This window comes from Tachypleus tridentatus, unplaced genomic scaffold, assembly GCF_004210375.1.
Source record: "Tachypleus tridentatus isolate NWPU-2018 unplaced genomic scaffold, ASM421037v1 Hic_cluster_2, whole genome shotgun sequence".
NCBI classification, from domain to species: domain Eukaryota; kingdom Metazoa; phylum Arthropoda; class Merostomata; order Xiphosura; family Limulidae; genus Tachypleus; species Tachypleus tridentatus.
The window spans coordinates 39,292,497-39,357,801 of NW_027467782.1; the positions used below are offsets into that span (position 1 = coordinate 39,292,497).

General features: G+C 39.6%; 1 long non-coding RNA gene across 4 annotated transcripts; it reads left to right on the top strand.

The window, feature by feature from the left end:
* The first annotated feature begins 25,820 nt into the window (after positions 1 to 25,820).
* LOC143242625 (uncharacterized) lies at positions 25,821 to 60,066 on the top strand. Of its 4 annotated transcripts, none has more exons than XR_013023022.1 (4): positions 25,821 to 25,945; positions 47,061 to 47,196; positions 50,725 to 50,796; positions 57,357 to 60,066. It is a non-coding gene; the product is annotated as an uncharacterized LOC143242625 (long non-coding RNA). The 4 variants fall into 4 exon arrangements; XR_013023023.1 differs by lacking the exon at positions 25,821 to 25,945 and adding an exon at positions 26,406 to 26,565 and having other exon boundaries at positions 57,357 to 57,528; XR_013023020.1 differs by lacking the exon at positions 25,821 to 25,945 and adding an exon at positions 34,850 to 35,877 and having other exon boundaries at positions 57,357 to 57,527.
* Positions 60,067 to 65,305: the final 5,239 nt, after the last annotated feature.

The window sequence follows — 65,305 nt, forward strand, 5'->3', positions numbered from 1 at the left end:
CCTGAGCCTGGCCTGGCCTGGCCTGGCCTGGCCTGGCCTGGCCTGGCCTGGCCTGGCCTGAGCCTGGCCTGGCCTGGCCTGGCCTGGCCTGGCCTGGCCTGAGCCTGGCCTGGCCTGGCCTGGCCTGGCCTGGCCTGGCCTGGCCTGGCCTGGCCTGGCCTGGCCTGGCCTGAGCCTGGCCTGGCCTGGCCTGAGCCTGGCCCTGGCCTGGGCCTGGCCTGGCCTGGCCTGGCCTGAGCCTGGCCTGAGCCTGGCCTGGCCTGGCCTGGCCTGGCCTGGCCTGGCCTGGCCTGGCCTGGCCTGGCCTGGCCTGGCCTGGCCTGGCCTGGCCTGGCCTGGCCTGACCTGGCCTGGCCTGGCCCTGGCCTGGGCCCTGGCCTGGCCTGAGCCTGGCCTGAGCCTGGCCTGGCCTGGCCTGGCCTGGCCTGGCCTGGCCTGCCTGCCTGGCCTGGCCTGGCCTGGCCCTGGCCTGGCCTGGCCTGGCCTGGCCTGGCCTGGCCTGGCCTGGCCTGGCCTGGCCTGGCCTGGCCTGGCCTGGCCTGGCCTGGCCCTGGCCTGGCCTGGCCTGGCCTGGCCTGGCCTGAGCCTGGCCTGGCCTGGCCTGGCCTGGCCTGGCCTGGCCTGGCCTGGCCTGGCCTGGCCTGGCCTGGCCTGGCCTGGCCTGGCCTGGCCTGGCCTGGCCTGGCCTGGCCTGGCCTGGCCTGGCCTGGCCTGGCCTGGCCTGGCCTGGCCTGCCTGGCCTGGCCTGGCCTGGCCTGGCCTGGCCTGGCCTGGCCTGGCCTGGCCTGGCCTGGCCTGAGCCTGGCCTGCCTGGCCTGGCCTGGCCTGGCCTGGCCTGGCCTGGCCTGGCCTGGCCTGAGCCCCTGGCCTGAGCCCTGGCCTGGCCTGGCCTGGCCTGGCCTGAGCCTGGCCCCTGGCCTGGCCTGCCCCTGGCCTGGCCTGGCCTGGCCTGGCCTGGCCCCTGGCCTGGCCTGGCCTGGCCTGGCCTGGCCTGGCCTGGCCTGGCCTGGCCTGGCCTGGCCTGGCCTGACCTGGCCTGGCCTGGCCTGAGCCTGGCCTGGCCTGGCCTGGCCTGGCCTGGCCTGGCCTGGCCTGAGCCTGGCCTGGCCTGGCCTGGCCTGGCCTGGCCTGGCCTGGCCTGGCCTGGCCTGGCCTGGCCTGGGGCCTGAGCCTGGCCTGGCCTGCCTGAGCCTGGCCTGGCCTGGCCTGGCCTGGCCTGACCTGAGCCTGGCCTGGCCTGGCCTGGCCTGGCCTGAGCCTGGCCTGGCCTGGCCTGGCCTGGCCTGGCCTGGCCTGGCCTGGCCTGGCCTGGCCTGGCCTGGCCTGAGCCTGGCCTGGCCTGGCCTGGCCTGGCCTGGCCTGGCCTGGCCTGGCTGGCCTGGCCTGGGCCTGGCCTGGCCTGCCTGGCCTGGCCTGAGCCTGGCCTGGCCTGGCCTGGCCTGGCCTGGCCTGGCCTGAGCCTGGCCTGGCCTGACCCTGGCCTGGCCTGGCCTGAGCCTGGCCTGGCCTGGCCTGGCCTGGCCTGAGCCTGGCCTGGCCTGGCCTGGCCTGGCCTGGCCTGGCCTGGCCTGGCCTGGCCTGGGCCTGGCCTGGCCTGCCCTGGCCTGGCCTGGGCCTGGCCTGGCCTGGCCCTGGGCCTGGCCTGGCCCTGGCCTGGGCCTGGCCTGGCCTGGCCTGGCCTGGCCTGGCCCTGGCCTGGCCTGGCCTGGCCTGGCCTGGCCTGGCCTGGCCTGGCCTGGCCTGGCCTGGCCTGGCCTGGCCTGGCCTGGCCTGGCCTGAGCCTGGCCTGGCCTGGCCTGGCCTGGCCTGGCCTGGCCTGGCCTGGCCTGGCCTGGCCTGGCCTGGCCTGGCCTGGCCTGGCCTGCCTGGCCTGGCCTGGCCTGAGCCTGGCCTGGCCTGGCCTGGCCTGGCCTGGCCTGGCCTGGCCTGGCCTGGCCCTGGCCCTGGCCTGGCCTGGCCCTGGCCTGGCCTGGCCTGGCCTGGCCTGGCCTGGCCTGGCCTGGCCTGGCCTGGCCCTGGCCTGGCCCTGAGCCTGGCCTGGCCTGGCCTGGCCTGGCCTGGCCTGGCCTGGCCTGGCCTGGCCTGGCCTGGCCTGGCCTGCCTGGCCTGACCCTGGCCTGGCCTGGCCTGGCCTGGCCTGGCCTGGCCTGGCCTGGCCTGGAGCCTGGCCTGGCCTGGCCTGGCCTGGCCTGGCCTGGCCTGGCCTGGCCTGGCCTGGCCTGAGCCTGGCCTGGCCTGGCCTGGCCTGGCCTGGCCTGGCCTGGCCTGGCCTGGCCTGCCTGGCCTGGCCTGGCCTGGCCTGGCCTGGCCTGGCCTGGCCTGGCCTGGCCTGGCCTGGCCTGGCCTGGCCTGGCCTGGCCTGGCCTGGCCTGGCCTGGCCTGGCCTGGCCTGGCCTGAGCCTGGCCTGGCCTGGCCCTGGCCTGGCCTGCCTGGGCCTGGCCTGGCCCTGGCCTGGCCTGGCCTGGCCTGAGCCTGGCCTGGCCTGGCCTGGCCCCTGGCCTGGCCTGGCCTGGCCTGGCCTGGCCTGCCCTGGCCTGGCCTGGCCTGGCCTGGCCTGGCCTGGCCTGGCCTGGCCTGAGCCTGGCCTGGCCTGGCCTGGCCTGGCCTGGCCTGGCCTGGCCTGGCCTGGCCTGGCCTGGCCTGGCCTGGCCTGGCCTGGCCTGCCTGGCCTGGCCTGGCCTGGGCCTGAGCCTGGCCTGGGCCTGGCCTGGCCTGGCCCTGGCCTGGCCTGGCCTGGCCTGGCCTGGCCTGCCTGGCCTGCCTGGCCTGGCCCTGGCCTGGCCTGGCCTGGCCTGGCCCTGGCCTGGACCTGGCCTGGCCTGGCCTGGCCTGGCCTGGCCTGGCCTGCCTGGCCTGGCCTGAGCCTGGCCTGGCCCTGCCTGGCCTGGCCTGGCCTGGCCTGGCCTGCCTGGCCTGGCCTGGCCTGGCCTGGCCTGGCCTGGCCTGGCCTGGCCTGGCCTGCCTGGCCTGGCCCTGGCCTGGCCTGGCCTGGCCTGAGGCCTGGCCTGGCCTGGCCTGCCTGGCCTGGCCTGGCCTGGCCTGGGCCTGGCCTGGCCTGGCCTGGCCTGGCCTGGCCTGGCCTGGCCTGGCCTGGCCTGGCCTGGCCTGGCCTGGCCCTGACCTGGCCTGGAGCCTGGCCTGGCCTGGCCTGGCCCTGGCCTGGCCTGGCCTGGCCTGAGCCTGCCTGGCCTGCCTGGGCCTGCCTGGCCTGGCCCCCTGACCTGGCCTGGCCTGGCCTGAGCCCTGGCCTGGCCTGGCCTGGCCTGGCCTGGCCTGGCCTGGCCTGAGCCTGGCCTGGCCTGGCCTGGCCTGGCCTGGCCTGGCCTGGCCTGGCCTGGCCTGGCCCTGGCCTGAGCCTGGCCTGGCCTGCCTGGCCCTGGCCTGGCCTGGCCTGGCCTGGCCTGGCCTGGCCTGGCCTGGCCTGGCCCTGGCCTGCCTGGCCTGGCCTGCCTGGCCTGGCCTGAGCCTGGCCTGGCCTGGCCTGGCCTGGCCTGGCCTGGCCTGGCCTGGCCTGGCCTGGCCTGGCCTGGCCTGGCCTGGCCTGGCCTGGCCTGGCCTGGCCTGGCCTGGCCTGGCCTGGCCTGGCCTGGCCTGGCCTGAGCCTGGCCTGGCCTGGCCCTGGCCTGGCCTGGCCCTGGCCTGGCCTGGCCTGGCCTGGCCTGGCCTGGCCTGGCCTGGCCTGGCCTGGCCTGCCTGGCCTGGCCTGGCCTGGCCTGGCCTGGCCCTGGCCTGGCCTGAGCCTGGCCTGGCCTGGCCTGGCCTGAGCCCTGGCCTGGCCTGAGCCTGGCCTGGCCTGAGGCCTGGCCTGGCCCTGGCCTGGCCTGGCCTGGCCTGGCCTGGCCTGGCCTGGCCTGAGCCTGGCCTGGCCTGGCCTGGCCTGGCCTGGCCTGGCCTGGCCTGGCCTGGCCTGGCCTGGCCTGGCCTGGCCTGGCCTGGCCTGGCCTGGCCTGGCCTGGCCTGGCCTGGCCTGGCCCTGGCCTGGCCTGGCCTGGCCTGGCCTGGCCTGGCCTGAGCCTGGCCTGGCCTGGCCTGGCCTGGCCTGGCCTGGCCTGGCCTGGCCTGGCCTGGCCCTGGCCTGGCCTGGCCTGGCCTGGCCTGGCCTGGCCTGGCCTGGCCTGAGCCTGGCCTGGCCTGGCCTGGCCTGCCTGGCCTGGCCTGGCCTGGCCTGGCCTGGCCTGGCCTGGCCTGAGGCCTGGCCTGGCCTGGCCTGGCCTGGCCTGGCCTGGCCTGGCCTGGCCTGGCCTGGCCTGGCCTGAGCCTGGCCTGGCCTGGCCTGGCCTGCCTGGCCTGGCCTGGCCTGGCCTGGCCTGGCCTGGCCTGAGCCTGCCTGGCCTGGCCTGGCCTGGCCCTGGCCTGGCCTGGCCTGGCCTGAGCCCTGGCCTGACCTGGCCTGGCCTGGCCTGGCCTGGCCTGGCCTGGCCTGGCCTGGCCTGGCCTGGCCTGGCCTGAGCCTGGCCTGGCCTGGCCTGGCCTGGCCTGGCCCTGGCCTGGCCTGGCCTGGCCTGCCTGGCCTGGCCTGACCTGAGCCTGGCCTGGCCTGGCCTGGCCTGGCCTGGGCCTGGCCTGGGCCTGGCCTGGCCTGCCTGGCCTGGCCTGGCCTGGCCTGGCCTGGCCTGGAGCCTGGCCTGGCCTGGCCTGGCCCTGGCCTGGCCTGGCCTGGCCTGGGCCTGGCCTGGCCTGGCCTGGCCTGGCCTGGCCTGGCCTGGCCTGGCCTGGCCTGGCCTGGCCTGGCCTGGCCTGGCCTGGCCTGGCCTGGCCTGGCCTGGCCTGGCCCTGGCCTGGCCTGGCCTGGCCTGAGCCTGGCCTGGCCTGGCCTGGCCTGGCCTGGCCTGGCCTGGCCTGGCCTGGCCTGGCCTGGCCCTGGCCTGGCCTGGCCTGGGCCTGGCCTGGCCTGGCCTGGCCTGGCCTGGCCTGGCCTGGCCTGGCCTGGCCTGGCCTGAGCCTGGCCTGGCCTGGCCTGGCCTGGCCTGGCCTGGCCTGGCCTGGCCCTGGCCTGACCTGGCCTGGCCTGGCCTGGCCTGAGCCTGGCCTGGCCTGGCCTGCCTGGCCCTGGCCTGGCCTGGCCTGCCTGGCCCTGGCCTGGCCTGGCCTGGCCTGGCCTGGCCTGGCCTGGCCTGGCCTGGGCCTGCCTGGCCTGGCCCTGGCCTGGCCTGGCCTGCCTGGCCTGGCCTGGCCTGGCCTGGCCTGGCCTGGCCTGCCTGGCCCTGGCCTGGCCTGGCCTGGCCTGGCCTGGCCTGGCCTGGCCTGGCCTGGCCTGGCCTGGCCCTGCCTGGCCTGGCCTGGCCTGGCCTGGCCTGGCCTGGCCTGAGCCTGGCCTGGCCTGGCCTGGCCTGGCCTGCCTGGCCTGGCCTGGCCTGGCCTGGCCTGGCCTGAGCCTGCCTGGCCTGGCCTGGCCTGGCCTGGCCTGACCTGGCCTGGCCTGGCCTGGCCTGGCCTGGCCTGGCCTGGCCTGGCCTGGCCTGGCCTGCCCCCTGGCCTGGCCTGGCCTGGCCTGGCCTGGCCTGGCCTGGCCTGGCCTGGCCTGGCCTGGCCTGGCCTGGCCTGGCCTGGCCTGGCCTGGCCTGGCCTGGCCTGGCCTGGCCTGGCCTGGCCTGGCCTGCCTGGCCTGGGCCTGGCCTGGCCTGGCCTGCCTGGCCTGGCCTGGCCTGGCCTGGCCTGGCCTGCCCTGGCCTGGCCTGGCCTGGCCTGGCCTGGGGCCTGACCTGGCCTGGCCTGGCCTGGCCTGGCCTGGCCTGGCCTGGCCTGGCCTGGCCTGGCCTGGCCTGGCCTGGCCTGGGCCTGGCCTGGCCTGGCCTGGCCTGGCCTGGCCTGGCCTGGCCTGGCCTGGCCTGGCCCTGGCCTGGCCTGGCCTGGCCTGGCCTGGCCTGGCCTGGCCTGGCCTGGCCTGGCCTGAGCCTGGCCTGGCCTGGCCTGGCCCTGGCCTGGCCTGGCCTGGCCTGACCTGGCCTGGCCTGGCCTGGCCTGGCCTGGCCTGGCCTGGCCTGGCCTGGCCTGGCCTGGCCTGGCCTGGCCTGGCCTGGCCTGGCCCTGGCCTGGCCTGGCCTGGCCTGGCCTGAGCCTGGCCTGGCCTGGCCTGGCCTGGCCTGGCCTGGCCTGGCCTGGCCTGGCCTGGCCTGGCCCCCTGGCCTGGCCTGGCCTGGCCTGGCCTGGCCCCTGGCCTGGCCTGGCCTGGCCTGGCCTGGCCTGGCCTGGCCTGGCCTGGCCTGGCCTGGCCTGGCCTGGCCTGGCCCTGGCCTGGCCTGGCCTGGCCTGGCCTGAGCCTGGCCTGGCCCTGGCCTGAGCCTGGCCTGGCCTGGCCTGGCCTGGCCTGGCCTGGCCTGGCCTGGCCTGGCCTGGCCTGGCCTGGCCTGGCCTGGCCTGGCCTGAGCCTGGCCTGGCCTGAGCCCTGGCCTGGCCTGGCCCTGGCCTGGCCTGGCCTGGCCTGGCCTGGCCCTGAGCCTGAGCCTGGCCTGGCCTGGCCTGAGCCTGGCCTGGCCCTGGCCTGGGCCTGGCCTGGGCCTGGCCCTGGCCTGGCCTGGCCTGGCCTGGCCTGGCCTGGCCTGGCCTGGCCTGGCCTGGCCTGAGCCTGGCCTGGCCTGGCCTGGCCTGGCCTGGCCTGGCCTGGCCTGGCCTGGCCTGGCCTGGCCTGGCCTGGCCTGGCCTGGCCTGGCCTGGCCTGGCCTGGCCTGGCCTGGCCCTGGCCCTGGGAGGCCTGGCCTGCCTGGCCTGGCCTGAGCCTGGCCTGGCTGGCCTGGCCTGAGCCTGGCCTGGCCTGGCCTGGCCTGGCCTGGCCTGGCCTGGCCTGGCCTGGCCTGGCCTGGCCTGGCCTGGCCTGGCCTGGCCTGGGCCTGGCCTGGCCTGGCCTGGCCTGGCCTGGCCTGGCCTGGCCTGGCCTGCCTGGCCTGAGCCTGGCCTGGCCCCCTGGCCTGGCCTGGCCTGGCCTGGCCTGGCCTGGCCTGGCCTGAGCCTGGCCTGGCCTGGGCCTGGCCTGAGCCTGCCCTGGCCTGAGCCTGCCTGGCCTGGCCTGGCCTGGCCCTGGCCTGGCCCCTGGCCTGGCCTGGCCTGGCCTGGCCTGGCCTGAGGCCTGGCCTGGCCTGGCCTGGCCTGGCCTGGCCTGGCCTGGCCTGAGCCTGGCCTGGCCTGGCCTGGCCTGGCCTGCCTGGCCCTGGCCTGGCCTGAGCCTGGCCTGGCCTGGCCTGGCCTGGCCTGGCCTGGCCTGGCCTGGGCCTGGCCTGGCCTGGCCTGGCCTGGCCTGGGCCTGAGCCCTGGCCTGGCCTGGCCTGGCCTGGCCTGGCCTGGCCTGGCCTGGCCTGGCCTGGCCTGGCCTGGCCTGGCCTGGCCTGGCCTGGCCTGGCCTGGCCTGAGCCTGGCCTGGCCTGGCCTGACCTGGCCTGGCCTGGCCTGGCCTGGCCTGGCCTGGCCTGGCCTGGCCTGGCCCTGGCCTGGCCTGCCTGCCTGGCCTGGCCTGGCCTGGCCTGGCCTGGCCTGGCCTGGCCTGGCCTGGCCTGGCCTGACCTGGGCCTGGCCTGGCCTGGCCTGAGCCTGGCCTGGCCTGGGCCTGGCCTGGCCTGGCCTGGCCTGGCCTGGCCTGGCCTGGCCTGAGCCTGGCCTGGCCTGGCCTGGCCTGGCCTGGCCTGGCCTGGCCTGGCCTGGCCTGGCCTGGCCTGGCCTGGCCTGGGCCTGGCCTGGCCTGGCCTGGCCTGGCCTGGCCTGGCCTGGCCTGGCCTGGCCTGGCCTGGCCTGGCCTGGCCCTGGCCTGGCCTGGCCTGGGCCCTGAGCCTGGCCTGGCCTGGCCCTGGCCTGGCCTGGCCTGGCCTGGCCTGGCCTGGCCTGGCCTGGCCTGGCCTGGCCTGGCCTGGCCTGGGCCTGGCCTGGCCTGGCCTGGCCTGGCCTGGCCTGGCCTGGCCTGGCCTGCCTGGCCTGGCCTGGCCTGGCCTGGCCTGGCCTGGCCTGGGCCTGGCCTGGCCTGGCCTGGCCTGGCCTGGCCTGGCCTGGCCTGGCCTGGCCTGGCCTGAGCCCTGGCCTGGCCTGCCTGGCCCTGGCCTGCCCTGGCCTGGCCTGGCCTGGCCTGGCCTGGCCTGGCCTGGCCTGGCCTGGCCTGGCCTGGCCTGGCCTGGCCTGGCCTGGCCTGGCCTGGCCTGGCCTGGCCTGGCCTGGCCTGGCCTGGCCTGGCCTGGCCTGGCCTGGCCTGGCCTGGCCTGGCCTGGCCTGGCCTGCCTGGCCTGGCCTGGCCTGAGGCCTGGCCTGGCCTGGCCTGGCCTGGCCTGGCCTGGCCTGAGCCTGGCCTGGCCTGGCCTGGCCTGGCCTGGCCTGGCCTGGCCTGGCCTGGCCTGGCCTGGCCTGGCCTGGCCCTGGCCTGGCCTGGCCTGGCCTGCCTGGCCTGGCCTGGCCTGGCCTGGGCCTGGAGCCTGGCCTGGGCCTGGCCTGGCCTGGCCTGGCCTGGGCCTGGCCTGGCCTGGCCTGGCCTGGCCTGGCCTGCCTGGCCTGGGCCTGGCCTGGCCTGAGCCTGGCCTGGCCTGGCCTGGCCTGGCCTGGCCCTGGCCTGGCCTGGCCCTGGCCCTGAGCCTGGCCTGAGCCTGGCCTGGCCTGGCCAGCCCTGGCCTGGCCTGAGCCTGAGCCTGGCCTGAGCCTGGCCTGCCTGGCCTGGCCTGAGCCTAGGCCTGGCCTGGCCTGGCCTGGCCTGGCCTGGCCTGGCCTGGCCTGGCCTGAGCCTGGCCTGGCCTGAAAGCCTGGCCTGGCCCTGGCCTGGCCACTGGCCCTGGCCTGGCCTGGCCTGGCCTGGCCTAAGCCTGGCCAAGGCCCTAACCTACTGAAATATAAGCAAACCTGGCTGCAGTGGAATCTGAATCCACATAAAAAATTACCAGAATTGGAGACATAATAAAAATGTTTTTTATCTATTTAACGTAATCTAAAACTTATATTTTATTTACCTTTATAATAATAAATAATGCTCATGAAAAGCCAGAAATATAGTAATTAAACAGGTGTCTTTTATCAACTCTCAATTAAAACTAACTATTATTATTATGGTATTACTTTACGAAATGATGTTCGTTAATCAAAAATATAACAAAGAATACAAAATAACATGCTAAAAGCACACATTGCCCTAGAACTATACAAATTTTCAGGCTCTTACTATTTAATAAAACCCAATAAAAATTTAGCTAAATTTGCCAATGTGTTTCTTGTTGGAATAAAATTTGCACTGAAAGCAAAATAGACAAACTGCAAAACAGAAAACAATGTAACATAATATGCAGTGTGTTAGATTAAATATTTGGATTTCTATTGGTTATAAGTAATACAGTTTTAAATATCAACAAGAATAAATATTGGAAGTTTGTGAAAGAGAAAATGTAATGTGTGGGTGTGGCTAAAGGGACTTGATTTTCTAGTTTATCACTCTGTAATCAAATAAGATTGTAGGCTATAAAAATTATACTTTGTCTGAGCAATAACTATATTATAATGAGCAACTTATGTTAAATTTTGTACTTCTTGCAGATGTGGTAAATAAATAATAAAGGGAAATACTTAAAGGTAAAATATCACAATTTTGAAACAATGGAAAATTGAAGACATTTTTAAATGTTGTCTTATAAAACTAGCAAATTAAAACTATATAGTTTCCGAATTTGTATTACAAGCTAAGTTTTGTTACCAAGTTGATTTACCATGATAATAAAAGTAATCTAATTAAATTTTGAATATAACACAGTAAACTCTCATGACATGCCTCTGTCAATATAATTAATGTAAATATGAAAGAACAAAATCCCAAGCACTGACTCTCAGATACTCCACAAATAACAAGGGTACAGTTTAATTAAGGCACTCAAGTGATCAATGTTGCTCTGAAAGTTTATATAGTCTGAAACCAGGTACTATACCTGTAAACAATAAATATGTAAAAAGCCACTCATCACATATGTACTTAATTTATACACTGAATTTTCAGAAACAAAATGCTATTCATATACTGGTTGGCTTGCCAACCCTTTATCTTTATTGATAATTACTTTCATTTTCATTTCTTTTGCATATTATCTGATATTTCCAGCTGTTATTTCATTCAGTTGATCAAAAATAACAGTTCTTTTCCAATGAATGATACAACTGATATAATATGGATGTTCACATAATGTAGGAATTACCTTTTTATCCCAACATTTTAGTTATGTTTATTCATTCTAAATTTTAAGTTTCTTTCAGTTTGATCTATGTATACAACAAACTAAGCTAAAACTATGGCTTGTCAAAATTCCATCAGTTTTTATTTACTAGTATTCTACAGCTTTCCTCACTACCAAAGTTAGAATAAGTTGACTAAATTTCATTAAACAATGCTTATATGTCATCTTTTTTTTTAACTATATATGTTCAGACATTTTGTATTAGCCAAGAAAGATTACATACAGATATCTTCTTCCTAAAGCAAATAAAGGATCAGCATGATTGGTAGCAGGGATTCAAACCTGCAACCTGTATATTACAAATTGAGTTCCCATGCCTGAACCACTAGTTAACATGTTAATTCTACTATTATGCGCCAAATACACTGTTAGTTTATTGAAGTATGTAAAATTATCCAAGGGATTAGTAGGATAAAGGCTTGTAATATCTTTGCTATATTGTGAACACAAGAGGGCATAATGTTAGAAATTTAAAAGAAAAATGTCAAGATACCAGCAAAACTTGTTTTTATAATTGTGATTGGTTTATGAAGTGAGTTATTGTTATCACTAGTAGAGGGCAGCACTTTCTCTGATAAGGATATTTAACTACAGCCTTCTAGGAACAAATGGCACCTTGTTGTGCTTATTTTATGTTTTTAATAAACTATTTTGATAAATTACTTTTTTAGCCTATTTCATAGCTTTAAGCCACCCTAAATGTTACTTTAAACTATATAACTATTCAATGTATTATATTTATTTCTAAATTCCATCAGAGAAGCATTAAGTCATCTGCATCTATTCTTCACAAATGTTAAACTGAAGATAAAAAAGTGAAAAACAACATTCACTTATTAATAAGACAGGAATATGAAAATGTACTACAAATTAAAAGAAAGAAATATGGAAAGAAATCTCATTTCCTATTCAGCCTTATTCAAAACTTAGATAATTTAAAATGAAGCAAATTACATTCACATGCTTTGCTTAATTATTAATAAAGACATCTTAAACTTCCAAGACTCAATAAATAACTCAGAGTGTGGTATGTGACTAACATGGAAATTTTGGTCCATTTATATATATCACTATTCATTTTGGCTTTTGTTGGTTTTTACTTACCTTAATATGGTAATAAATAAATGCTGGTTAAATTAAACTGCTGAATGGTACCCAAAATTTTTCAACAAATTGAATGACAAGTTACTTGAAATTTAAACTTTTTTAAAGTTACATGAATCTAAGCAGATACTAAAACTATAGAAATTAACTTACATTCCACTTACAAGAGTGTCTAACATATGTTCAAAATCATGGAATCTTGTCAGATGGTTCAATTCACACAGATAGTGCCCAGCATGTTGAAGCTTGTTTATGTTTGTGCAGATGGTCATGGGACAACACCACTGATATAATACAACATTCTGCTTTACCACATGTAAGAAAGGAGTGTATAATCCAACTTGAACTTTTAGACAGGCTAGAATCATGACTTATCTGGGTGATTACCTAAAACACGGCATTAAAACATTTAAACGTGAGATACAGCTCAACACAAGTAGTTGATTATAAAAACTTATTCTACATTTTCAAAGATTTTGCATCTCAAAATTATATCCCAATAATACCTTCATTTACTCTGAATATGTATATGTAGATCAAAGTTATAAAATTCTAGGTTATGCTCTAATTAATATATATTAAATAGAAACTGTTATTTTTTCTATCTCATTTTCTTAAAAAATATAATACTTTTTAACTGAAATAAAAAATGAAAACACAAAACTACAACTACTTTTTTACCTTTAATTCACACATGAATTTTAATACTTACACAAAAAGACACAGCACAGAATGTGTTCACTAGCACATACTGTTACTCAGTTTTAAGTTTGGTGTTAAATCTTTCTTATGCAATACTTAAATAACAATTACATACAAACAGAGACTTTGAAGAAGTTTAGTTTTTATTTTGTTGTTGTTATTTAATATAACAACACTATAAACCTCACAACAACATAATTTGAAAAAAAACAGACAGCTGTCAGTTAGGTTTGCACTTAGCTGAGCCAATTTTCTATTACAGTGAGCTTTAGAAAGCTCTATACAAGTCATACTTAATCACCAAACTAATATCATATCTCTGTTACTGTACACAAATGTTGAAAATTTTGTTTACAAAGAAGTTTTGTAAACAAGTTTCGATACATGAATTCAAATGTTATGTTTAAGACTGTGTCTTGAAATGTCAACTCCATATACAGTGAAGCGCCATTAAGCCGCCGACCAGTAAACCGCGAAATCGCTTAAGCCGCTGTTGCAAGTCTTATCCCAAAATTTTTGATGTATTAAATCTACTACCTGGCTTTTTAAAGTTTCTCACACTCTCCTTGTCTTTATAACTTCAAGGGGATATTTAAAAAGGATTTGCTTTAATTTGGGAAATAAATAAAATATATTACAATAGAAATCGACCGTTAATTTACCTTATCTGTCAGCTTTATGGAGGTCGCCATTGTTTCCGAATCACACCTCTCCATACATTAAAGTAATCGGCGGTAAATCCGTGAAAAAAAGTAATCAATAATTAAAGTATTATTTTTAATTCGATAATCCAATATTTTTATGGAATTGTATAAATATTGGCCACAAATCCAATAGAAATCACTTCAGTTTCTGAATTAATAGTGACCATATCATATTGAAATGGCGGCCCGCATGCAACACGGGAAGACGAAATTTTACAGGGAAAAGCGAACCATCGCAACGCTTTGGTCGTTTGTATTAAAACGGCACTTGTCAATTGTATCTGAATAGTCTATATATTAATATTATAATAATCACGCAATGGCCCGGATGAGGCTCTTCGGCGGAGCTGTTAACGACTTCGGCTTTTCAGTCAGACAGGTTTAAGCCGCGGACCACTTAAGCCGCGGTTAAGCAGGTTGACCCCCAAATACTGCGGCTTAACGGCGCTCCACTGCATTTCATCAAATTTTCACACACTTTACTTGTAGGATAACATTATTTTTGAATATGGATGTATGTCCACTGCATACAAATAAGAAAATAAAAAGAAACAGGCAAAAAACAATTACATGTTGTTATAATAATGAGGTTAAAAAACAAGGTTTTTTAAGAGTGAATTTTCTGGATGCATATTCATTTCTAGTTTTGTTGTTGGAATTTAATCAAAAATCTTTTAGGACAAACACTTTTAAAATTCAATTTTCATCTGAATTTGTAGCATAAAAATCATTTTGGAAAAGCCAAGTTTAATTATATTATATGCGTTATTTTATGCTTAAGACATTTTTATTTTAAAGAAACAATACATGTGAATTAACTGCACCTCAACATTTGTTATTTCTATTTGAGTTTCAATTATGTCTGTTGTATAATTTTTAAAATTTTGTTCAGAAACTAAATGTTTTGTTGAGTTCTAAGTATTTATTTGTTTGTAATTAAGCACAGATATACACAATAGGCTATCTTTGCTTTACCCACCATGCGTATCAGAACACAGAACCAATTTTCTAGCATTAAAAGTCCACAGACTGTGCTGCTGGTAATGGTACAAGAATTCTAAGAAATCTGTTAACAAGTGCAAAAACATAGATAACTAATTCAAACTTTCCAAATAGGGGTGTTATAAAGTCATTCTGCTCTTAACAAGTGCATAAAAAGGAATAACTGCTTGAAAATGTGATAAGTATTCATAATACCAACACTGCTATAAGAATATTATTACAAGTTACACCTTTTACAGCAAGAAGGAATATTTTAAAAACAAGTATAATGTTTCTGTCACTCATGCAATCATTCTCAAGAACAAAAGTTTAATGATAGCAGCAAATGTTTTAATGTTCAGCAAATAGCAGACAGTATTTCCAATCAGGAGTGTCTACCTTAAATTAAAGGTCATATTTGAGGATTGTAAGAAGCCATGGTGGGATGGACTGACCAGTGGATACAGCAATGTTATCCAAGGATAAATATGAAAAATTATTTTGATTTTATAACAGTCTATAGCTGCCGTTCAATATACCTCATGCTCGATGACTTATGTGAGAAATAAAAGTCATCGACATAGAGCCCATTTGTAATAGTGAAAGGGAGTTGTTCAGTGATGGCATTAATTTTTATTCTGAAAAGTGTGAAACTCAGAGCACAGCCCTGACGAGCTCATTGTTGAACCCACACAAACTTGGAATCGCCTGTCCATTAAAAATTGTTTAATAAAAATGGAAAATGGCCACATAACCCTTATATATGGAGGTCTTGCAAAAGGCCATACTTCCATATTGTATCATAAGCCTTCTCAATGTCAAAGAATATTGGTACAAGATGTTGTCATTTGAGAAAGGCTTCTCGATTGACATTTCAAGTCGAATCAAGCAGAACACGGTGGAGTGCTGTCGCCGGAATCCACACTGGGTTGGTGAAAGGAGGTTGTTTGAATCGAGGAACCAAAAAAGACAAGCATTAACCATCCTCTCTAAGGTCTTACAGAGACGGCTCATCAAAGCAATTGGATGGTAGTTTGAAAGAATCGTGGGATCCTTCCAAAGCTTAGAGACAAGTAGGACAATAGCCTGGAACTAGGCATCAGGAAAAACATTTTCCTGCCAGATCCAGTTAAAAATAATCATAAGAACAGCAAGAGAACCAGTAGATAGATGGTGCAGCATGTCATAGTGTATATCATCAGGTCCAACCAATGTACTGTCAGACTAATGAAGGGCCAGTTTCAGTTCCACCAGTGTAAAGGGACGATTATAGTTATGGAGACAATCACCTTGAAAGGAAAGAGATAATTGCTCTGCCCAAGTCTTGATGGCCAAGAAGGTAGAGGAACAAGCAGAAGTGCTAGATACCCAGCAAAAGCTTTAACCTAGAGTATCAGTGATGCTCAGGGTATCAGTTACTTACTTCTTGGCCATCAGACGGCAAGATCGAGAGGGGGACAGAATTATATTGCCCACAGACTTTTCAAATGTTGTCCCACATGAGTTTGGAACAGGTGGAAGAAGATATGCCAGTTCTGAACTTATTTTAAGAATCCTTCTGGCTTTGACGTCTTACCCACTGAGCATGTGCATGAGCCCGCTGAAAAGCAATGCAGTTCTAGAGTGTGGGATATCTTCAGAAAGTATCCCAGGCCCATTTTTGAGCCTTCTGTTCCATGTGGCAGGCAGGTTCCACCATGGACAAGGATATAGTAGAAAATGTGTCGAGGTTTTAAGAATACATTGAGCAGCTGCTTGTATAATACAGTCAGTTACTGCTGCCACACAGTCATCTATTGACGGTTTACAGACAATGGCAGGATTAAGTTCTCCGAGAGCAGTGAAAGAGGGCCAGTTTACCGAATCCAGCTTCCACTGGGGCACGCTGGTCGTGTGGCTTCGACCACGGTCAGTATCTCTCAAGATTATTGGAAATTCATCACTGCCTTGTTGGTTATTGTTAACCCTCCATGAAAATTGGGAGAATAATGAAGGGGAGCAAATTGAAATTTCAATAGCAGTAAAGGACTGACTAGGTGCATGAAAATAAGTAGAATAACCAGTATTGAAAAGAGAAAGGTTGTGATCAGAGAGCTTACGCTCTACAGAGCGACCCCTCCTATCAATATCAGCACTTCCCCAGAGAGCAGCTGGTCAATGAGAGCATCAAGGTCCAATTGATCATAGGTTTCTCCAGACAACAGGTAGAGAGAACAAATAGTGATGGCACAACCCAAGGAAACATGGATCGCTACGGCCACCAAGGGTGTCTCGAGTGGCAAAGACAGGGTGGGCACATGCCAATCAACCAACAGTGCTATCCATGAACTTGTCACTAAATAAAGTTATGACCTTAGGTCAGTACACATGAATACGAGTTAGCAGATGTTATGCTTCTATTGAAGAACAAATAGCCTTTCAAACAGTTTCAAAACTTAATTTCCAAAACTGTATGAATCCAATGCATACCTGTTCTTCCTATGGTTTCATGGAGTGTGTACTGTTCTTCAGAAACTGCATAAGAGCTGGACTTGGATGGCATAAATGTTTCTTAAAAAATGAAAGTCTTCTTAATGTAAGAAAAACCACTTTCATACTGAAGTTTATTCTAAGGTTTGCTTTGACTTTTCTTGAGCAATAGTGAAACGAAAACATTAAACATTTTTAATGGTTAAAAAAAAGGCAAATGACAATCTCATTGTATGTGAAATAATTTTAAAATATTATAATAATTTAACATAATATCTTATAACACTTGGAATACACAAAAACTTTTCAAAGTCAGAATTCATTTCATCTTCATTTAGAAACTGTGAAAGCAAAAGAGCACATTTATATTAAATCAGAAATTTAGTCTAAACATATTACAAGCTCAATCTGTTTTATAAATAAAATACTATTAGCATGCCAGAAAAGTTCCTCAGAGCAGTAAATTTGCAAATTAATACAAAGTAATTCCTTTGATTCTCAACAGAAACAAGAACCATAACTTAAAGTTTCGAATTACAGGAATAGATCTACAGTTTAAATTTTACAAACAGCAAAATAATTTTTTTTGTTATTTCAGTGATACTGGGAAACAATAAAATGTGTGTTATACAGCATTACATTTTTTCTAATGATATATGCACACCCAGTACCAATGTGGAAATTACAAGGACATGCGGGGTCCCAACTGTTGCACCATAAGGAAATGTTTTGCAACACTGTTGGGTAAATCCTGTAGCACCAAACCGATTTAAATGTCAAGTCAGATTAATCCAATGATAGCATCCAAAGAGTTTTAAAAAAATCCCATTTGCTAGGTTATAGGAAGGTTGGATGAGAGAAAGCAAAATATTGTTATTAATGGACTTGCAAACAATCTGTACACTAGTTAAGGTCACTTCATTTTCTGTTACAATCCTGTTCTTATTGTGTAAGAAAGGATAGTATTTATTCAAAAGTATTCAAAGAGCTACTAGGATTACTTCATGAATGGAAGGATTGAATCATGGGGATGGGTTAATCATACAGTCTAAGTTCAGTTGAAGTGCACCTTATGAGTTATATTCAAAATTAAACTGAACTTTATTATCCATGCATGTTAATAAACTAGACATTAAAGCATATTTATAATTAAAAGTTTTATATTATCTGATGTTCATGATTTAATTTGTCAGGTATGCAGCTTTGTGCTCAGCAGAAAACAAAGTAACATTTTTATTACTTGGATAAATATAATTACCAAAAATAGAGAAAGTTGTTATCTCTATTTGCAATTATTTTATTATTATAGTGACAATTGACTTAGTCATAGTTTTGATTAGACTGCATAATCCTAGTCAATGTAGACACTGCCTGAAGGTTTGTGTGTGTTTCTTATAGCAAAGCCACAAAGGGCTATCTACTCAGATCACTGAGGGGAATCAAACCCCTGATTTTAGCGTTATAAATCCGGAGACATACCACTGTACTAGCGGGGGGGCTGCCTAAAGGTAACCGATTACATTTTGCAGTTCTGAACAGTTCTCTCAGTTGTTTAGCATGCAAGTAGCACTAAAATACATGCTACAATAGCGTGAAGAGAGAATCTTCAAGTCATTTCGACGTAAACCACAAATTATTTGTAGCCACTGGAAAAGGTTATATTTAATAAACAAACAATACTGTCATCATAAACTGAGACAAATACCCTAATAAGTTATGGACTTGAGCACCCACACCTCTCTCTCTCCTAATTTCTAATTCTATATCTATTCCTACTCTTTATTTCTTATGTGAGACTAGCAAATGGAGATTAAGACTGATATATGGTGTGTCCCCACTGCAATGTGGGTCCTATTTCTTCAGTCACATCCAAAACCTAGGGTACATATTATGATCCCACACTGGGATATTTTTAGTGCAATGTAAAATATTAATGAACAGTCACTTAAATGAACCATTAAATTCTGACTATTAGTGAGGATAAGGCTTTCTTGATGACAAGAAACCTACTTGAAACAAAAATGTATTTCAGAAGAGTTAGAATGGGTATTGACACTTTTAATGATAAGTGGAGAACAACATTGGAATGCCTTTAAAAACTGTATAAACCTCACAAACAATATTATAAGTTAGTAAGAAAATAAACACTTTATTAACATTGTAAAAAACTTCTAAGTATCAAACATTATTGTACTGTCAGTACAAATATTTAATACTAAATATTAAGCTATTTGTTAGACCTCAGGCATGAAGCAAAAACATCATAATTCATGGTTTAATTACAAGTACTAAACTTACAAAATTCAAATCATAAAACTATAGAAAAATGGCCCTGTAAATATTATAGGCAATATATGCTATTCATTTACTCAAATTTTTGTTAATATAGGATCACTACCACTGGGATTCTTAACCAACCTAATTCAAATTATCTTAAGTCCTAAATGTCAAGATTAGTGGCCTGGCTGAGGTTCGCGGGTTCAAATCTCCGTTGAACAAAACATGCTCGCCCTTTCAGCCGTGGAGGCGTTATAAGGTTACGATCAATCTCACTATTCGTTGGTAAAAAGATAAGCCCAAGAGTTGGCGGTCGGTGGTGATCACTAGTTGCCTTCCCTCTAGTCTTACACTGCTAAAGTAGGGGCGACGAGCGCATAGCACTCGAATAGCTTAGCGCGAAATTCAAAACAAACAAACTTTTAATTATTACTACATTTTTATCACATTGTTACAACTTCCCTTGCGCTTTATTACTAATGAGTTACAATATGTACATTTACAACTTAAAATTATAATTAAAGCTAAGCCTGGTTACAAGAGGCCTACATATACATAGCAAGCTGTTGTTTCACTTCAGTTTCCAGATAGCTAAATTTGGCTCGAAATGGAATAAGACATCCAATTTCATTCAATTTGAATCGGATTCTGAGTCATAATATATCTTTTCTTCAAAGTTTAAGTATCAAATATGTCCGCATAATGAAGATATTCTAGTAAGCGCAGATTAATAATCTATTATTGTGGTGATTTATAAAAACAATAATTAACAAGGATCAAATGATTAACACTAACTACAAATTTCAGTGACTACAATGAATGTCGTCGGTGTTTGGGTACATACCCTGGAGGGTCAGGTTCTCAATGACTTCTTCCTCCTCTCCGTACTTATATTCTTGGCTGATTGATATTTATGACTGTAAACTGAATTTTTATTTGGTCCTTTTCAGGACAATGTCCATGTATTTTGGCTCGTATACAGTTTTTATTCTATTAGCAGAATGTCAAGTTTGCTGGTGGCATTTTTTAAACACAAATAAAGAAACTATAAATATATTTTTTAAATTTTTATTTAAAGTTTATATTTTTATTATTATTTAAAGTTTTTATATTTTTTTATTTATTTTTATATTTGAAATATAAGTTAACTGGGAGAGATATTTAGGACTAGCTTCATCATGTATGAGGTACCTGTCTAGTTCGCATAGTAATTCGTTTTTCATCCAATTTTTATTAAAGTACATAACTGTAATATGTAGGAGTCTATCTGGTATGGTTGGTATGTTCGAGTATTTGTGAATGAATTGAGATGGTATTGTTCTTGGAATTCTGTATCCAGTTGTGAGGAGTGTGTTTTGGATTGTTTGTAGTTTAGTTTTGATTATTTTATTGCTTACAGTTATCCATGCTGGAGCTGCATTGTCTGTTTGTTTGTTTTTTGGAATTTAGCACAAAGCTACTCGAGGGCTATCTATGCTAGCCGTCCCTAATTTAGCAGTGTAAGACTAGAGGGAAGGCAGCTAGTCATCACCACCCACCGCCAACTCTTGGGGGGGCTACTCTTTTACCAACGAATAGTGGGATTGACCGTCACATTATACACCCCCACGGCTGGGAGGGCGAGCATGTTTAGCGCGACGCGGGCGCGAACCCGCGACCCTCGGATTACGAGTCGCACGCCTTACGCGCTTGGCCATAGTCTATTACAGGTCTAATATATGTTTTATAGATTTTTAGAATGTTATCTGTAGATGCTCCACTGTTTTTACCAGTTAGACTCCTAGCATAGTTAGTTCTTCGCCAGACTTTATTTTTAATTTCGCTCACATGATTGATCCAAGTTAGTCTTGAATCATAAGTCAGACCTAAAAATTTTGCCGATGGGGCAGTCTGGAGTAGAGTGCCATTCATATATAGTTCTGGCTGTTGTTTTTGTGTTTTGTGGATTTCGTAAAGACTACGAGTTGTGTTTTTGCTGTGTTTATTTTTATTTTATATTTTTGACAGTATTCACTTATTCTATTTAGTTGTGGTTGTATGTTCGTGGCTGCTATCGTGGGTGTTGCGGCACTTTTCCAGACTGCCACATCATCTGCGAACTGTGAAGAGAATATAGAGTATAGAATATAGGGCTAACCACCCCTCCCTGAGGGACACCAGCTTGTGGAGTAAAGTATTCAAAAAAAGTTCCTTCAACATTTACTCTACATTTTCTGTTTTCCAAAAGGTTAGATAACCAGCGAATAATTCCTCGCGGTAGTTCCATTTCATTCATTCGGAACTTTAGACCATCGTGCCAAACTGTGTCGAATGCTTTCTCGATATCGAGGAAGCAAGCGACTGTACATTCTTTTTTTTGTTGAAGCTATCTACTATGGTTTCGGTTAATCTGATTAGGTGGTCTGTCGTTTGTCCAAATTTCCTGAATCCATTTTGTTTTTTTGGCAATTTTGATGTTATCTCCAAGAATGTGGAGAGTCTATTACTGATTATTCTTTCAAGAATTTTGCCTACACAACTGGTCAGGCTGATTGGTCGGGTAGCTGTTAGATTTATTCGCTGGATTTCCTTCCTTATAGAACATTAATATATTTGCCAGCTTCCAAGAAACTGGGATGTATCCTGAGGATAGTGATAGGTTAAAAAGTGAATTTAGGTGGTCAAACAATTTCGGAGTGCCCTTTTTTTGGAGGATAGCTCCTGGTGCTTTGTTTTTTGTGTTTTTTATTGCTTCTAGTAATTCTTGAAGGGATATTTCATTTGTTAGTAATGTGCTTGCATAATCTGTATCGGATCTTGTATTTGTATCAGTTGTGTTTACTGGAAAAATTGGTTCAAATTGATTTTTATTGTTTACTATGTGATTAGTGACTTTAGTGTAGAAATATGTATTCATATCCGGATCAGTGCGAGTTTTAAATGTATTTTGGAGTTGATCTTTGAAAGCTTCGGCTATTTCTTTACCTGTGTGTGCTGTAGTATTATTATGTTCAAGTGGAGGATATTTCTTTGTGTTTGTGTTTTCATTTGCGAGTCTTTTAAGATGTGACCAGAATTTTTTCGGGTCAGTTTTATCATTTAGTTTATTGCAGTAATTGTCCCACTTATTTTGTTTTTGTTGTTTTATTTGTGTTCTGATGTGATTTCTAATGTTGTTTATTTGTGTTTTGGTTTCTCTGTTGCTTGTAATCATGTACTGTCTTCTTAATTGTCTTCGTTTTTTAATTAGATTGATTATTTCTGTGGTGGGTTTCCATGTGTTGTTTGTTGTTTTATGGTGTTGTTTTGGTATTGTTAACTTGGCTGCTTTCTGAAGGCATTCCGTAATTGTTTGACAGTAGTTATCCATTTCGACATGTGTTTTAACTTCTTTTATAACTTTATTAGGTAACAGGTTATCTAATTCCTGTTTATAATATTGCCAATCTGCTTTTCTGTAATTAAATTTTTCTTTCCTATATGTTATATTTTTTATGGGGGCGAGATCGAAGACACAATATATTGGGAGGTGATCACTGTCAACATCCTTTCCCACTTGAAATTTTATTAATTTCTGGCTTAGGTCACATGTACACATACACAGGTCTAGTATGTCACTGGTGTTAGTGGCATACGCTGTATGTGTAGGGGTGGTATCATTTAATAAAGCTATATTATTATCATCTACGAATTTTATTAGATTTCTACCATTGGAATTTGAGCTACGGCATCCAAAGGTAACATTTTTGCTATTTAAGTCCCCCATAACCATGGAGTTTTGGTTGTGGGAAAAGATGTTGCTAAGTAATGTTATATCTATTTGTTTGTTAGGTGAGCAGTAAATTCCTGCTACGGTTACTTTAGTTTTATTTCTTTGCAGAATGTCTACAGTAACATGTTCATTGCTAAATTTAATTTCTATTACTGAAAGCTCCACTTTGTAGAGCAGCATAATGCTTCTATTTTCATCATTCTTATTTGTTCTGTCTTTTCTTGTGGTTGAATAATTTGGTATTTTGAATCTATTGTTATTGTAAATTAGAGTTTCGCTTACTATTATAATATGGTGGTTAATTTCTTGTATTAGGTCTTCGATCTCATGTTTCTTGAAAGCTATTGCACCTTGGATGTTGATATACACTACTGTGAACATTGTGCTGTGAGCATGCATCCAGTAAGTGTTGATATTATGTAGGGTATGTGTGGTGTGATGTGTTTTATGGAGATATTGATCAGTAATTCAAAACAGTTAGTTGTCTGGTTTGATTTGGTGTATTCTGTTACAAATTCTGTAATTATGTTTTTGATTACTGTTGTGAACAGGCTTGTTTTGTCTGATGTGTTAATATTTGTTTCTTGTATGGTGGTATTGTTTTCTTCTGGTTTATGTGTTTAAGTGTTCTTGTCCTGGGTATTAATGTTCTGTTCTTGCTGTTGATACTTAAAACTTTATTTAGTTTTTATCTTGTTTTAACTTACTAAGAACAAAACTCTTTACACTAACAATTGCTATTATGTGAACTTCGTTTTCAAGCTGGCAAAGCACAATTATAATTAATTACACTTGTTATAAGACGTTAGTATTAGATCTATTGTATTTTGTAACACTACATTTTTATTCGGTCTTTGGGGGTTTGAAGGAGAAAAATAGTGTATAACAGTATTATAAGCTTATTAAATGTAAATAACATTTTTCTTTGTATGTTCTTATAGCAAAAACACCTCGGGCTATCAGCTATGTCCACCGAGGAGAACCGAAACCCTTATTTTAGTTTTATAAATCCGAAAATTTACCGCTATCCTCACGAGGAAAAGTGACATTTCTGATTGAGATGGATTGAAATACACAAACTATTGAACAACATTGAAGGTCATATTTCTGTCAGAGATGATTATTACAAGTCTGTCAAACAGTAACTACTATTCTAAATGTATATCATTTAATATGGAAATGATAACTCGTATTCTCACCGAAATATCATATCGCTTTACATATTATGTGTATAAAATTTAAAAAAATATATATTTTTTCTCTATTTACTGTTCCACCTTCTGAATTAACAAAAGTGTCATAGAACTACCCTGATTTATTTGTCAGAGCATCAGTGTCAAGTAGTTATAATCGAACAGCTGCTTTGACCTCATTCCGACTCAGTTGACCTGAACAACAAACTAATAGTTCTAATTTTGAAGAATGCTTTAAAGTATAATATGTGAAAGAATGAAACAGTTTTTAATAGTAACATTCAACTAACTAATGTGATTAATTATTCTATTTTTGTAGCTTTTGTGTTAAGATTTAAAATATATATTTTTGTAGTTCTTGGTGTAATGATAAGTTAGTGGTAATAATTTTAAATATTCTGAAGTGGACAGGGAGAGTGTTGATAACCTAGTTTTGTAGGTTTCTGCAACTTTCTAAAATACAATCTATTTACATTTTCTATTGTGAATTATAAGTCGAATGGTGATGATTGACAATACGCGTAAGTCACTTTCATTGGTGTCTTCTGAAAACAACTTGTACAAGCATAACGAATAGAAATACACTAACAATAACAATATAAAAAATGAAATCAAGACAAACTTTAAAGAAATTATCCACAGGTATAGCTTAATTGAATCTTTAAAATCATAAAGCAAACTAAAATTCATATTTTCCCTTAAAGTTTTCGTTTAGAGACAACTATTACTAATTCACACCAATAGATGACATTAAAGCATGAATATGTTATATTGCGATCAGTCGTTTAATCCAGTTTAAAGGTGGAGCCTATGTACAGTACTATCTCTATTGCATTGATAAGATCTCACGTGACATGCATGTAACTAACTCTTCCAACAATTGGTCAAGCTAATATTTAGGAATGCATACAATCCAAATATAGTATCCTATAACAGGTGAACTAATATTTTGGAATGGGAACAAGCCTATCATAAGACCCACAGAAATATAAAACTAATAACAATCAAAATAACTGCTACTAATAAATAACACAGTCAGATTCCTGAGCCTCATGTTTATTAGTGATCTACAGAGAAATGTACAGTAATATTTTATGTATGCTTGGTTTCATAACATTATGATCTGTATTATCTGAAGCATGAGTTTCGGTTTTATATATTTTATAGCTTATGTTGCTCTTTATAATAAATATACTTTACATGCAAAATAAATATTATATCGTAAAGCTAAAATTATGTTATTGAATTACAAATTTTCTTAGCTGAGTACATTAAAAAAAGAAACTGAAAACTAAAATTATTTTTTGATGTATGAGCCTACACAACTTCATCAGCACACAAGATACTGTACAGTCACTTTGAATATAATAAACTCGTATTTTTAGATGGACCTTGTAATATAAATTCAAAACGCTTCAAGTGAAGAAAGTCAGTGCAAAATTCATTTCTCATAAAAGTATTCTTGTGAATTATCAACATAGTTTGTTACCATGTAGAAAACAAAGCCTATTTTTTAATTCCTTCTTAGCTGTATTCACACACGCTTTCTAGCTTTAGAGTTCTTGTACAATAAAATCTGTCATTTTTTCATATTGCATATACATCTACGTATGTAAAAAATGCCAACTTTCTGTGCCTAGTGAGAACATATTACAGAAAGAAATATTATCACCACTAGGAAATGCCCCATTCTACACAGAATCAGATCATGTAACCTGCCATAATGTAGCTGTAAATCACTGAAAACCAACACTATTATAAATAAACGTAAACAAGGTTCGATTTTCAAGAGGTGTATATAAATCTGGACTTGACAAACAACACATAATTATGTAATAAGTTCTTTTATAAACAATAACTAACTATAGGAGTCGTGTGTCCCCACCGTAACAGCCAAAGGAACGCTCCAGGATGGATACACGAAACATTTTCTTGTATGTGTTATTGAGAACATTTAAGTGGTAAATAAAGTTTCTCGGCTCGATGTGGCCAGGTAGTTAAGGCGCTTGACTAGTAATGTAAAGGTTGCAGGTTCGAATACCCTATGCGTAGAAACTTATTTGATTAGAAGGGCATGTATAAATTCTCAGTGGCGCAATTAGTTAGCGCATTAGTACTTATAAGATAGTACTTGTGGGATATGCCGGGGTTGTGAGTTCGAACCTCACCTGGGGAATGTAACTTTCGTCCCCCAGTAACTCAGCGGAATGTCTGTAGACCAACCAGAATAAAACCGGGTTTCTGGTGAGGTAGAGTATGGATTGCGTTATGCTTAATTCAAAACAACAACAGCTTTACGTAAAACCTTCTGAAACAAACGAAACTTTAAATTTTGTGTGTGTACATGCATGTATCACAGTTTGAAAATGAAAAAAAATCTATAATTATTAATTATTCTCAAATCACATAGTTTTTACAAATATGTTTATTCAAAAGAAACACATTTATTAATTTGTTTTTGATGCTTCTTTAAAATGTAGTCAATGTGGAGTCGTCACAAAAGCTACTTGACTGTTATTAGCCAAACTGATTCAAAGGTGAAAGTTGTGAAGATGAGGCGGCATGCTTAAGTTAGGATATAATTTGTAAGTGTAGTCATTGAAATTTGTAGTTAGTGTTAATCATTTGAATCTTGTTATTTATTTATTTTTTATGAATCACTACAGTAATATGTTATTAATCTGCTATTACTAGAATATCTTCATTATGCGGACATATTTGACACTTAAACATTGAAGAAAAGATAGATTATGACTCAGAATCCAATTCAAACTGAACGAAATTGGATGTCTTATTCGATTTCGAGCCAAATGTAGCTTTCTAGAAACTGAAGTAACACACCAACTTGTTATGTACATGTAGGCCTCTTGTATCCAGACTTAGATTTAATTATAATCTTAGTTGTAAAGTTATTAGTAATAAAGCGCGAAGGAAGTTGTAACAATGTGATAAAAATGTAGTAATAATTAAGAATTTGTTTGTTTCGAATTTCGCGCTAAGCTACTCGAGAGCTTAGTGCTCGTCGTCCCTAGTTTAGCAGTGTAAAGCAACTAGTGACCACCATCGACCGCCAACTCATGGGCTTACGTTTCACCAACGAATAGTGTTATTGATCATAACCTTATAACGCCCCCACGGCTGAAAGGGCGAACATGTTTGGTGCGACGGGGATTCGAACCCGCGACCCTCACATTACGAGTAGAACGTAAGTTAAGAATCCCAGAAAACTATATTAACAATAATTTGAGTAAATGAATAACATATATTGTATTATGATATTTACAGGGCCATTTTTCTAATGTTTTATGATTTTAATTTTGTTAATTGAGTTCTTGTAATTAAACCATGAATTATGATGTTCTTGTTTCATGCTTGAGGTCTAACAAATAGCTTAATATTTAGTATTGAATATTTTTACTGACAGTACAATAATGTTTGACACTTAGAAGTTTTTACAATATTAATAAAGTGTTTATATTCTTACCAACTTATAATATTGTTTGTGAGGTTTATAGTTTTTATACATTATACATTCTCTGTTGATGTTCATCATTTTAATGTTTTTGTGTCATTCTACATGAAACTAAATTATTGTATTAGTTGGAAGAGTTCCAGAAGTGAATAAAAACTTAATTACGTAGGAAGAAGAGTATGGTATAAAGTATGCATCATTTGATTAGAATAACCATTATACTTTAAGTTTATCAGTGTCTTATTTTGGGTCCTGTGATATTTATATGTATCAAAAGCTTGTTTATATACTTCAGGTGAACTGTATGGGATTAAATGGGTATACCTAAACATTTGCAAGTTATACCTTTTTTCTTACATTAATGATGCATTTGTAAAGGCAGAAATGGAATATCAGTAATCATAAAATGACGCATGTGTTAGTTTGTTATAACTGGAAAACAAATTAAATAAAAAAAATTCTGCATTGACTGAAAATATCCCAGGGTACAAGCTACAGTGTGGGATCATAATATGTACCCCAGGTTTTGGAGGTGACTAAGAAATAGGACCCACATTGCAGTGGGGATGCACCATTTATCAGTCTTAATCTCTATTTGCCAGTCTTAACATAAGAAATAAAGAGTAGCAATTGATATAGAATTAGAAATTAGGAAAGAGAGGTGTGGGTGCTCAAGTCCACAACTTCTCACATGTTTTTGAGTTATAACAAACAAGTATAATTAGTCAGAGGTTTAGGTTTGCTGTTTTTTAATGCACTATTTAACTTCATTAAATGTATTTAGTTTCATAAATACATATCAATGATTGTGATAAAAATACTGACAGAAACAGGTTGCACATTCATGTTGTATAACTAAAGTTGTTAGTATGAAATTTTATAAAATGAAAATCAAACAAACTCAAATGTTTGGAAAGACTTGAGACCTACTAGAGTGATTACTGTGATGATAAGATGATGCTTTTGAGAAAGTGTTTAATTTAAAAGGTTTAATGAGTGAACATGAATTTGGAAAATGTTTTTCACTGACAAGATCAACAGGAGAGGAGTTTTATGGAGGATTAGATACTTGTTCTGCAAATATTAAGGCTAATTTGTGACACATTTACTATTTTTTTTGTAAGAGCAAAGAAAATTAATTAGCTTATTAAAATACACTCTATGATTTTAAACAATTTAAGAATGGGTTTTATGGTGAAACATACTATTTCACAACATCCATCATAAGTATGATCTTTTACTGTCTTTTCATCATTGCTTTCAGTCATGGTATGACAGCAGAATTTTGGGAACAAGTCAACTTGTCAACTAAAATTATTCAGAATTGGTCTCTGTTGGTACCAAGTTTTGTAGTCAGTAAACAAATTTTCAATATCTTGTGCAAATGTGAACAACTATTTCTGTTCTTATCATGAAGCTAGAAACAATTAAGTAATGTTATGGAGAAAAAAGTATTTAAATGTGATTGTTTGTAAATTTTTTGAAACATTATGTTGTGTATTTGATTTGGGGGGAAGGAAGTGAGTTTCTTCTGGAAGTTGAATTTTATGTTTACGAAGTAAGAGGATTTCTTTCAGTAGGTATGGAAAAAACCTACGTTACATCATACGTATAAATAGAATTGTATTATTAAGGTATTTGTCTCAGTTTGGGATGACAATATTGTTTGTTTATTAAATATAATCCTCTAGTGCCTACAAATAATTTGTGGTCTATGTGGAAATGACTTCAAGGTTCCCTCTTCACATTATTGTAGTATGTATTGTAGCGTCACTTGCATGTTAAACAACTGAGAGAACTGTTTAGAACTGGAAAATGTAATTGGTTACCTTCAAGCAGTGTTTACATTGATTAGATTTATACAGCCTAATCAAAACTATAACTAAATCAATTGCCACTATAATAATAAACTAATTGCAAATAGAGATAACAACTTTCTCTATTTTTGGAAATTATATTTATCCAAGTAATAAAATGTTACTTTGTTTGCTGCTGAGCACAAAGCTACATAACTGGCATATTAAATCATGAACATCAGATAATATAAAACTTTTAATTATAAATATGCTCTAATGTCCAGTTTATTAACATATAGTTAATAAAGTTTAGTTTGAAAAGTGTTAATAAAGTTTAGTTCAATTTTGAATATAACTTATAAGGTGCACTTCAACTGAGCTTAGACTGTATGATTAACCCATCCCCATGATTCAGTTCTTCTACTCATGAAGTAATCCTAGTAGCTCTTTGAATACTTTTGAATAAATACTATCCTTTCTTACACAATAAGAACAGGATTGTAACAGAAAGTGAAGTGACCTTAACGAGTGTACAGATTGTTTGCAAGTCTATGCTTTTTCTCATCCAACCTATTTATAATCTAGCAAGTGGGATTTTTTTAAAACCTTTTGGATGCTATCATTGGATTTATCTGACTTGACATTTAGAGCTGTTTGGTACGACAAGTGGATTTACCCAACAGTGTTGCAAAAACATTTTATTATGGTGCAACAGTTGGGTTACTCGCATGTCTTTGTAATTCCCACACTGGTACAGGGTGTGTATACATCAACAGAAAAATGTAATGCTGTATAACACACATTTTTGTTTCTCAATATCACTGAAATAACAAAACATTATTTTGCTGTTTGTGAATTTAAACTGTAGATCTATTCCTGTACTTCAAAACTTTAAGTTATGATTCTTGTTTCTGTTGAGAATCAAAGGAGTTACTTTGTATTAATTTGAAAGTTTACTGCTCTGAGGATCTATTTTGGCATGCTATTAGTATTTTATTTATAAAACTGATTGAGCTTGTAATACGTTTAGACTAAATTACTGATTTAATATAAATGTGCTCTTTTGCTTCCACAGTTTCTAAATGAAGATGAAATGAATTCTGACTTTCAAAAGTGTTTGTGTATTCCAAGTGTTATAATATATTATGTTAAATAATTATCATATTTTAAAATTAGTTCACATACAATGAGATTGTCATTTGCTTTTTTTTAACCATTAAAATGTTTAATATGATTGTTTCTCTCAATTTGCTCCCCTTCATTATTCTCCCATTTTTCATGGAAGGTTGACAATAATCCACGAGGCAGTGATGATTTTCCTATAATCTTGAGAGAGACTGACTGTGGTCGAAGCCACATGATCAGCGTGCCCCAATGGAAGCTGGATCAGGCAAACTAGCCCTCTTTCACTACTCTCGCAGAGCTTAATATTGTCATCATCTGTAAACCGTCAATAGATGACTGTGTAGCAGCAGCAACTGTCTGTATTATACAAGCAGCTGCTCAGTGTTTTCCTAAAACCTTGACACATTTTCCACTATATCCTTGTTTATGGTGGAATCCTGCCTGCCACGTGGAACTGAAGGCTCAAAATGGGGCTGGGATACTTTCTGAAGATATCCCACACTCTTGAACTGCATTGCTTTTCAGCGGGCCCATGCACATGCTAGGTGGATAAGACGTCAAAGCCAGAAGGATTCTTGGATTAAGTTCAGAACCAGCATATCTTCTACCATCTGTTCCAAAGTCATATGGGACAATATTAGAAAAGTCTGTGGGCAATACAATTCTGTCCCTTTCTTGATCTTGCCACCTGATGACCAAGAAGTAACTTATACCCAGAGCATCACTGATACTCTAGGTAAAAGCTTTTGCCAGGTATCTAACACTTCTTCTTCCTTCTTCTTAGCCATCAAGACTTGGGCTGAACAATCATCTCTTTCATTTTGAGGTGATTGTCTCTATAACTATAATTGTCCCTTTACACTGGTGGAACTGAAACTGGCCCTTCATTGGTCTGGCAGTACATTGGTTGGACCAGATGATGTACACTATGACATGCTGTGCCATCTATCACCTTCTTCTCTTGCTATTTTTCTAATTGTTTTTAACTGGATCTGGCAGGAAAATGTTTTTCTAATGCCTGGCACCTACCTTTTTGTAAGCCTTGGAAGGATCCCAAGATTCCTTCAAACTACCATCCAATTGCTTTGACGAGCTGTCTCTGTAAGATGTTAGGGAGGATGATTAGTGCTTGTCTTGTTTAGTTCCTTGAATCAAAGAACCTCCTCTTGCCCACCCAGTGTGGGTTCTGCTGACAACACTCAACCATGGACCACCTGATACAACATCTTGTATCAATATTCTTTGACATTGAGAAGGCTTATGATACAACATGGAGGTATGGCATTTTGCGAGACCTCCATATATATGGGTTATGTGGCCATTTGCCATTTTTTATTGAACACTTTTTAATGGACAGGCAATTCCAAGTTTGTGTGGGTTTAACACTTTTCCATTTTTTTCTTGGAGTCCCTCAAAGCTGTGTTCTATGTTTCACACTTTTCAGTATAAAAATTAATGCCATTACTGAATAACTCTCTCTCACTGTTACAAATGGGCTCTATGTCGATGACTTTCATTTCTCACATCAGTCGTTGAGCATGAGGTATATTGAACAGCAGTTATAGACTGTTATAAAATCAAAATAATTTTTCATATTTATCCTTGGATACCATTGCTGTATCCACTGGTCAACCAATCCCACCATGGCTTCTTACAGTTCCCAAATATGACCATTTTTTAAGGTAGACATGCTTGATTGGAAATACTGTCTGCTATTTGCTGAACATCTTTTGAACCATTCTTCTATTCCCATTTATACAGTTCAAACTCAGGTGACTGTGTGGGCTCTGCCATGGTTTGTTGTGGTTCTGTGGTTGCTCGAAGAATCCCCTCTACAGTTTTTGTGTTCACTGCTGAACTGTTTGTTATTTTTCTTGCCCTGGGTTTTGTAAAACTAAGCAGTACTCAAATTGCCAGTGCTCTACTGGTCATGGAATCACTTCATGTTGGTTCACACCATGTTCTCCCCAATATTCAAAACCGAATGTCCCATTTCCCTTTGACATGTACTTCTATCAAGTTTTTCTGGATACTGGGCCACATTAGTATTTATGGAATGAGATTGTTGACACCGTAGCTCAGTCTATCTGTTCTGGCACTATCACCACTGTGCCTATCCAATACATGGACTATGTTCCTGTAATCAAGGCTCAGCTCTGTGTCAGCTGGTAGTTGACTTGGAGCATTATAATCTAAACTTGTAACTTTTAATATATATTGATATAAGATTTTATCATTCCATGGTAAATGTTTCAGTTCATAATTTTTTATAGTAGTTCATGAACTTTACTGAAACTGCCTAGGCCCATTGGGCCAAACCCATAACTATTTGTACTCATTAATTTACATGCTAGCAACTTCTAATATATTCAGTGTATATTCACAAAACTTGGTAGATTTTTACTAAACATTACAAGACTGTTGCACATGAAAAGTCATAATTTTTAATAGATAATTTGTTTTATTAATATTTGTTCATGTGCATTTTAACCTGGAGGTTAACTCTCAGTCTTCTACTTTGAATTATCATTATTATCACATCCTAACAAAAAGGATGTCTTTCAAAAATAAACCTCCCATGGACTTTGTGGACTACTTTCATAAGAGATTTTGTAATACTGAATCAACTAATACATGTTTTTAGCCTTTCTGTAATAAAATATAAAATAAATCAAGTATAAAACCGTGGTATTTTCGTAAATTCATAATAATGCTTGGTTTTTAGAAATATAAAATTCCTGGTCTTAAAAGAGTTGGTTTACCAATATGTATTCACGAACAACTAATTAACAACTGTTTTAAGATGTGAAAGAACTAATTGCTATAAAGTCAGTGGTAATGTAAATGATATGATTTTTCCATCTCTCCACTAAATGTGTTTGACATATTATTCACAAATACATATCAACTAGATGGTAAAGGGTTATGTAGGAACAAAATTAGATTACACTGACAGTGACGTAAAGATTTTCTTCAAAGGGAAACAGAAAGTTACTGTTGTGCCATGCTTCAGGGAGAAATTAAAGATCATGTGTGAATTAAAATGAGTGATTTGAAAAAAAATAAAATGGTTTGACTTGTACATATTTTATGAAATACGAATTCACAACAATACAAATTCTGTTACATTTCTTTTAATTTACGTAAAATTTTCTATTCCGTAATTTTTATAAGAATTTGCACGAAAGAATACATTTTAAATGAACTATAGGATTTACCCCTAAAAATACTTGTTCTGTGAGCTCTGTTGACTCCTTAAAAAAAGTTAAGCGAAGGCCCTGTTCATTCTCGAATCAGTACAGTTTTCTTATCTACGTTGCCAATAGCTTGGGAATGTTAGCTATTTCAATCTGAGTTTTTTACTTTTGCGTTTAGTAGTAAACATGGAGGATGAGAAACGTTGTCGTAGGCTATCCCGGCCAAGCATATCAGTTGGAAAAAAATTATTGTAATCCAACTCTGGTCTACAAGTTCAGGTGTGGGCTGCAGTAGATCCTGGCGGCGGATCAGTCCTGTTATTCTGTTTTGGTTAGGGTTTTCTGTCTCAAATAATAAAATAAACACCTCAGGTTAGTCGTAAGTCCTTGGTCACCTGATTACTTTATTGTCAGTACTTCACGCATGTTGCCTTCCCTCGTTGCAGTGCATCGGAAAGTAGTTTTAGCTACAGTAGGTTTAGTTTATCATTTTGTGTTGACAGAATATGACTCACCCTACGTAATATTTAGTAACAGGGACAGGAGACTGCATGCTGCGTCATCTTAATCATTGCGTAACAATATGCATTTGTGTAAATTGAGAAATTTAACTTGATTACAAGCATGAGTCAGGTATAAAACCAAATTTATGTTAAAAAAAGAACTAATGAACAAATTGAAGGTATAACATGATATAATTAAAGTTGTGGTGCAGTTTTAAAATATATATTATCTTTACGAACTCGTAAATAATAAGTTGTATAAAATAAGGAAATAATTTTATTTTTCATGTCATTGCTTGAATTTATTTTAAAAAATAAATAATTACACTAAACAAAGTGAAGCTAATTGCTGACCTGTTTTATTCACTTTCAATGTTACAATGTATGCTAACATGTTTTTGCATGTAAGGATATATCATTACAGATTATAAAACAAACAAAACATGGCTGCTATGCGTTTTAACATTTTTATTAATAAAGCAGAGAACAACGTTTCAATCTTCCAAAAACATTTTCAAGTTAACCATTCCGAGATGCACTTTTGTTTCAAGTGGGTTTTTCGTCCTCAAGAAGAACAATACGTGGTTTAATATGTAAAATAAAATGTACGGAGGGAAAGAAATACTAAATGTACTTGTACTGAAAAAGAATATATTTTGAAATCATTGCGAGTTGTGGATTTGTTTGTATAATCATATGGTGAATTATTACAAGCACTTCTAACGTAGAAGTGTGAACTTTCTGTGATTTTTGTCATAATGTGCGATATATTTCCGAAATAAACATAAAAGTAATATTGCTTTATTTTGCCTATTTTATCGAGTAAACTTAAATTTAAAAAGTATGTTCATTTTCTCGTTGATTGAGTTTTGGTTAATAATTTTTAAATTAATCAAATATTTGAAAGAGCTTTGTTCGTAATTTTGAACACGTAGGACAAGGTCTAAACAAGTTTACAATCAACTAGATTTTGATATATTTGATTGCAACTCTAAATTGTTTAAAAGACAACTTTTAAATAGTTTGGGCTTGTATATCGGGAAAACTTAAATTTAGTTAATACTTCAGGATTTTCCTTTTTATAATTTTATAAATAATACTCGTAATGATAGATGGCGCTATAATGCAACAGGATTTTTCTTTTTGTTCTTGTTTGAGATAATAGATGGCGTTACGGGATATTATTTCGCAATACAAAAGTTTGGCAATAGCTGTTATATGGTTGTGCACTTCCGCAAAATTTCTAGAATGTTCTTTTGACTTTTCGTCAAGCATGTTACACAATTTTCCTTGAATCTTTTTATAAAAACAAATGTTAATAACTTTTAAATACGTTTGGTGCTTAATAAAGATGTAGAAGTTGAAACTTTGCGTCAGAATATGAGAGCTATGTTTTCTATTTGTTGCTCTAGAATACAGTGAAAAGGCCCATGAGTGTTATTTAAGGCGTTTTTCGTGACTCGTTGCGTAGTTAGCTACTTGGAAGGATGCAAGAATGTATGCTGAATGGTATGTAGAGTAGAACTCGGGATATATCGGGAACACGACAGGCAGAACTTTCGGCGCCTGTCCTGTGAAAGTGGGTTTTCTCGGGGCACTCCCGTTTCCCACCACAGCAAGTACTGAGGCATTGGATTTCTAGATCCCAGCCCAGGCAACTTTATTGCCAGACACTGAGTTGGGTCGTTTGAAATGAATTGTAGCCATGTTCATATTTACTTGACTTCTTCCTTTCGGGACGGGACCCGGCCATTCTTTCCAGTGCTGCCTTTGCCTCCACCCAAGACAACATTTAGTGACATCCTCCTCCCAAAAAAAGAATTTAAAAAAAAATCCTAATAATTCGCGAAAGGGGACGAAGAGGAACCACAACGTTCTTGAACACCCCAGTTGGAGAGAGAAATCAGAAGAGTTCTCTCTCCAACTGGGGTGTTCAAGAACGTTGTGGTTCCTCTTCGTCCCCTTTCAGAACTCTTCTGATTTCTCTCTCTCTAAACTGAACCCTGCCACGTTAGTTTGAATTTGAGACTGGATATTAGAAGAACGATTAGAGGCGTCGTATCGGCAACGATGAATGGCAAATTTTAAGATAACACTAGTGAAATAGTGTGATCTAATAATTGTATATTCTTATTTAAAGAAAAACGGAAATAACGCTGAAGAATTATCGTGAAGATGCAAATATGTTAACTCTAAATTTATTGTCATGATAGACTTAAATATTTTTTAATTAAACATCCGGATAGTAATGTTAGTTTAATCATCTGTTACTATTTTTTTCTGAAAGTTTAAGTGGAAGATTAAAGAAAACTCGTTTGTTACGTATTGTTCCAGTAGTAATTTCTGGAAGAAGACGACATGTTAATCACTTATTCACTCTGGCGAAATCACAAAAGCAAAACGAAACGATAATGTGAAGATCAGGTATTAAGTTGGAATTCTTAGATTACTCTTAGAATAAAATCCTTTTAATGTGGTGCTCTCAAAGATTTAACTCTGCGTCAAACATGTTTTTAAATTATATATAGGTGTTCTATATATGATGCGAGTATGTTTACAACTGTTAAACTTGCATATAGTCTAGGCTGTCGAACAGGGGGCGGGGGGTGTTAAAGAAACTTATTTGTTTTAATAGGTCCGACTGATATATAGATTTCTATTGTACTTGCAGTTGAGGCTATAAATGAATCTACAATATCTAACGATGCCTTTTGATGGTTAAGAATCTCGAAATACTAACTGTGTAAGGAGTAGGTCCACTAATGGCTCACCTTTGACATTGTGCCTCCCCAAACATAACAAAGCAAATTAGATATTCATAGATAACTTTTAGTCGGGTAGATAGACTTACTAAAACATCACTACAAAGATCTTACGATTAATGTATATGTATGATTTTGATATTTTCAGGAGTGTTCGTAACATGTATACAAGATTATCAAACATTAATTTCACTCACTGGAAATCTTGATCTAGTGATGAAGGTTCACGGATAGATGGAACTAGTGTCAAATAAAAACATCATGGAAATAAAACAAAAGAATAAAAATAGCTTTATATCTCTTATCACGTTCAAATCTGAAAGATAAGTGAAAATATACATAACTCCTGATGACAAGAAACTCAATTGAAATAAAAATGTATCTCAGTACGACATTTGTACGGCAACGGAGAGATGAAAACTCTTTTTTACTAACCAGAAGTTGACCTAGGAAGGTCCAAACGGTATTCTCTGCTTATCAATAAAAGTGTCAATACCCACAACTGTACGGGATTGATACATATCTCCAGCAACCAATTAGCAACCCCCTATAGAATTCACTACCATCAAAAGTAACTTTATGTTCAATAACCAAAACTACCAACAAATAAATGGCCTAAGTATGGGGAATCCCATGTCAACAGTTCTAGCCAACATTTTTATAACACCGACTGAATCTCAAGCGGTAAATTCAGCCTTCCATCCACCAATGTACTGGTGCGTTGATTATACAAATGCTGAATTCACATACACAAAATACACACTTAGTGTTTCAATTACGTTAACTCTATTCACCCCTACAATATGTTCACTTGTGAACAGAAAAAAAACTCTCCAAATAACATTTTTTAACCTCAAGATCACTAGAACTGAAATGAAATTTAAACCAGAAATCCACAAAAAAATCACCCATACTGGATTATACATTCCCTGGGACTCGGCACATGAAACAAAACAAAAACAACATATTGAGAAACCAAATAAACACAACCACAAAACTATGTTCACCTGATAAAATTAACTATGAAATCAACAAAATAAAACAACGTTTTATCGACAAATTTCCGAAAAAAAAGTGAAAAAATTATACGCACACACCAAAACAAACAACAATAAACCCCAAGAAACAACAAAACCTCATGCTGCTGAATGCCACATGTTCCCGACATCAGCAAAAAAAAATAATCAACATTTGGAAAAACCTTATAACAAAACACAACATTCCAGTAAACACCAAATTTATTCAAAAACCAGATACAAAACTAAAGTCTGTTATGAGTAAAAACTGCATTGACAAACACAACAATAAAGTACAATGCAATAATTGCCTTGACTTATATTAGAGAAACAAGCGGGAAAATGAAAACTAGATTCAAAGCACAACAACAACAAAAAACGCCTTCACACGTTTTTGAACACTGCAAATCAAATAAACACAGCATTACCATAGAAAACACCCAGATACTAAGTATGGAAACAAACGTAAAATGAAAGATGCCCTACTTTTACAGAAACTAAAACCAAAATTAAACCAATATAAAGGAACATCTTTATACCTATACTAATTAATAACTGTCACACCTGTTGAAACTCTCGTCCTGAAGACTTGTGTCCAGCAACGGTCACTTGCAAACTCTCTTTTTTTTTAACCTGAAGATGACCTAGGAAGGTCGAAACGTTGTTCTCTCCTTATCAATAAAAGCCGTTCTCAAATAGAATGTAGATAACTCAACATAATGTCACCGTATTATAGATTATATTTTTTGTTTTACTTTATTTTGTTTAGTTTCTTTCAATGATAAATTATGCAGAAGTATAAAACTAACGTTTTTATGTTGTTTATAACTTACACTGATGACACAGAAGCACATCATTTGAAATAGTTCACGTTGTCAATCAATAGAAGGACCACTAGCAACATGTTAATCCTTGGAAAGATTAAACAATCATAAACACTTCCACACCATGATCTTCAGAACGCTGTTAAAGGTAATCCCCTCTAAATGTGTGTTTTGATTTGTACCAAAACGAGTCATTAATAAGTTCAAGCTGTTCCAAAGAATAACTAAAGAGATTTATTTGGTATTTAATGTCAGTGTCAGAGACTGTTTGTGTAATGAAGTGTTTTATATCATGAAAGACATCATTTTATGACATTCGCGCACGTGTGTTTGACTTGGTTTGTTTGTTTTGAATTTCGCACAAAGCTACTCGAAGACTATCTGCGCTAGCCGTCCCTAATTTAGCAGCATTGACTAGAAGGAAGGCAGCTAGTCATCACCACCCACCACCAACTCTTTGGCTACTCTTTTTCAAAGAATAGTGGGATTGACTGTAACATTATAATGCCCTAACGACTGAAAGGGCGGGCATGTTTGGATGTATAGGAGATCCGAACTCGCGATCCTCAGATTACCCTTATGCACCTGGCTATGCCGGGCCCGTTTTAATTTGGAATACATTAAGTCGTTAATAGGTTAATTCACTTTCAAAGACTGAATAATGACATGTATGTAGTATTTAATGTTACACTTAGATATTAAAACTCACACTACAGCACGTGACCCATAGGTTGCTAGTTGAGCACCGTAAGTACTTACAAGTGTTGTGTAATTGAGTGTAGGAATGTAAAGAGCGTGCTTAGATGTTTAATTATAAACATAAAGAGAACCACAAAATTTTTATCAGTTTGTTTTAGTAGCATCTATTTCTGTAGAGGGCATGCTCAGATGTTTGATTATATTTACACAACCCCTTCAAACATGTGGTCAGCTATTGGTCAGTTACTTTTTTTTCTTTGTGAACCTGACGATGACCGAAAAAGGTCGAAAAGTTGTTCGCTCCTCCACATAAATAAATTTCTCAACCAATACCAGCCGTTTTAAAATATATACTTTTCTTTACAAGTTGTTTTTCTCGTCATCACAGATTAAAAAAAAATGTGTTTGTTTTTTCCCCAATAACACGTAACTAAATACATGAAACCCAGTTTATGTGTGTCTGTGTACGTATGAAGACCTTTTCACATCTCAGAACACATCAGTTCATTATATACGTATGGACAACACAAAACCACCCGAGCAGAACATTTAATATACTGAAACGAAACATAAAACATAAAAACTAAAACAGTTTAAAGTTTCTATCTTACAGTAAATCAAAGATCTTAAAAAAGATAAATACAATGGAAGCTATACCCGTTAACGATATAAATACAAAAATAAACAGATACAATGGACGGTACATGTAATTAAACCGATGTTCAAAAACAACACACAATAGCAATATATTTGATATTATTACTTTTACTTTAACACTTACATATTGTAAAGTATCACACAATATTACAGTTTGTTTTTATCACAACTAGAAAATTGTGTATCCTTTCAACTTTAAAACACAGAAATAGATGCTGCTAAAACAAACTAATCAGAAAACAATCGTGGTTCTCTTTATTTTTATATTTCATGTAATACAAACATATATATACGTTTAAACTTGTATATGCAGAATAAATCTACAGACGAGAAACATCTCAAACTTGTTTCTCTGTGATTTACACCAACAAATCGTTACATTCGTCGTGAAGAACGACCTTTATTTATACTCTAGGTACAAATTGTTAACTAAGTTTAAGAGAAACTGTCTTTTGTATAACTCTAATTTTAAAATATTCACTTTTCAGTTTGATATTTCTCTTTTGATTTTCCTTTTCTTTCATTACGTAATTTAACAATTGATTGAGCAGTATTGTTTCACTTCTAACCAATATAAATTGTGAGACAAAACAATAAAGTTGAACCACGATACTATTAAATATCTGTATGTAGTAACTATGGAGACGAAATATTAAAATATAAACCGAACTGTGCGAAGAAAGAACAAAATATTTATGGTCAAAGGCTGCTCACCTCGTATTCCCCGTGTTCTTCGGCCATTACAGTTTGTAGGTATAATGTTTTGCATAAATATTTTAAATGTGAATTAAATTCTTGAAATGAGAAACAAAAGTTAGACAACTGGTAACATTTACTTTACTCTGCAACCTATGAGAAGGTTAGCGATTACTGGGCTGTTTTACATCACGTCGTACTGGAAAATTTTGAAAAAGTAAAATTTTCTAAAAAAAAGATTCAGTTTACAGCAAATACTGCAGGGGAAAAGTGTTCAGGTTGTGCTGATTCAAACAGTCATTTTGTATCTCTTAAATGTGCTACACTTTGTTAAAGAAAACACACCAGTTTTTCTTTTCTTAAAACTATACTTATAAATTACATCATTAAAATATAATCAAACCTTCAGGTTCAGTCCAGGTTCTTGTTACAAGAAGAATACTTAAAATTATATCTGTGACAAACAAAGGAATTTTATACGTATCGTACTTATTTTTGTAATTGTCTGAATCTAGAATACCAAAAGTGGAAATTTTAAATAGATTTTTGTTTGTGGTGCCATTTGATAGATATGCCATAACTCATTTATTGTTTCGGTCACATACACTGATAGATACAGATATACATGCCATATTATAGTAAGATTAGAAAATGTGACGTTATTAATTCTTTATATTGGACTCACCAAACATATATATCTTCAACACTATATAATGCTCCAATTGGTAATACATAGCCGATACTATGTTCTTGTATTATTAATTAACTTTGCATTTACTTCGTGATTTTAGTAAATTTATAATAATTATTTTTACAACAATTACGCTAACAACTTAATATACTGTGATGGTTTACCCGGTGTCTTCTCATCATCAGACAAATGTCTACAACACTTTTGTTACTAAGTTTTCTCAAGCATTTTTGTTCATTTTGAAATTTCACACAAAGATACATGAAGGTTATATGCGATAGCCGTCCTCAATTTAGCAGTGTTAGACGAAAGAGAAAGCAACCAGTCATCACCACCCACTACCAATTCTTCGGTTACTCTTTTACCAACAAATAATAGTATTGACCGTAACATTATCACGAACCCACGGGAGAAAGGACGAGCATGGTTGGTGTGATGGGATTTGTACCTGTGACCCTCAGATTACGAATCAAGCGCCTTAATCATCTGGTCATCTTTGGAATGTTTCCTTAAGTAATAATTTAAGGATCATTGATAAGGATATTAAATTTGGTAAAGTGGTCAAGAATAACCACTTTTTGGTTAAGTGGTCATTTCGGGTAAGAATAACAATGGTACTCTTGGATGATATAACCTGAATATTTTTATTCAGTGATTGTTCTTTAAAATATTTCTTTCGGGCTCAGAAGGTTAGGATGAATCTAAACATAAATTTATAAAAAGTAGAAAAGGTAGAATTTTCTGTAAAGGAAGAATAGGGGTAGACAACTTTTTTATTGTTTTCTTGGAAAGTTCCAAATGTTTAATAGCTCTTACTATTTGGTTTGGTTTCGTCAGTATAACAGATCATACGGTCTTCATACGTATAAAATATATACAAGCTTCGAGTTAAGAGAAATTCGGATGACTTTAGTCAGAAGAAATCTTGTGTGTATGATATGGGGTTAAAACTAACCTGGAACTAAAACGTAATTTGTGAGTTATAAAATAACCATTACTAATCATCTACTGCAATGCATTTTTTTAACTTTTTGATCTTTTACTGCACCTGTTTTTTATCCTTCCACAACTTGTGAGCATCTTTCAGGTTTTGAGTGCGCACCAACATATCATATTTTAAACTTTAAGTAAAAAATAATTATAAATCTGTATGAACAGTTTTACTCAGACATACATTATAATTTTGTAACATTTAGTGAGTGTAAGTCACAAAGAAGTAAGAAACCAATCCAGACTTTCATGTTTGTTAACATGCACGTATGTGTATTTTCTTAGAACAAAACACATTGGGCCATCTGCTGAGTCCACCGAGGGGAATCAAACGCCTGATTTTAGCGTTGTAAGTCCGTAGACTTGCTGCTGTACTTGCGGGGGACTGTTTAATATCTAAACTCTAACGTGTTTCTCCAGTAGACAATTTACCTATTAATTATTAAATCATAATCCCAAATCCTATGATTGTATTTGTTAATAAATGTTTATTACTTAACATACTAATTACTCATGTTTTGGTTTTCTTACAGTTTTCTTTGTGGTTTATTTGCTATAAACTTTATGTTTTACAACTCTATGATATTACAGACTTCGATCTGAACAACAACCAATGAAGATCGACTTTGAAAGTATCTATCGTCAACATCTGAATATGATTGGACATTATATACTACTATTATATATATATATCGTGAGCCGTAGTGTCTTTCCAACAGTTTATCTTTGTCTCCTGTTTATAGTATCTTTTCTCGCGCTAAGTTTGAAAACCTCGGACGAAGACAGAGCTCAACATTTTTAAATAACGAAATAACAGGTATGAATAATGTTAACAACAAACAGAATATTCTTCGCTAACTTGTAAGGAATTAATTACACTGTCATTCACATTTTAAAATGTGACGTAACGGTATGTTATTGTTGAGTGGCTTTTAACAGAACACTTCCTATACAAACTTGAAACATAAAATATGGAAAACTGACACCCTTTTGACACACTTACTCTTGAGCAGTGGTTCCCAACCTTTTTATGCCCCGCACCCCTAAAATTTTTTTTAGAGTATCACAAAATAACTCAATTTGTTTTTTATTACTGGTAGTAACTTGTGTATCCTTTCAACTTTATATGTTTGTTTCTTAGTAGTACCTATTTATGTATTTTAATCTAATCATAAAACATTTTGCGGTTCTTTCTATTTTTATTTTTCACATATTACGACTGGATAATAAATATATATATATATATATGTATACACACACATATATATAAATCTACAGACGACATGTATGATTTGTCACATCTCAAACTTTTTCCTCTGAGATATACACCAACAAACGGTTATACACGTAATCGCGAAGGGCGACCCTTCATTCATGCTCTAGGTACAATTTGTTGAAAAAGTTTAAAGGAGAAATTGTTTTTTAAAACTCAACTTTGAACATCTTCCGTCTTTTCCAACTGCTATCCCTCACTTGTCTGTTTTATATTTCTGTCTTCATTTTCCTTACGTCATATATATACAACAATTGATTGACAAGTATTGCTCAATACAAACTGAGAAACACAATAACGAAATTGTTGGGAGTCTGTTGATAGAAACGGACATCTGTTAAACTTGCTACTGTTTATTGATAAAAACAAGTTTGTTTATTTTTTTAAACTGCGTTTCTTAAAGCACCCCGCTAGTGCAGTGGTATGTCTCCGGATTTACAACGCTTAAATTAGGGGTTGGATTCCCTTTGGCTTCACTGTAAGAAAGCACACACCATTTCTTATAACTATAAGTTACATCAATAAAGATACAATCAAACTTTCAGGTTTAGTCCAAGTGAAAGCTGGGTTCTTGTCACAAGGAGGGTACTTAACATTCTATCGATCTTAAACAAAGGAATGTTATAAGTATCGTATTTAGTTTTATAACTGTATGAATCTAGAATAGTAAATGTGGGAATTTTTAAATAGATTTTGATTTGTGGTGACATTTTATAGATATGCTATGATGTATTTATTGTTTCTGTAGATAGATACAGATATAAACATCATCTTATAGTAATATTAAAAAATATGACGTAATTCTATATATTGAATATAGAATATATTATGATGTATTTATTGTTTCTGTAGATAGATACAGATATAAACACCATCTTATAGTAAGATTAAAAAATATGACGTAATTCTATATATTGAATATAGAATATGCTATGATGTATTTATTGTTTCTGTAGATAGATATAAACACCATCTTATAGTAAGATTAAAAAATATGACGTAATTCTATATATTGAATTTACCAAAAATATTTTTATTCAACATTGTAACATGCTACACTTGTTAATATACAGCCTATACTATGTTGTTGTATTATTAATTAACTTTGCTTTTTGTTCGTGATTTTAGTAAAGTTTGATAATTATAATTATATAACCCACAACAACTTAATATTCTGTGAGGGTTCACCTGGTGTCGTATTATCATTACTAACAACAACTTAATACACTGTGATGGTTCACCTAGTATCGTATTATCATTACTAACAACAACTTAATACACTGTGATGGTTCACCTGATGTCGTATTATCATTACTAAAATGTTTACGACATTTCAATTTCTCAGCTGTGTATGGAACATTTTCTCACGTTGGGTGATACTCAATTAAGGGGCAGTGATAATGTGGTTGAGTTTACAACAACAAGCAATATTTTGATCAGGTAGTCATTTTAGTTAAAATAACAATTTTAGGTAGAATGTTGTTGTTTTGAATTAAGCACAAAGCTATACAATGGGCTATGACTCGTGACTGGGCGGTATGCTGTAGCGGTCAATCCAATTATTTCCTTGTAAAACAGTGTTTTGACACACCTACTCTAGAACAACCCTTTATTTATAACCTAGGTATAATTTGTTAACTACCTTTAAAGGAGAAATTGTCTGTTTTATAACTCAACTTTGAACATCTGAATTTTCCCACTGCTATCTCTCACTTATCTGTTTTATATTTTTGTATTCATTTTCCTTTTTGTTCGGTCCCCCATGGTACAGCGGTAAGTTTACGGATCTACAACACTAAAATCACGCGTTCGATTCTCCCTGTGGACTCAGCAGATAGTTTGGTGCGGCTTTGCTATAAAAAAACATACACGTTCTCTTTAGGTTACGTCACGTATTTACAACAATTGATTGACGAGTATTGTTACGCTTTTAACCAATACAGACTGTTAAAGACAACAATAAAATGTAGCTATAATGTTATTGAATATTTGCATATAGTAACTAAGGAGACAAGATGTTAAAGTAGGAACCGAACTGTGCGAAGAAAAAGTAAAATTTTGTAGTCGAAAGTTTCTAACATTACATTTCGTTGGTATTTTGGCCAGTACAATTTGCAGGTATAAAGTTTTGTATAAATATTTTAAATGTATATTCACATGAGATTATTATATAAATCTGAATTAAATTCTTGAAATGAAAAACAAAACTTAAACAATATGTAGGGAACATTCATGTTACTCTACAACCTGTGAGAGGCTTAGTAATTAGGGTAAGCAAACATGGGGCTGTTTTTGATAGTATGGCACTGAAATATTTAGAAAAGTGAACATTTTATGAGAAAAAGATTCTTCTTACGGCAGCTACTTGATTGTGCTAATACAAACAATCATTTTTTATACAATAAATGTGCTACTGTTTATTGAATAATTTGTTTGTTTGTTTTGGAATTTCGCACAAAGCTACTCGAGGGCTATCTGTGCTAGCTGTCCCTAATTTAGCAGTGTAAGACTAAAGGGAAGGCAGCTAGTCATCACCACCCACCGCCAACTCTTGGGCTACTCTTTTAGCAACGAATAGTGGGATTGACCGTCACATTATACACCCCACGGCTGGGAGGGTGAGCATGTTTAGCGCGACGCGGGCGCGAACATCTCTGTTATTTCTCTAAATCTTAATTGCTGTTAACGACACATCTTTTATCAGTAAAGTTATGCTTCTAATCTTTACTTTGTTCCACAGATTTATTTGATAATACTACTACCCTAACCCTGATTCTTCTGCGTACGCGAGTTAAATAGAACCAGTCGGTGGTTTCTGAACTACTGCATTACACGTGTACAAGAGTGTAGTTTAAGTAAATATGACACCTAACGTAACATTTAAGCGTTATTAATGGTAATGTTGGCCATGTAAATTCAAATATTACGTAACAATAATTCTGGTTATGTAAATTATGTACTGTATTTGAAGTTTTTTATGAACTGCATTTTCGTGGAGTTTAGGATTATATGAGATTTCATTAATATATTTTAAACGTGTGGTAAAAGTTTGGTGAAACGGAGAGCGCCTAGAGACAACAGTTGGTTCGTTTCGTGATACATAGATAACGTACCCTCTTTTGTCTCTGTACTGGTAGTTTCGTTAATAATATTAGCTATAGTATCTAATTATATTACTTGTTAAATATTTATTTATTAGTAAATTTTAGTTATAGATTTTGTTTCGCATTATCAACTTAATATACGTATTTAGGACTAACCTGAATCTCCTAGGCTGGTCTAGCCTCTTGAGATGTTATTGAGATTAAGGCCGAAAATAATACTTTTTATAAAAAAAAAGAACGTTAGAAAAAAGACATTTAATTATCTATACTTATTAAAAGGGTTATTTGTTGTTGTTTTTTTTAGAATCACTCTAAGTAGGTAGCTTGCTTTGATCTTAAGTCAATATTAATGTAATTTGTACAACAAAGCTATTGTATGTATTATTAATAACTATTAGCTTGTGTGTACCTCTTGATGTACTTTTTAAAGTTACATTTCACATTATGTGCAAGTTATTCAGTAGTTTAATTAATACCTTACGTCTAGTCCATTTAAGTGGTTTAACTGCTCGTGTGTAAATTAAATACAATGACTTTGTGTAATTTATAATAATTTAATCACTTACGTATACCTTCCAAGTTGAAGATGTTTTACCACTTATCAAATTTGTGTGATAGATGTAAGTAGTAATCTAAGAATATTTTAAACTTTGTAGAATTTAAAAGAAAATTGTTATTACCCACTGGTATTTAATATAAGGAATGAAAATACAGCCATTAATTCATTTATATAAGCCTTCAAAGTATTATTTTAAAATACCTTAAGATACACAAAGAACAACACAACTCTGAAGGATGCGTTTTGATTTCTAGTGTCTTACTAAAATATTTTCATCATTATTCAAAGTATGTCTGATTCGTAAGCATTTTGAGTCTTGAGTTATTTTATTTACAGGACTGGTTATGTAAAACTACATTATTCCTCAAAATGTACGAGCAAAAACTGAATGTTCATAGAATGTCTCCTACTACATTGCAGTCTGTTTTCAGTAAGGATGCACCACTCAAACTTTACTACTTGATAGGTTGAGGTAAGTAGTTGAGAATAATACGAATCTTATTCTTTTTATTTGTTGTGCCTTGCTACGATGGGTTTAGTTTTAAACCATAGCTACGTGACGTCTTTAATTAAGTAGTACTATATAAATTACTCAATTTAGCTCTTGTTACATGGAGCTTAAACATCATACTGCTATTGTTCAAGCAGTTTCAACATCATTATTATTACCGAAACCAAAGGTAGACTGAGGTTATGTTTGCATCCATGTGTGTGTGTGTGTTTATCAGCAATATTTCTCGAAAACATTTGGGTAGATTTGAACGAAAGTTAGTATACAATTGGACTATGACCCAACTCAGAAGTGATTAATATTTGGAGGGCCGATGTCAAAGATAACAGCGAGTTCACGAAAAAAAAATCATATTTGTTACCATGGAGACCGATTTTGTACACTACTTTTGTTTTATATCTTATTTAAAAACGAACGGATTTGTTGAAACTTTGTAATCATGTAGAATATCATTACTTTTTTGGTGTTGAAAACGACAAACATTCAGACACATTTTCAAATGTTTCAAGGATTAAATATGGTCAACGCCATTCAGGTACTGGTATTATTATTTAAAAATCAATATTATTGTTTTATTATTGACTGAGTTAAAGGTATTGCGTTGAGCAGGTTACAAAATCGTAGTTTAGAATGCACTTGATTACTGATAAATTTAACGCCATCCTTTTGTTTCACTTTAAAACATCCTGTACCGAGTTAGTAACATTGTTAGCACTTGGTTGAATGAGGCCTTACAACAATAACGTTATTTAAACAAACCTGTTTCTAAACGATACAAAACATGGAAACTTACCAACTTGTCGGGATCAATATAAACCAGTGAACTAAATATTTAGTTTGTGAGTTATTTTTTATACAAGCATGATCATGTTTTGTTTATAACAAGAAGCCTTGACTATACCATTTCTTTCCAACCTGAGAATAAAAGATTTAGTCTCAATTGTTAAGTTGGTTAAGAATAACGATATGGATGTCAGATATATAAAAATTATTAAGAATGGATATATGAAGTTCAAATAGCAAGACGATGAAGAATATAGATCTTGGTGAGAAGTGGTCGGTAATACAATGAATAATAGGGATTTGGGTGTCAAATAGTTAGCAAGACGATTAAAAATAGAGACGTGGATATCAAGCAGTCAAGATAATGCAAAATGGAGATCTGATAGTTAGAAAAGAGGTGAACAATAAATATTTGGTTGCCAGATAGTTAGTGAGACGATGAAGAATAAAGATGTGGATGTCAAACAGTTAGAAAGTTAGAATAATGATGTGGAAATCAGATAGTTATAACAATATGAAGAATAGACATATGAAGTTCAAATAGCAAGACGATGAAAAATACAGTACTGTGGTCTTTAATACAATGTATAATAGGGATTTGGGTGTTGTATAGAAAGAAGGACAAAAATAGAGATTTGTGTGTCAAATAGTTAACAAGACGATAAATAATAGAAATATGGATATCAAACAGTTAAAACAGAGTTGAAGAATAAAAATATAGAATCCAGATAGTTATAAAGATATGAATAATAGATATATTGATTTGATATAGCAAAATGAAGAACAATAGAGATGTGGATGGGAAGTTGTGAGTAACATAACAAAGAATAGAGATCTGGGTATTAAACACATAAAAGGACAAGAATAAACATTTCAGTGTCAAATAGTTAGGAAGACGAGGAAGAATAGAGATCTGCATATCAAATAATTAAAAAGTTGTATGTCAGATAGTTATAAAATTATCAAGCATAGATTTGTGACGTTGAAATAGCAAGACGATGTCAAACAGTCGTTAAGATAATGCAAAATGGAGATCTAAAGAATTAATAGTTAGAAAAGAGGTGAAGAATAAAGATATTGAAGCCACATAGTTATAAAGATATGAATAATAGACATATGAATATCAAATTGCAAGGATAAAAATAGTTTGTTTGTTTTGGAATTTCGCACAAAGCTACTCGAGGGCTATCTGTGCTAGCCGTCCCTAATTTAGCAGTGTAAGACTAGAGGGAAGGCAGTTAGTCATCACCACCCACCGCCAACTCTTGGGCTACTCTTTTACCAACGAATAGTGGGATTGACCGTCACATTATACACCCCCCACGGCTGGGAGGGCGAGCATGTTTTAGCGCGACGCGGGCTCGAACCCGCGACCCTCGGATTACGAGTCGCACACCTTACGCGCTTGGCCATGCCAGGCCTTTCCCATTGCTACCCCTCACTTATCAGTTTTATTTTTATATATCATTTCCTTCTTTTTGGCTTACGTCACTTTGTTACAACAACTGATTCAAGAGTGTAGTTACACTTGAAACGAATACAAACTGTGAAGAAAGGCAACAATAAAGTGGAACCACAATATTACTGAATATTTGCATATAGTAACTATGGAGACCAGACATTAAAATAAAAGCCGAACTTTGAGAAGAAAGAACAAAATTTTATAGCAAAAAATTACCCACCTTACATTTCATAGGTATTTCGACCAGTACAATTTGTAGGTATAAAGTTTTGTATGAATATTTTAATTGTATATTCACATAAGATGATTCTAAAAAATCTCAATTAAATTCTTGAAATAAGAAACAAAAGTCAGACAACTAGTAACATTCATTTTACTCTGCAACCTGTGAGGCTCAGCAATTAGAGTTAACAAGTACTGGGCTGTTTCAGATAGCGTCGTACTGAAAACTTTAGAAAATGTGTAATTTTCTAAGACAAAATATTATTTTATACAGTAATTAATGCAGTGGAAAACTGTTCTCATTGTGTGAAGCAAACATTATTTTTGGTCTATTAAGTGTGTTATCGTTTATTTATAAATTAAGAGTTGTGTAACTTCTTTCCTTAAAATTATATTTACAAATTACATCAATAAATATATAAGCAGATTTAGTCCTAGTGAAAGTCTGGTTCTTGTTATGAGGTCAGAACTTTAAAACTCTGTTCTTTCATTAACAAAGGTTTGTCGTACGTATCGTAATTATCATCAGTCAAATGTCCACGATATTTTTCTTTCTAAGTTCCATCAGGTATCTTTAGAATGTTTCCTCACGTTGGATGATAATGAATAGGCTTTGATAAGGAATTTAAAAGTGGTAGAGTTGTCAAGAATAACGACCATTTTGATCAAGTAATTATTTTAGTTGAGAATAACATTGTTATTGTCGGACGATGTAACATAAATATTTTTATTTAATGATAGTTCTTTTAAAAGATTTATTCAGGGCTTAAATGGTAAGGACGAACATTAGAGCTAAAATCATAAGAAGTAGAAAAGGCAGATTTCATTATTTTCGTCATGAAAAAATTATTGATTCGACAAAGAGTTACTTTGTCTTTCACAAGAAGGTCCTTTAGGTGTCTGTATTGTGATTTAAAAGTGTAAACTATGTTAGGTACATAGAGTTTACGTGGTGGAAGAGAGAACTGAAGACCTTTAGCTATCACTGATTTACACTGATTATTTGTGTTATAATTACATAGGTTAACAATCTGGTCGCCAGGATGAAACTAGGAATGAATGCTGTAATCAACACTGGTATCAATGATTCTAAGGTTAGTACAGTAGACTTTAAACTTTTTTCAGTAAATTTTATGTTCTGTTGACGTTTGGTTCGAAATTCTTGATCCAAACTTTTACTCCACCAAACATGCTCACCCTTTATGATGTGTGTTAGGGGAGGGAGAATATTGTTAGGGTCAGTCTCACTATTCGTTTATGAAAGAGTGGTTAGTGGATGGTGATGACTAGGTACATCTATTCTTTGTTTGTTTTTTGTTTGTTTGTTTTGAATTTCGCACAAAGCTACTGAGGGCTATCTGTGCTAGCCGTCCCTAATTTAGTAGTGTAAGACTAGAGGGAAGGCAGCAAGTCATCACCACTCACCGCCAACTCTTGGACTACTCTTTTACCAACAAATAGTATGATTGACCGTAACATTATAACGCCCCCACGGATGAAAGGGCGAACATGTTTGGTACGACAGGGATTCGAACCCGCAATCCTCAGATTACGAGACGCACGCTTTAACACGTTTGGCCATGCCAGGCCTCTATTCTTTCACTGCTGAATTACGGACGGCTAGCATAGATAGCCCTTGTGTAACTTTAAGCCAAATTTAAAACAAACTCCACCAAAACATGCTCACCCTTTATGATGTGTGTGGGGGGGAGAACATTGTTAGGGTCAATCTCACTATTCGTTTGTGAAAGAGTGGTTAGTGGATGGTGATGATGAGGTACCTCTATTCTTTCACTGCTGAATTACATACGACTAGCGTTGATAGCCCTCGTGTAGCTTCAGCCCAATGTAAATCAAAGCAACAGTATCTTCAGACAAATCTGATAATCTAACAACTTTTGAACATTTTGGTTTGGTTCTTTAAAGTGGAGATACTTTGGATTCACGTTTCGAAGAATGCATTCTGAAGAAAAGCAAATTTCAAGGTTGATGATTAATGGTATAACTATATTGAAGATGAAGAAATAGATTCATACAACAGAAGGGAACAGAGATAAAGTTTTCAATATTTTACAGATTCAGTATTTAAAGCAAAAAATAAAAAATCTTGATAATGAGAAACCTACTTCAGATAAAATGTATATCAGAATGGCTGGTATGGGTACTAACACTTTTACTGAGAAGGAGAGAAAAACATTTCGACCTTCCAAGATCATCTTCAGGTGAAGAAAGAGAGAGTTCGCAAGTGGCCGTTGCTGGACATATGTCTCAGGGACGATGGTATAAACCAGTGGTGCACAAACGTTTAGAGTCAGGGGCCACAAAAAGTGAAGATTAAAATTGTCCCACAGTTGTTTGACACAAGATGGACATCACATTTAAGAACACACAAATGACGATTACATTAAAGTGTTTGCACATTATTCTGAGAAATGTTACAATACGTCAACTGTCACAAAGTCAATGCGATGGATGGTGCTGCATGTCATCTACGAACTCAGAAATGTCCAGCTTGATGCTTGACGTTGAAAGACGCAAGATTGCTTCCAGATGATCATCAGTCAGCTGATTGCGAGTGTTGTTTTATTCAGTTTCATATACGAGAAAGCCTGTTCACAGGTGGTGTGGACAAGTGCGTTCTCTTTCAGATTAGCAAATGTATCAGGCAACGTTTTGTAGAAGTCAAGCAAACTGTTTTCTCGGTAAATAGCACGCAGTTCATCAGATGCTTCGAGATCAGTAAGTTAAAGCTGATATTCTGCTGAAAAGTCATCCACTGACACACTGAACGGATCAGCAAAAAGTTTCATCAACAATCTGCATTGGTCAAAGTCGTGAGTGAAACCGTGAGTTGAAGGATTGGATCAAAGTATCTAGCTTCCCAACATAAACTTGTGTGTCAATGTCCTGATTCTTCTGTAGCTGTGACTGAAAAGTGGGAAAGTGCACGAAGTTGCCTGATGTTGTTTGCTGCCAGAATAACTGCAACTTTGTCCTGAAAGCTGAGGCGTAATTTGCAAGCTGACAGACAAGCTGATCTTTGCCTTGCAACTTCAAATTCAGATCATTCAAGTGTTGTGTCATGTCGACCAGAAAGGTCAAATCAGCTTACTATGTTGGATTAATCAACTCCAATAATCTTCTGAGCATCTTCCCTCGACTCAGCCAGCGTACTTCACAGTGATACACAAGGTCACCATAGTCTTAATAAATTTTTTTCAAGAAGACTTTGAAACTGACTGTGCTTGAGCCCTCGTGATTTGATGAATTTAATGGTTTTCGTCACTAACGCCATCAGTGCCTGAAAACGAAGTTCTTTAATGCACAGGTTCTGTTGGTGAATAATGCAGTGCAACTTCACCAACTATTTGTTCTGCTTTCCTCAATGCTTCATCAACAGTGCTACCAGCCCGCTACTTTCTCCGGTCATGGCTGGTGCTCCATCAGTTGTCACACTTACCAGTTTCGTGAAATCCAATGAAACACTACTATACTACTGTCTCCTCGAACAGAGCAGACCCAGTTGTCTGACCCTTCATGGAACCTTGCTGATTTGTTCCTCTGTGATATCAAACGATGACGACACACCATGAAAAAAAAACTAGTAGCTGTGCTGTTGAACTGATGTCAGTCGACTCGTCTGCTGCTAAAGAGAAGTAGACAAAGTTGGCTGCTTTATTTGAAAGCGGTCTTGTCACATCTGCTGAGAGGTGTGAAATTCTTCACTGAACTGTCGTGCGATTCAAAGCCACCATCTGTAGCTTGCGGACTGCTTCCGGACACAACTTTTCCGATACAGTAATCATGCATTGCTTAACAAAATAACCATCAATGAACGGTTGGCCAGATTTCGCTATCATCAACGAAATATCGTAACTGACCTCACATGCTGCACCTAAATCTGCTGACTGCTTTGAGAAAACGTTCTGCGACTGCCGCAGAGATTCTATTCGAGCTGTTCGTTCATCAGTGACTACGTTGTGGAAATCTTTATGCTTCGACTCATAATGACACTTTATATTGAATACCTTCGCCACTGCTACTGTCGAATGACACAGCAGACAAATCACGTTCTTCTGTTCTTAAAGAAAACAGTACTGTGCAGTACAATCATCATGAAACTGCCGGTTTTCGTCATCAACTTTTCTTTTACGATTAGCTACCATTTTGTGACGAAATAATATCAAAATAGGGCTCGTAAGTAAATCTCGAAGAACAATTGGAACGCGTGAGATTTCGTAATTAAGGAAATATTACGTCATTAAGCCAAAGATTAAATGCCTATGCATTAACGAGATTTTTTATTAAATTTTCTTTATTGCTCGACACAAATATGGAACCATCAAGTGTCTAATCTAATGCATATTCTTCTATAGCGCTTAATCTTCGCGAATTCTAAGTGCGCGAACTCTCTATGTTTGAGTTTCCTATTGGACATTGCGGGCCTGATTTTGTGCACCACTGACATAAACAGATACGGAAAGTTATTTACCCGTTGATAAAATAAAACGTGGTTATTTTGCTGTCGAAACAAGGGTAAACTGCTATCTGCAGTGTCGTGCATAGAAACAACAAAACCACAAGAAGGTCTTTCCCGAATTTTAGTTAAGCTATAGCTAGCAGAAAGGCCGAATTTACACCCTGAACTGGTCTCGCGGGCAGATTGAAATTTTTACTATGTGACTAAGTATCGGGAATGTATTGCTCGTGCTAACTAGACACTGCTAGACAGATCACAGCCAAAAGGAGCTTGCTTGATCGATGTTCATAGGTGTCCGCGACACACACTTCAAAACCCCAGTCGTAATGTTTGTCTGCTCATTCTGTCATTGTTAATTTGTTATGTTACTTAATAGCATTACATACAAAGTAAGTTTTATGTGTGTAAAAACGGCTCGTTTGGGTTGAGAAAATATTTTACGTAGAGGAGCGAACAACGTGGTCAGCTTCCGGTCAGTTACCTCTTTCTTTCTTTGTGAACCTGACGATGACCGAACTAGCCGTTTTACATATATATTTCTACAAGTGGGTTTTCTCGATATCATTAAAGTAAGTTTTACTTTGCAGGTAACATGTTTACCAAACAAATGAAGACAACATGTACTACTCAGTGCACCTCTTTATTGAATCACTAAATGCCAGCACAAATATATATTATGTACACTGAAAGTTTGCCAAATTTCATACAGATACATAAGTCGTATCAATACAGTCCTCTCGAGTTCTTCATGGTAAGTACTCGGATGTTACTCTTTACCAATACATTTTAATATTTAGTGTTTGAATTAATTAAATACAGAAACAGATAAGGAAAGTTATTCAACCGTTGATGAAACAAAACATGCTTATTGTACTGTCAAAACAAGGGCAAACTGCTATCTGCAGTGTCGTGTATGGAAGCGTCATTAACCACGAGAAGGTCTCCCCCCCTGGTACATCTGTAAAACATACATATCGTGTTGATTTATTTACTGATACCGCTCAACAACATGCATGCCTGGTTCACTAAATTACCCTGTACAACTGAACAACACAGACACCGGGTTCACTAAATTACCCTGTACAACTGAACAACACAGACACCGGGTTCACTAAATTACCCTGTACAACTGAACAACTAAATTACCCACAGACAACCCTGGTTCACTAAATTACCCTGTACAACTGAACAACACAGATACCTGGTTCACTAAATTACCCTGTACAACTGAACAACATAGATACCTGGTTCACTAAATTACCCTGTACAACTGAACAACAAAGATACCTGGTTCACTGAATTACCCTGTACAACTGAACAACATAGATACCTGGTTCACTAAATTACCCTGTACAACAGAACAACAGAGATACCTGGTTCACTAAATTACCCTGTACAACTGAACAACGTAGATACCTGGTTCACTAAATTACCCTGTACAACTGAACAACATAGTTCACTAAATACCTGGTTCACTAAATTACATAGATTCTGTACAACTGAACAACGTAGATACCTGGTTCACTAAATTACCCTGTACAACTGAACAACGTAGATACCTGGTTCACTAAATTACCCTGTACAACTGAACAACATAGATACCTGGTTCACTAAATTACCCTGTACAACAGAACAACAGAGATACCTGGTTCACTAAATTACCCTGTACAACTGAACAACATAGATACCTGGTTCACTAAATTACCCTGTACAACTGAACAACAAAGATACCTGGTTCACTGAATTACCCTGTACAACTGAACAACATAGATACCTGGTTCACTAAATTACCCTGTACAACAGAACAACAGAGATACCTGGTTCACTAAATTACCCTGTACAACTGAACAACGTAGATACCTGGTTCACTAAATTACCCTGTACAACTGAACAACACAGATATCTGGTTCACTAAATTACCCTGTACAACTGAACATCATACAACTTTAAATAATAATTATGAATCTGTACGAACAATTTTACTCACATATACTATAGACTTTATAATTTTGTGAGATGTGAGAAACCAATCGAAACTTTCATGTTTCTTTATATGTGAAGTCTGACAAGATTCCCCAGTATACAATTTACCTGTTGTTTTTAACCCTTAATCCCAGAGCCTATGGGCGTATTTTTAACAATAGATAATTTACCTATTGGTTTTTTAACTTCTAATCCCAAATTCTGTTGTTGTATTTGTTATCTAATTCTCATTTCTTGACATAGTAAATACTCAAGCCTCGTTTTTTGTACAATTTTCTTAGAGGTTTACTTTTGACAGACTTTTTATCTCATCCTTTTATATTGTTACAGAATTCGATATCAACACCAATCAGTGAAGACTGACTTTGAAAGCAGCTGTAGACAATATTTGATTGGACAGAGAACATTATGTACTGCTTGTTTTATATATACTGTGAACAGTGGTGTCTGTCTATCAGTTCATCTGTCTCCTGTTTATAACGGCTTCACTTCTCATGTTGAGTGTGAAAAGCTATGGATGAAGTCAAAGTACAACATTAACTTTTAAATAACAGTAGAACAGGTATGAATAATGTTAACAACAAACAGGATATTCTACACTAACTTGTTATGAATTAATAACACTATGTATCAGAATTTGAAATGTGACATAACGGTTTGTTATTGTTAAATTGTTCTTAGCAGAACACTTACTATACAAACATAGAAAATCAAAACTCATGTAACACCCTTACTCTAGAGTATCACACAATCTTACAATTAGTCTTTAGTCACTGCTACACGAGGGCTATTTGCGCTAGTCGGCCATAATGTAGCAGAAAGACCAGACATCGCTACCAACCGCCAATTCTTGGTCTACTATTTTATCAACGAATAGTGGGATTGACTGTAATATTATAATGTCCTCATGGCTGAATGGTCGATCATGTTTGGCGTGGCGTGGAGAAGTACACCGGACTTTTGTACCATTTGCTGGTGTATAACTCATCACATACAAACATGGATCACCATTAGGTTCCTCGACTCAAATCACTACAAGTTGGTGTATATATAAATAATTTACGTAGGTTCTCATACACTTTCTCACTCAATTATCACGATAACTGTATTTATATATACACATATATATGTATGTACATAGTTGTAGATGGACGAGAATTTAAATAGAAATGTTGTTGGTTGTTTTTTTAGGGTAACACTGTCTTCTCAGTCAACGTTGTACGAATGTTGATGACGAAGCTACATATGGATAATTCCACAGAAACTGCGCATGTCAGGTAGATATTAGTGGTTGTCTTATTTAATAACAAACTCAGCGATGGTAAAACCTATTTTAAAATTTGAAGAAAAATAAACATATGAGTATCTAGAAAACTATGGGAAAATATCAGTATATTTAGTGAAGTAATTGTTGTATTTTTTTACTTTATAAGTAATTCTATCTTTCTAAAAGTAGTGACACAGAAATTCAAAAATGTTCTGGTGTTTGTCCTGTTTTGAATTATTAAGATTTTATTGATTACATCAATTACCACTCCCTCAACATATTTCACACCTGAACATTGATAATAAAACTGTAAACAGTTTCAGGTTTGATTTGTTTTCTTTTAATCAATAGCTTAACCTTTTAATGTACTTCTGTACATCAGAATTCCCAGATGTTGAGTGATTTATAGAACTGTGCATTCTTAAAAACACATTAACTCATTACAATAAAATTTATATCAGGCTGTGACTGTTATACAAGATTAAATATTAAAATAAATAGATACAGCTTAAAGGATTTACCGGAGTTTTCAAAATCTATAAAATAAAAATTAGTCGTAGAATCACTAGAAACAAAAGTCCACGAAACGTATTAGGATTTTATTGGAAAGAAATGTAAACAGCTTTCCAAAGGAAAATAAATGTCAGAAGAGAATAAATAACTGTTTTATAGGAAAGTCATCAAAGCTACTGCGCTTCTTTCCGTTTACTCGGAATCACTTATCTTCTGCATCAGTCCTCATGACGATACTCACCTAGAGAGGGAGTACATGGTAACTAACGCCTTGTTGTAGTCCTCCAAGTAAGTATTTCAAGTCTGATTTTATATGAACGGGAAAACAGAAAAAATGTGGGTGTGGTTCTTACTGGCCATAAATCTGTTATTTTCACATCGCTTCCAAGTCCTTGACAGTGCTGGATATTAAACCTTACGGTCCGTCCAGTTACTATTATTTCTGTATCTTACACAGTTAGGACTGGCATGGCTTAGCGCGTTAAGGCGTGTGCTTCGTAATCTTAGGGTCGCGGGGTCGCGCCAAACATGCTCGCCCTCCCAGCCGTGGGGCGTTATAATGTGACGGTCAATCCCACTATTCGTTGGTAAAGAGTAGCCCAAGAGTTGGCGGTGGGTAGTGATGACTAGCTGCCTTCCCTCTAGTCTTACACTGCTAAATTAGGGACGGCTAGCACAGATAGCCCTCGAGTAGCTTTGTGCGAAATTCCAAAACAAAGAAACAAAAAATCTTACACAGTTCGTAAGTTTGTGTGTGTGTTTTCTTACAGGAAAGCCACATCGGGCTGTCTGCTGAGCCCGCTGAGGGGAATAGAATCCATGAATTTAGCGTTGTAAATCCTAGACTTTCCGCTGTACCCAGGGGGGAGTTTGAAAACTGTCTGACAGAATATTTATTAATCATTTCTCTAATATGTCAATGTATGTATAATCACAACTATCTGGCTATAATTCTTAAGCCTCCTGAACTGACTAAAAGAACAACAGTGGGAAATTATCATTACTTAAACTTAAGTCAAATTATTTACCGACAAACTAACTCAGTGTAACATCTGAACTGGTCATCACCAACCACTGCCTAATCTTGGGCTACTCCTTTACTTACGAATAGTGTTATTGAAGGTCACATAATGACACCTCAACGTCTGAAAGAGCGGCCACGTATAGTAACTAAGGAGACAAGATATTAAAATGAGAACCGAACTGTGCGAAGAAAAACAAAATTTTATGGAAGAAAGTTTCTCACACTGCTGTTCATGGGTACTTCGTCCAGCACAATTTGTAGGTATAACGTTTTCTATAAATATTTTAATTGTATATTCCCATGGAAACATTTTATACATCTAAATTAAATTCTTAAAATAAGAAACAAAAGTTAGACAATTAGTAAGTAACATTCACTTTACTCCACAACCAGTGAGAAGCCTAGTAAATAATGTTAGCAAATACTTGTCTGTTTTCAATAACGTCGTGTTGAAAAGTTTAGAAAAATTGAACATTTTCTATAAAAAAAGAGAGAATCTTTTTACGACACGTACTGCATGGGAAAGGTTTTCGGACTGTTCTAATATACACTATACTTTATTATCTGTTAAATGTGGTACCGTTTTTAAAAAAAGATATAATCAAATCTTCAGGTTTAGTCCCAGTGAAGGTAGGGCTCTTGTTATACGAAGAGTACTTAATATTCATTTCTATGGAAAACAAACGCTTGTTGTTTGTATCATAGTTACTTTTAAAATTATCCGAATTTAGAATGTTAAAGTGAGAATTTTTATAGATTTTTCTTTATAGAGACATTTGATAAATAGTGACACACTGTATTTATTATTTCGGTCAAATAGACACAGATATGCACGTCATGTCGTTTATGTAATAGTGAGATTAGAAAATATAACTTAATTAATTTTTTATATTGGATTTACCTAAAATATATATCCTGAATGTTATATAATGCTGCAATTGTTAATATGTAGCGTAAAATATCTTACATATTCCACATTCACTATTTAAAGCAAAACAAAAATAATACATTATTTCTACCTAAATAACTAAAATACATTGCTGAAATAACAATTATTTAATCAAAACTAAAATATATCGAAAGTTAATTACTAAAAATAAAAAAAAATCTTCATATATTAAATGGAACGATTTTAATGAAGACCACATGATATTTGGTGTTGGTTAAAGTTGTTTGATGTAGATGGTTTCTTTAAGTATAAATTCCAGATCAGTATCATCCCCACAAAGAATATTTATATTTTATCGTTCGTGTCCTGTTTCTTCACATGTTAGCGTATAAACGAAAACCATGTGTCACTGAACATTTCTGTGTGTTTTCATGAACAATCCCGTATTTTATTAGTTCTTACTACTAGATGGCGTTCGGCTTTCTCAGTACATCAGGCCATGCAGTTTTCTTGGGTGAAAATATGGACAAGCCCTGAACAAAGATAAATTTGGATGTCTTTAGTCAGAAGAATTCCCTTCTGTATGATATGGGGTTAAACTTAATCTGGAACTAAAACATAATTTGTGAGTTATAAAAAGCGGTTACCTATCACCATATTGATCTGTATTTTTTATCCTATTTTAACTTAACTGTTTTTTTTATCCAACACGAACTTGTAAGCACCTTTGACATGTTGTGTGCACACCCACATATCATATTTTAAACTTTAAGTAAAACATAATTATAAATGTATACTAACAGTTTTATTCATAAATACTTTAGACTTTATAATTATGAATCATTCATTCAGTGTATGTCAAGAATTAAAACCAATCCAGATTTCATGTTTGTTTAAATGTGAACGAGTTTCTCCAGTAGACAACCAACCTATTGATTTTTGACTCCAAATCCTATGATTGTAGTTGTTAACTAATTATCATTTCTTCACATACTAATTACTCATGTCTTGTTTTTCGTACAATTGTCTTAGTGTGGTTTTACTTTCTGCAATCTTTTTATCTTACCTTTTTTATGATATTACAGAATTTGACCTGAACAACGACCACGACTTGTGAGTAACTTTCAGATGTAGAGTGCACACGTTTATATTAAATATTAAACTGTAAGCATGAAATAATTCTAAAACTGTATGAACAGGTTTACTCAGAAATACTTTGTAATTTATAATTTTGTGACATCCATTGAGTGTTAAGTCACAAAGAAAAGGAAATCCAATCCAGATTGGACAGAGAACGTTATCTACTACGTTTTATACAACATACTGTGAACCGTGGTGTCCGTTCATCTGTCTCCTGTTTATGTTGAGAATGCTACACCAACGTGTATAAATTAATAACACTGATTCACACATCAACATGTGACGTAACGGTATGTTATTGTTGAGTGGTTCTTAACATGACTGAATCATTACTCTTGTAGTTGTTGGTATAAGGAATATAGGTTCAGAAAGTTTGAATAATATTAACAAAATTTACCAATCATTCAAATTAATATAGAATTTTGTCTAATGAACAATTAATTTTATGTTTAAGGACATTAAAGTCATTTATTCTGTTTCGTATTATATCTGAGATGATTACCAACTTTAGGTTTCAATTACATACAGATAATTTGAACACATTTAATCCTAGCATTTCGTTACCATTATATAACAAATACTATGCCTCATATATTTTAATATAATTCATTCCCCATATGGTACAGCACTTATTGTACAGAGTTACAACGTAAAAATCATGGTTTAAATTATTATCAGTTAACAGATAGCCAGATATGGCTTTACTACAGAAATAAGACACACATCATATAATTTAATTTTATTTAATGTTATACTTGGAAAAATGTTTATTTCACAATATATTTTTCAACAAATTATTGACTAATATTTTTATTCAGATATTTTGTACTCGATATAAAGTTAATAGTCGTGATTTTATTTAAATATTGATTTCAGATATTATTACATTATTATTTGTCATGTAAAAGGTTGAGTTTTGTTTACATAGTTGTATTCATAGTTAATGGTTTGTTTTGATTTACAGAATTCTACCGAATATACTGCAGCATAATTATCTGAGATAACTTGAAATTACTGGTTCAAGTGTTAATGGAAACTATAAGAAGAAACGAAGGAGAAAAGATATTTCTGTTTGTCTGCCACATTAATTGGTTGAATTCAGAGTATTAGAAATGTTTGATTGGCAGACACAAACTTTATTTTGGAAGGACAATGTAATAAGATTCGCAAAATGTTTTGTTAGGCATCATTTTGAAAAATATTTAAAACTATATACTCATAGAAGATTATACCAGATTATTGTACATAGTCTAAAATATCTAGTTTCATACTATTTTCGATAGAATATCTTTTTGTTCTCACATAACAGCTATTATTGTTCAGTGCAGCCTTCAATATGCGAAAATATTTTTGGTTCCACTAGCCTTGAAAATCTCATCTACCGCACGTTTCAACAATGGTTCGTCTGCGTTGTAGCATGTAAATAAACAAGCACAACGCTTCACTGAAACATACTCTACTATCAAAGCTGGAAGCTGGCTTCCTATTTACTGTAGAACACAATCTTCAAAGTTGACAGAAAAGAAGTACCAGAAGTGTGAGGAGAGTAAAGTATCAATGGGAAATATATTTTCACTGTAAGAAAACATCAACTTTGACCTGATATCTTACCTAAAAAATAACAGGAAATCACATTGAGAAGCTCATATTGACTTGGTGGAGGAAACTAGATGTTGCAGTCCTCGAAAGTGTCCACAAGATGCCCCTCGGAGGTGTGACTTCTCTTCTTGGGAGGAACGCACTTGTGGGATAACGTGTAAATAATTAGGTACACTATTTTTCCTATCTTGAAAGTACGGGTCACGACGCTGGGTGTAAAATGACATTTTAAACTGTAGATATCCGGGCTGATCCACCTTCTTCCCATGTTGGGGAGGGACATCTTAGCAGATACAGTACATAAAGTTGTCCATCTTTTTTCCCATGGTAGAGTGGGGAACATCTTAGTAAACACAATACATATAAATTAGTCCACCTTCTTCCCATGGTAGAGTGGGAAAAAGATGGACAACTTTATATGTACTGTATCTGCTAAGATGCTCGGAGTGTGACTTCTCTTCTTGGAGGAACGCACTTGTGGGATAACGTGTAAATAATTAGGTACACTATTTTTCCTATCTTGAAAGTACGGGTCACGACGCTGGGTGTAAAATGACATTTTAAACTGTAGATATCCGGCTGATCCACCTTCTTTCCCATGTTGGGGGAGGGACATCTTAGCTAGACACAGTACATATAAAGTTGTCCATCTTTTTTTCCCATGGTAGAGTGGGTACATCTTAGTAAACACAATACATATAAATTAGTCCACCTTCTTTCCCATGGTAGAGTGGGAGCATCTTAGCAAACACAACACATATAAATTAGTCTACCTTCCTTCCCATGGTAGGTGGGGAACATCATAGTAAACACAATACATATAAATTAGTCCACCTTTCTTCCCATGGTAGAGTGGGGAACATCATAGTAAACACAATACATATAAATTAGTCCACCTTCTTTCCCATGGTAGAGTGGGAGCATCTTAGTAAATACAATACATATAAATTAGTCCACCTTCTTTCTCATGGTAGAGTCAGGAGCATCTTAGTAAACACAATACATATAAATTAGTCCACCTTCTTTCCCATGACAGAGTGGGGATTAACATCATAGTAATCGCAATACATATAAATTAGTCCACCTTCTTTCCCATGATAGGGTGGAGAGCATCATAGTAAACACAATACATATAAATTAGTCCACCTTCTTTCCCATGGTAGGTGGGGGGGTATCTTAGTAAACACAATACATATAAATTAGTCCACCTTCTTTCCCATGACAGGTAGGGAGCATCATAGTAATCGCATTACATATAAATTAGTCCACCTTCTTTCCCATGATAGGGTGGAGAGCATCATAGTAAACACAATACATATAAATTAGTCCACCTTCTTTCCCATGGTAGAGTGGGAGTATCTTAGTAACACAATACATATAAATTAGTCCACCTTCCTTCCCATGGTAGAGTGGGAACATCATAGTAAACACAATACATATAAATTAGTCCACCTTCCTTCCATGGTAGAGTGGGGAGCATCTTAGTAAACACAATACATATAAATTAGTCCACCTTCTTTCCCATGACAGGTGGGGGGCATCATAGTAATCCCCAATACATATAAATTGGTCCATCTTCTTTCCCATGATAGGGTGGAGAGCATCATAGTAAACACAATACATATAAATTAGTCCACCTTCTTTCCCATGGTAGAGTGGGGAGTATCTTAGTAAACTTACAATACATATAAATTAGTCCACCTTCTTTCCCATGAGAGTGGGAGCATCATAGTAATCACCAATACATAAATTAGTCCATCTTCTTTCCCATATTGATAGGAGACATACATAGCACAATACATATAAAATTAGTCACCTTCTTTCCCATGGTAGAGGTGGGGAGTATCTTAGTAAACACAATACATATAAATTAGTCCACCTTCCTTCCCATGATAGCTTGGAGAGCATCATAGTGCACACAATACATATAAATTAGTCCACCTTCTTTCCCACGGTAGGAGTGGGGGAGTATCTTAGTAAACACAATACATATAAATTGGTCCACCTTCCTTCCCATGGTAGAGTGGGGAACATCATAGTAAACACAATACATATAGAAATTAGAACACCTTCCTTCTCCTTGGTAGAGTGGGAGCATCTCAGTAAACACAATACATATAATCCAGTGTTGTTCGAGAAACCCCACTTGTAGAGAAATATATATGCAAAAACCGCTCGTTTGGGTTTGAGAGATATTTTACATAAAAGAGCGAACAACGTTTCGACCTTCTTCGGTCATCGTCAGGTTTACGAAAGAATTTGACCGGAAGCTGACCACATGTTTCAAAGGTTGTGTAACTGAAAGTTGGAATGTAGAGGGCGGTGTTAGATGTTTGAATATATAATTTTATTTATTTTATTGTAATATAGGTATAAGGCGTTCCTTTATATTCGTTTATTTTGAGTTTTAGTTGTTGTAAGTAAGGCTTTTTTAATTTTGCGTTTGTTTATGTTTGTTTCTTTATTTGAGATTTGAGTGTTTTCTATCGTTATGTTTGTTTATTTGACTTGCAGTGTTCGAAACATGTGAAGGTGACTTTTATGTTCTTTGAATCTGGTTTCCATTTTCTACTTGTTTCTCAATATAGAAGTCGTGGCAGTTATCACATTGTATTTTATAAATAATGTTGGTGTGGTGTTTGTCAGTGTAGTTTTTACATAGTATAGAACCTCAGTTTGTGCGTTGTTTTGAATAAATTTGGTATTAA